Below are 72089 nucleotides of genomic sequence, written 5' to 3'. Positions count from 1 at the left end.
CAGTACCCTCACTGCCTCCAGTACAGCCTCTGGACAGCGTAGCTAGCCCTATTATGGTTGTAGCTCAAACCCTCTTGTGAGAGTAGAGTGAGTATTTTCCAAATCACAGGAGCAGCCAGCTTCCCTTGCAGGGCACATGCAAGGGGGGTGAGTGGGGAAGGGGCATGGAAAGGGGAAAATATCTCAGAAATTGCAGTCCACCTGCTAACCCCACCACAGGAATCCCATGTATATTACTCCTGGTATATCTTCTAGAATGCGTTGGGGATGATGAAATTTTTTTTTTTCCTGTGCGGGTATGGAGATGTCCATTCTTATTTAGAAGTCACCCACCACAGCCTCTTTGAATCTGCTGAACTACAGGAGCATTTGGGCTTAGGACAAGCAAGGAAAATAGTGCAGTTCAGTTTTGTCCCTTTTTTCTCCCCTGTTAACACCATGCACCTTGTTTAGTGAGTACTGCTCTGGGATAGAAGAAAACCATCTTTTTCACAGCTTTTGAACATAAAGGGCCTTTTGGTTTAGCTCTCTGAAGTTTTTAGAACCCACCTAGAAACCAAAAAAGAAAACCAAACGGCTTCATAGTTCCTAAATACATGAGCAGAGGTTAACCTCAAGTCTTTGGCCAGCTCATGTAAACATTTCAGAGCTGAAGCCAAGCTGACCCCTGCCAGCGTTCTGACAGCCAGCTTTCCTGATGTTCCATTGAAGTGTGGGCAACAAATACACAGGTAAATACTAATACAAAAACATTAAGTATCATATGCACTCAGACCAAAACTCTAAGTGAGATGGTTTGGACGAGTTTCTTTATGTTTTTCTGTCATGGACAGTGTAAAACGCATGTGATTCACAAAGAAAACAATTGTAACTGGATTTTAAAGGGGCAAAATCAGATTTTTTTTTTAAAAAGGATGAATTGTAAAGCAAAATTTAAGAAAATAGATTTTGAACTTTATTGATTCTTCATGAGGAACAAAGAAATGGATCAGACTCCTGGTCCAACTCGTCCTGTATCCTAACTTTGACTGTGCTCACTACTAGAAGCTTCAGAAAATGTTGCAAGAAACACTACCATTGACATGTGTGGAATAATTTACCATATGGGAAGTTTCTTCCTAACATCCATGAGTTAGACATTCATTTATGCCCCAAATCAGGGGAGTTTACAGCCCTTCCAAATTTTGGTTTCTTAAAAATGCTATGTAAGCTAACTGGGGATAGTCTCACTACACATATAAACGTCGAATCCTTTTTTTGATAAAACTTTGTCAATGATTTCTTCTGGAAATGACCTTCATAGACCAATTATCGGTTGGATTTTTATACACTCACATTAATATATACACATACACAGTTTAAAAATCCAAAACTCCTTCACGTAAGGCGTGTAGTGTTTTTATCTACATACTTTTAAAATATATGCCATTAAAACATCAAGCCCTCCTTCTTTGCTGGAGTACCGTGGCAACATTATTGAAGATGAACAGTGACAACACTCCATGCTGAAGTTTTTTGCTGGAACAGCAAAAGGCACATCCCTGCCACCAGGGCAATGCCTCCCATGCCAAATTTCAAGTCCCTACATCAAAGCATGGAGGTGCTAGATCATCTTAACAAAACAGTTGCAAAACATTTGTTAATATTAGCAAGACACTGTGTTTTTCCTAACTGGGTTCTCAGAAACAGCTGAACCATTTTAGTTGAAAGTTTCCCCACATCTCCTGCCCTCCTCCCCCCAAAATTTAGCCTAAGGCAGATATCCAGTATGGAAAATTTCAGCCCAAACCATTAAAGCCTGGCAAAGTTACAAGCAACTGAAAACAGGGTCTTATAATGAAAAGCAGGGGATAGCACTGCCTAGCATTAAGGTGACCAGCTCCACCTATGATTAGGGCCCTACCAAATTCACAGTCCATTTTGGTCAATTTCACAGTCATAGGATTTTAAAAATCATAAGTTTCACGATTTCAGCTATTTAAGTCTGAAATTTCACGGTGTTGTAATTGTAGGGGTCCTGATCCAAAAAGGAGCTGCGGGGTGGGGTCACAAGCTTATTGTAGGGAGGGTTGCGGTACTGCTACCCTTACAGCTGCAATACTGCTGGCGGGGCGCTGCCTTCCGAGCTGAGCACCTGGCCAACAGCAGCTGCTCTCTGGCAACCCAGCTCTTAAGGCAGCGCAGAAGGATGGCAATACTGCCCCCCCCTAAAATAACCTTGCAACCCCCGCCTCCTCCCCGCAACTCTCTTTTGGATCAAGACCCCCAATTTGAAAAAGCTGGTCTCCCCCTGTGAAATGTGGATAGTACAGGGGAAAGGCACCCAAAAGACTAGGTTTCACGGGGGAGACCAGATTTCACGGTCCGTGACATGTTTTTCATNACTGCCCCCCCCCCCCCCCCAAATAACCCTGTGAGCCCCCTGCAACTCCCTTTTGGGTGAGGATCCCCAATTTGAGCAATGCTGGTCTCCCCTGTGAAATGTGGATAGTACAGGGGAAAGGCACCCAAAAGACTAGGTTTCACGGGGGAGACCAGATTTCACGGTCCGTGACATGTTTTTCATGGCCAGGAATTTGGTAGGGCCCTACCTCTAATCATCACCAACTTGGCTCTGAAGTGCTCAGTATTTTTTCACTGTGGCTGAACTAACCGGTGCAGAAACTGCCGCTGAGTACGAGACACATCGTGATGGAATTCTTGAGTCAGAAATCCTTTTCCCATTTATCTTTGCCAGTGTAGTTACATTTGATGCCTGCCAATGCCACCTAGCCTTCTATGAGATCGTTACGGTTGGCTCCTTTTTTATTACCTTGCTGCCAACGTGTATATTAATTCTGAATTTTCCAGTTAGGTCACTAATTCTTCAACAGTCCCTGGGGTTTCTTGCCATATGATGCTGCTCACTTACCTCCTGTTCAGCACATAGGCCCTGCAACCCTTCCCCTGAAATCCATTGCGAGGGAGTGATTATTGCGGCAACTGACCCACGTAACAGGGCTACAGCCCAACTCTAGTTCTCCATCCTAGACAGATCCATAGAGCGATGCCAGCGTTCCCCTGGGACCTTGTCCCTTTGTTTGCAATGTGGAGTATATTCTCAAAAACCAAACTCTTCTTTCTCTCTTCGTCTCAAATCTTGATGCTGTCATTTCTGAGATGTTTCCAGATACACTGTGTACAATTGTATGAGCAGTCTTACCTGGAATAACATAAATCACCATGTTCCACACTTCCTGTAGCACGAAAAACTCCACCCGCGTGTTTTACATCAACAAGACAGGCTCCAAGAAAGCGCTATTACACATTCACATAGGAGTTCTCCACTTGGTCAAATAAAGCTTTAATTTGGGTATGAAACAGAGCTGAGGTTCAGTTTACAGCACAAACTATAACCATGGTCCTGCTCCTGCAATGGGACTCCATAAGGTTCTGCTTATGTGGATCCACCAGCATTTGTAACCAAGTTGCAATCAGGTTCCCTGATATGGTTGAATTTGCTATGTAGGCAGGGCCTACATCAAAGGTTTAGTTCCAGAAGCCATCAAGTTCTAGACAGGTTTTCCTTTCCTCATGCCTCTTTCAGCTGCCACAGTTGAGGTACAATGTAAGCCCCTCCCCATCCCCAACTCTATTATGCACAAAATCTGTAGGTTTGGTATCATCTGAGATATTCTGGGATTAAGCTCATTCTTCACTACTGTCTGACCATTACTTCTATACAATACCCTGATGCTGTTCAGAGGTTCCCTTCCAGTAGCTTTATGACACTGTAATAGGATGGATCCTTGATCTCTTCTTGTTGGAATATAGAGATCTGTTCAGAACCGTGACATTGTGCTTAAGATAATTCTACTAACTGCTTTTAGAGGCTTGGGTTAGGGGCTTTGTTTTGAGTAAGTTGCATCTGTGTAATGAAATGACCGTTTTGGTCCAGTGGTCTAAGTGCAGGCCTGGTAGCCAGGAACTCCTGATCCCAGCTCTGAAAATGACTCCCTTTGTTGAGTTTGGCAAGTCACTTAGGGAAACTGAGGCTGAGAAACTCTCTGTAAAAGGGGGATAATTCTTACACACCTCATGGGACAACTTAATGCTGCAAAAATCGAGAAAATTACTTGAGAATTACTCAAGAGAAAAAACTCTAATGCCCAATTATTTGGCAATGGATTATTATAGATAGGGCCTTGGGCGTCAGACTAAATTCCTGTGAACCACAGATCATCTGTACAAGCTCTGAGTGTAATAGACTAGGTGGGGCATGTGTCTGATCACCCCCCTCTGTGGAACGCAACAGGCATGGCTGCACATGGGTTCTTTCTGCTGGGTGAGCTAGTGAACCCAGTCAAACACACTGACAGAATGGAAGTGGCATATGTTAAATTTCAAGTGAAACACCTTTAGCAACAGGAGACCAAAGCATCAGTCAAGCCCATCAGTGCTTAATGGTGCTGCGACATCATACTGTCCATATCCCTGTTAAAAATCTAATAAGAGATGGCAGATGACAAATGAGGCAGGATTTTTTTAAAATTTAACTTGTTATAGAAATAATATCCGGATATCTTATATAAATAAGACCATTACATAGTTACAAAATGCTATTCAACTTGTATGTTAATGATGGGCTGTTGATTTTACTTCTGTTTGAAGGTCTCTGCTCTGTTTGTCAATCAGAATAGCAAATAAAGTGCATACTGTAAGGGTCCTGATTGTGATCTTCCTTGCACTTGTTTTACAACAGCATAATGCTATTGCCTGCAATGAGTTACTCCTGTCTGACACCAGAGTGACAGCAGAATCAGGACTTGAATTCCATAAAATAAATCAGATCTCACATTTTATTTCTATTTAATAAAGTATGCCAGCTACAGAGGAAGTTTCTTTGCTCAATATTTATTACCATTGAGGCTGCTTTCGGAAGGATGCTACAGGCCTGCCAATCAGCAACCTGAAAGGTTTTATCTGGTTTCACTGACCTTTCTGGCAACATCTCTGCATCCTCCCCCAAAATGTCATTTAATTATTATACTTCTTGCAGCAGAACTCCAGTGGTTCACAGGGAATATCCCACCACCCCCCGCAGCAATCGTGCAATAGGAGAGGAGCTGTTTTTCTTCTCAGACCACCACTGTCACAAAAGTCTGCACTACATCAAGATGCCTGCTCTCCTACAGCCGATTACTTGCTAGAGACCTCAAGACTAGTGCAGCCACCTCTGCAGAACTATGGTAAATGCTTTCCCTCAAGTGACTTTCCCTGCCTCCCCTAGCAAGAGTCCGGAGATGCTACCTCTGCCATTGGACTCCAGTCTGTCATATGGCAGCCTGTTCTGCGCCCACCGCTAGCTGGCCCAGGGGAGGGAGAAATGTGACTGAAAAAAATAACACAAAGGACATTTCCAAAGTACAAAACTGCATTTTTCTATTTAAATTAAAATGTAAAACCAAATATTAACAGGCAAACCTGAATCACTTCTGTTTTTACCTTTTCATTTTCCATTCCAATAGGACAGTGCCTATGCTTTCTCCAGGAACCCATGCTGCCTGTGCCTTTCCTTCTTTATCAAAGTGTCCAATCCTGCAAAATGCTATGCATCCCTAACGCTGGCTGTGTACTCATCAGAATCAAGCCCTAACTTATTCTTATGCACCCATCATTATGGTGTCCATGCGCCAGATTTATAACACAAAACTACATCTGATCAAGGGATCATCAGGACAGCAGCACAATTTGGCAATGGCCAAATGAGGCCTGTAAACTACAGATTTTTGCAGATCTGAGTTGTTTAGTTGGGCTGAAAAACAGAAGAAGAGGAAGATACAGGACAACAAATGAACCTACAACAGCCTTCAGCCAGATACTAAGAGGAGTTTCTTCATAGTCCAGCCCAACCAGGCCACCTCATAGATGGACGCAAGTTGTAATGTTCAGTATGTCTAGGTCATCCCATTATAGTTAAGAATCAGCACAATTTCCCACCACATTTAGGGGTGCTCAGACTCAGGATGTATTTTAGTTTCACCACTTCACAGAAATAGATTTAGCACAGTGGTTTTTTTTAACTGATACGAATCTTTAATGATATAATACTTTACTGAAGGAAAAGCACTTACTAATAATTCCAAAACAATCCTTCTAAAACACTCCTTTCCCCCTTACCCTTCTTAAATAGTAAAGAGTTTTCTATGCTCCTTCCACAGCTGTCTTGAGTTAAGACTACATGAATAAGCTTATTGGATAACTACCTAATGGCACATAAGCACAGAACCCAAACCCTTAAAATGTCACTTTACATTTTCAAGATGACTAACTGTTTTAATTGTTAACACAGTCCACAGAGGGTCATTGGGATGCAGGGTTTCAAACTCAAACTGGTCAGGAGACCAGAGCAGAAAGAGGAATAGGATTTTCTTTATTTCATCACTCACATTTCCATTTAAAAAAAAAAAAAAAAAGTCTGCTGAAGTGACTAAAGCCTCAGTTTAGCTTGACTGGTGCTCCTATGTGAATTTCCTGAACTTAGTTACTGTTGATTGCATTGACTGATAAGGACACATGGAACCTCAGTATATGGTTAAACCCTTGTAGAAAGAGGGAATTACGGATGACATTTTGAAAGATTAAACTTATTTTTACAACTAGATTGAAATGTGCTTCCCAGCCACCACATGTGTAATAATATGACTTTGCACTGATGTAGGAAATGAAAAGTGCTACATCTCAAAACATTTTACAAAGGGAAGTTATATCTCCATGCTGCAGCTAGGGAAACTGATGCTCAGAAAGCTGGAGCATCTTGCCCCAAGTCACAAAGTCTGTGGCAAAACAAGCAGCAGAACACACCTGCCCTAGCTCCAGGTCCTATCTAGCAGCATATTGCACTGCCTTCTGGTACCACGTTACAGAAACTAGTCTTAATTTTGTTTTCAAGAAACCGACGTGACTGAACAAACCTAGCTGTGTGCATTTGAGAGATGCTATTGCCATTCTTTACCCTTGTTTTCTACACCTCTGAAGCTAATTGCTGATGGTTCCGTTGTGTACCAGACATTTTAGGATCTTTCAGTATACAGTCCAGTGTTTTACTAGGGATAGAAGTTGGACAGTAATTACCAGGATCACTCTTTTCCTTTGATGAGAACTGGCACCAAAATCACTTTATTACAATACCTCTCAAATTCTCTTTGACTTTGATCAGATTGTTCCAGATTCCCTTATACAGGCCAGCTGATTTGTATACCGTAAACCTCAGTTACAAACAACAGAGTTACAAGCAGACCAGTCAACCACATGCCTCATTTGGAACTGGAAGTACACAATAAGGCAGTGGCAGAGACAGGAAAAAAAAAAAAAAAAAGCAAATACAGTACCATGTTCTGTTAAATGTAAACTACCAAAAAATAAAGGAAAAGTTTAAAAAACACATGTGACAAGGAAACTGTTTCTGTACTTGTTTCATTTGAATTAAGATGGTTAAAAGCAGCATTTTTCTTCTGCATAGAAGTTTCAAAGCTGTATTAAGTCAATGTTCAGTTGTAAACTTTTAAAAAGACCAACCATAATGTTTAGTTCAGAGTTCTGAGCATTTCCGTTACAAGCAACCTCCATTCCTGAAGTGTTCGTAACTGAGGTTCTATTGTATATGCTCCTGTTGATAGTGGATCCTTGTCTACTCCTAATGTGCAGCTAAAAACCATGTTATCAATACCTGCAGGCACAGGGGTTTGAACTGTGAACCCACTGTATTTAACAAGCTAGACAGAGTAAACACTTGGATAGGACAGGCCCACAGAAAACTTGCATGAAGTGCCTTGGTGATGCCTTTAGTGGTACTCTCGTCTTGCCATCAGTAATCAGCTTGATGGCTGTGCACAGAAGACAGGGCAGCTACATTATTTTCAATGATAATGTACAACAAACTATGTTATTTACCCTAAACCAATGAGGAGTCCTTGTGGCACCTTAGGGACTAACAAATTTATTTGGGCATAAGCTTTAGTGGGCTAGAACCCACTTCATCAGGTGCACGGAGTGGAAAATACAGGAGCAGGTATAAATTCATGAAAGGATGGGAGTCGCCTTACCAAGTGTGAGGTCAGTCTAATGAGACACTTCAATTAACAGCAGGATACCAAGGAAGGAAAGATAACTTTTGAAGTGGTATTTACCCTAGTTTCACTTAGGTAAGAATCTTTTTTATCGCTTGTCCTAAGCTGTTGTGTGTCCACTGGGCACTGAGATGCTGCCATACCCCATTCCACATGCACAAATCTATTACTAAAGAAGGGCTCCCAGTGATTTTCCAGGCAGGAAAATGGTCCTAAGGCCATGTCTACACCACAAACTTCTGCCAGCATAGCTACATGGGTCAGGGTGTAAGCTCTGACTCACACAGCTGTGCTAGAAGCAGCTCCTAGGGTGGATACAGTTTATACTGACAAAACTACACTTTTGCAAGTACATCTTATTCCCATCCCTTTGAGTGAAATAAACGATACGATCAAAAGCAGCTTTGGCAGTAAAATCTGTATCCACACGAGGAGTGCTCTGCTGGTATAGCGTATCTGTATACATATCCCAAGCATTCAGTGTAGCCATGGCCTAAGGCACAGATTCAGTTCCCTTGTATAAACTGATCTTAAGGCAAACTCTAGGCTCACAAAGAGATGAGCTGGTGCACTGATCTGTTACATGTACTCAGTCCTCAGGAAAAGACCATCTTTAAACAGGAAATCTAAAATGAGAAGAGTGCCTTGTTAACTCTTTAGGCCCTGAGGCTTTGGTAATAAAACATATGGTCAGGATTATTAGCCAAAGCAAAGCAAACAGCTCAGTGTAGATGTTGCAATGTTAGAAATACTTTAACCTGGGTCACAACATTATAATTTCTCTTTATATCAAGGTTTTCATTTTTAATGGAAACCATTTTATTCTGCAATAGTTTAATTCTCTCAAAGAATATAGGCTCTAGGATATTTTTTTATAAATGAAGTTTCTCGGGCTTTGGAGCTAAAGTTGACAGTATTTAGATGCAAAAGTTTTGTTTTTTCCCTTTTCAACACACAACTGGGGTGGGAAATCTTTGCCTTCCATTCACTCTATCCAAAGCATTACTGACCAATTTGCAACTTGAAATTCACTAAGACCATCAAGAGATTTACAGCTGAAGCATTCATATAAATCTGAAAACAATCCAGCAGATCTTTAAACAGACCTTTGGACACATCTTTTAATGAAAGGACAAATTTCAATTTGCTTTAGAAATCAAATCCTACATATGGAAACTGGAAATAAATATAGGAAAAATCAGCTGCTTATATATACTTGGTGCAATTCTCCTTGGGACATGAACACGGGGCTTGTTCAATGAGGGGTATTATTTTAGGACTTGGTTATCACTTGGTTCTAGGGGATTAAATATTAGGCCTGACTTTCAGATAGGTAGCAATGACTTGTTAAATGCTATATCACCATAGGAAAAATATCCAGGAAAACAGTATGACTTTCCCTCTTCTTCAAAGTAAAGAGTCCTTATAAAATGTAAAACTAAGGTGCCCCAAGAAGGATGAAGTGCTTCATTACAGAGTCGAAGGAGCATTTTAAAAATTTCTGCAGATTCTTTTCAATAGCTTTGTGCGTAATGGAAGTCCATATTTATTCCTGGAGGTTGCCGCTCTGTTGGCTCTTGATGCAACTCCTTGTATCCCTCAGTTAGTGGGGATTCAAAGCTTGGTCCCTGCCCTCAGGCAAAACATATGTTCCACTCTAACCTGACTCCACCAAAGCTATTTGGAATGGAATAATTGTTTTATGTTTATTAATCACCTGCATGCAGATGGGTGCCAGTAATAAAAAAAAACTCAAGGCAGATCCTTTGCCAGGACATAACAGGGCTTTAATGGCACAACCACCACACTCATATTTTGGTGTCTGTTAAAACAGTGAGCCTCCTATCAGGGGATAGTTAAACACTTTTTCTATTTGGTATGCAGCGAAGAAAACCTTATACCAGCTAAGCCAATCTGTAAAGATGTCTTCTAAAACAAACAGGAAACATGCAAAAACATTCAAGATTGGTGGTAAAATAAATTAGAGATGCTGCTTACTAAAAGCTAAAAAAGACATTAATGCAGTCTTTAGTCACCCTGCACAGTAAGGGTGAGATTTCAACCACCAAAAAGCCAGGACATTCCAAGTTAAGGTTCCTCCGATCACACTAAATGTGACCTGCCAAGAGAAAATAATTTTGTTGAGATTTTGTTTCTTTACAATGTACAAAGTATGAAAAGTTTTTTAAAGTGCTGAGCTTAACTCAGAATAAGATTGTTTCAGAAATGTATGAGCCACTGGCTTAAAAATAAAAGCTGCTGCTGCCGCCACAACTATAATAAGAACTGATAAATAAGTGCAGACTAGCAAAGCCTGATGGGACCAGAGGTCAAAATTAGATACAACTAAGGATGGCCTAGAAAGGAAGAATTGTTTCCTGGTTAAGGCACTGGACTGGGACTCAAACTCTGCCACAGACTTTCTGTGTGACCATGGACAAGTCTCAAGTTCTCTATACACAAGGATAGGGATTGAATACTCTCTCTCTTGTCTATTTAGACCAAACTCTTTGAATCTCTGCTGTAATGTGAAATCCTAGCCCCACTGAAGTCAATGGAAGTTTTTGCCATTGACTTCAATAGAGTCAGAATTTCACCCAAAGCATATGCGGAGCACCCATGATGAGGCCCCAATCTCAGGTAGGCCTTCTAGGTCATACTGGAAATACAAATATGTCCATAAAAGGACACTTCTGTAGGAGATCAAGAATGCTTTGGAAGTTAAGATTGCCAAGTCTATGCCACTCAGAAGGATCAAATATCTCTACTTGGGAACTAGACCATGATGGGTACACAGTGCTGAAAATACTATCCGCTGTAAAGAATTTTTCACATGCCCACCTTTATTTCTGAACAAAAAAGCACATCTCACATGCACCATCTGAAGATTTTAATAAAGTATTTAATTATCCAAGCACAAAACAAGCATCTGAACAGAACATATGAAATGGTTGAAAACTGCTTCAGCCTCAGATCCAGGTAACTCACATTTCTGAGTGAAGTCTGAGCCTTTAAAAAAAGTTCAATTCTAGGCCAAGATTGAACAAATGTCAGCCACTGTATGGCAATTATTTGAGGCAGTTACATGACAGATAATAGGGGGTTTTAGAATGGAACCACCATCTTACCCTAGGCAGGTTAGTGATTGTTTTCATAGAATGAGAAAGGCTCTTTATGTAGCATGGAATAGGTCATAGAAGATCCATGAGAGGCACAAGTAACATTTAAAAGTTTTCTACTGAACATATTATAGCTAAGCCCAATTCAAAAGAAGTGTTAAAAATGGATGCAGCTTAGCACACGTTCTTTTGGACAGCCTGACTTGTGGTGCTCTCCTAATTCATGATTCATACTAAAATAATTATACTGTTAAATTATACTGTTAAAGGATGGCTAAGATTCAACTGGCAAGCAAAACATTACTTTTCAGAAACTGGATTTCTTCCTCAACCACTGAGCCATAAAGGGTACTAGTTTCTGCAGATACTCATTTTCTACCCCTACATACAGTTTTTCCCAAAAAACATCTTCCCTCAACTTCAACTTGGCCTAAATAACAAAAACTAAGACACCAGGAGAAGTATATTAAGATATTCTCATAGTTGACCCCTTTACTATCAAATAAAATAGGATAAATTATTGTAATTATTCTATAGATCAAGTTAAGCTGTCTAAGACAAATGGAAAGTTATACCAGCTGCTTGCTGGACTGCAGCATATACTGAAATGATGGATACTTAACTGCTGAAAGGGAAAATTAATATTCAAACAAGAATTTAAAAGGGAAAACATTTGGAGCAGCAAAACTGGAACAAGCTGAGAAAGCACAGAGACCCACTGATAAGAACGCAGAACAGCAAGGAAGGAAGTTGCTATCTGCACAGTTATGGATTGACAATCCCAGAATCCCATCTGCAGAGTGATGACAATTTAATTTACTTTGGGAGAAAAGGGTTAATGGAATAAAGTGATACGATTGATATAGCCAATGTCAATCTTTATTTGACGTCTCCAAGTGCAGTACATTAATTGCGAACAGAGTAGAAAAAAACAAAAATGAACTGAAAGACTGCTCAGGAAAGATCCCAGGGGTTAGGATGACACTTTCGGAAAGGGTACGTTGTCCACTTCGTGGATGCCGTCTTTGTCAATGAACCGGATGCTGAAAGAAGGCAGGTTCAGGATGAAGCGTTTCTGAAGCTGTTTAACAGACAGAGAGAGAGGAAAGATTTGTTCAAGGCTTAAGTGAAAAACACGTCTTGTCTTTGAGAAAGACATTGTTGCATGTCCTAAAAGCATTCGTTTTTGTCCTCCAATTTCTGTCCTGCTTCCGCTTTGTTTCTGTAACATTTCCGGACACCAAAACTAAGAAGTGCCTTTCATATTCAGGAACCCTGGAGAGCTAGAACTGACTGTGTTCTCTGTGGAAGTCAGTTTGGAAATTAAATAGAAATGGGAGGGTTTGAATAGTCACCTTAAAGAATTACATGGATTTTACAAGTGGAAAAAAGCCACAAGCAGCAACATTTTAAGCTTACCAACTTGCATAAGCAAATAAATATATTTTACTCTGCTCTTATGAGTTTTAGTATTTACCTAAAATTCCTTTTGAACAAATCTGAAGCAGGACTTGGGATCTGAACAAGGAGCTTGCACACCCAGTGACGTAATATGTTAGACTCGATAAGAGAATAACTTGTCATGCCCAAATTTATCTTGTTGTACATCTTAAAGAATGTGTCTTAACCTAGTACCTAACAAGAGAACAACTCTGTTGAAAAATTCACTTGACTGTGTGCCAGGTCTAAGTATTTAATAGGTCCCCACTGTACACACTGCTTGGGATATAAACTTGTCAATCATGCATGAGACACTGGCAGCGTGGGCTCCCTCTCCACAGTGCCTCTTATTTCAGCGTGAATTACCTCCCTTCTCTAACAAGATTTTTCATTCAAGTTAAAGTGGAGAAGACTACAATCATTTTCTACATTACACTTAGATACAAACAGGCAAACATTTTAGAGAGGCCTGAGCTCCTCTGCTTGTGATGTATTTACATTTGTAAACTTCCCCACCCAATAACCAACACGTATGAGTTAAGGTCAAACCCTTTCTTAGGCAAATGCTGAAGTCACCGTTAGGGTAAGACACTTATGAGCTCATAATAAATGGCCAGTTTGATATACGGAGGATAACACCACTTCTTGCCTTGCTTGAGAGCAGGATGCCTTGATTACAGAAAATACAACGTGGTATTGTTTGTTCCTTGTATTAGGATGAACTGCATAGAGTAAAGAGGCCCTGCTGTCACGTTATTTTCTTTTATAGCTTATTTGTATGTTTTGAATTTTTGGGTTAGCATGCATTGATTACTAAGGGTGCACCAATATAGTGAGCACTTGCGACATTCTTGGTTTTAACTTTTTTTAGTAGTAGTGATAATTGGAGATCCTGAGGTCACTGACTGAAACAAGACATGGAGGGCAAAATGTCAGCAGATCCTGCCCCATCTAGCACTGTATGGTAATAGACAAGCCTTCTTTTAAGATGATTCTTCACATGCCCCAAGTGTGTTCTTGGTTTACAAATAGTTACTTAGCAGGCCAACTTCTAGAAGAACTGGTCCTGCAGTTCTTGAGGTATATTCAAGACAGGATCCCTAGATTTATGCACATTTCTAAAGCAGATTTACAATGGCATCCAAAGTTAAGCAAATTAGTTGAACTTGGTAGTTTTTGTTGCGTCCCGAAAACCATGAGCTCAACAGCATACGACAGCAGCAAAGCTAGTGTGTACTTATCTAGCTACTGAGTTACCATGCGAGACTATTCTTTCAACTCACTAGCTGTAAGACATGTAATGGTCAGAGAACAATACAACACAACCTCTGTCAGGATAGGGTTGGGCAGCACACACCCAAGTAATTTGTAAAGTACTTTGCTAACTATTAGACACCACAATTGACAGAAAAGCTAATAATCTAAATACTAATAAGCTAATAATCTAAAAACTTTACATATCACCAAAATGCATGTAACTTTGCATATCACCAAAATGCTGCAGCAGACTTCTCCCCAGTAACACCAGTTTAACACTTTAACCTCCAAGAGCCAATGGCACTGAGTACTGCTCTTATAAAGATTTATGGTGTGAAAAGGATATTTTTGCTAAAGTTGCTGATCAACCGCTTCAGTGCCTGAGGTCAAGTTATTATCAGAGTTAAACTTAGTTATTCAACTTATGAACTAAGGGGTGAAAGCTTAAAAATGTGTAATAGAAAAATAAACTTACCACAAGCACAGAGTAAGTATCAGAAGGATAAAAACATTTTAGGCAGAAACAACATAAAAAGACAAAAGTCAAGGGCTGTCTACATCAATATTATGTTAAGTATGGAAGGACCAGAAGTAAAGAAAAGCAATTAAGCTTAAAGTTTACATTCTGGAGGACATGAACCATGCTAAGACAACGTAAGTACCCACAAATCCTTTTCCTCAGTAGCTGAATACACATCTGGCCAATGTATATTTATTACCCCTTCTGGCAAAGGCAGGAAAAAAATGTGACAGAGGAACAAGAAAAATATCAGCAAATGAAGGCAAACAAACATTCCTTTCTCAAGATCACACAGGCCCAAGTCTATGGCGACTCACCTCCTCTAGACATTTCTTAAGGAGCTCCATTGCCTCCTCGCGTGTGATACCTGAAGGAGAAAACACCCACAGATTGCTTTAGTTAGAGGCCATCTCTCTCAAGTCAATCTTTTTATTAAATTTAAACAACTTCAGCTGAGCATCAAAAAACCCCTCCTTTCCAGTTCACAGAAAACACATTCCATATGTACTGAGGATGCCCTGGACTGAAGCACTCGCACTGCAAACAAGCCATTGAGAATCGATTTGTTATACCAATGGGAAGCATGACGGAATTTTGCCTCCCATGGCCAGGGACTGGGCTTCGGTGAAGTTCAGCCGTCTCTCTCTCTCGAGTTTATTACAGTTTTAAATCAGCTCCATCTGTCCACAGCCGGCTGCGAGTCAGTGAAAGTGGGCGGGGATTGGTTTTAGCGCTACATTCCCTGCTGGGTATGAGCTTTAATAATAGGAAAGGCACGTGTGTGATGCTCCTGCTATTCTCACACATTAAGATAAAAAAAAAAAAAAAAAATCAGCATTCAGTGGGGATGGCCAACTGTGACAACATATTGTACTTCATTTTTTTCCTTTTGGAAGGGGTGGGAAAGAGAAGAAAGGCAGCATCGCTTCCAGGAGATGCAAGTAATGAAAAAATTACAGAGATGCATGTTTAGCATGCAGCCTACTTGGTTCAAGGGCTTTTGTTCCCGTCTCACACCTGCTGCTCAGGTGGAATAAGCTCCAATTAGAAGAGAACTGCCAGATTCCTGCTGCACTGGTTGCAGGAGGCAGATAGCAATACTGCTAAAGGAAGGTCTCTGCTATGAGTCAGTAAATTAAACTTTGCACACAAAATATTGCTGCCAATGGGTAAGGTGCTTTTGTGGCTAAAGTACAACGAAGTCAGAAAAAGCTTAGCTCTATTCCCAGCCCTGCAGACTTCCAATGTGGACAAGTCATTTCAGTTGTGTTTCAAGTTTCCTCATCTGTAAAATGGGGATAATGTCTCCTGGCAATCAGAGAGGCTAAGTTTGAATGTTTTTAAAGCACTGAGAGCTACACATGTGCAAAGAATTATTCCTACTGTTTAGTGTTTACATCAGAAAAGGCTGCAAAGCACCCAAAACAAAGCATCCCCATACACCAGACCTGCAAAAGGATGAGATAAACATATTAGAAAAGAGTGCAGTTTTATTTTTCTGTCTTTTTAATATGCTATGAATTGAGCTGATGCAAGTTATGGACAAATGGGAAACATGGCTGCATTCTGAAGAGGGACACTTTGGGAGATAATTGTATGCACATCATAGCCAGAAAACCAGGTAACATGCAGCAGCAGCAATTTGAACTATAGCTTGTAGAGGCAGATTCTAGTTAAAAACATCTTCCTGCCTCACTGTTTACTTTTGAACACCATGATTTAACTACTATTTGTTAGTCTCTTGGTATCTGAAGATAGAAATGTTAAGTAGTAAATTATCAGTGCAATACCTGGGGCAAAAAGTCAATAGTACCCAAAATACTGCAGTCGAGCCATCAAAACATTATTTATTAGATGAAGATGGCCAGGAACTAACAGGTAAGTAACTCAGATTAAAAAAAAATCTGACTTCCTAACTTTAAAACAGGAACTGCAAGCACGTAAAAAAAGTCTAGTGTCACTGCAGCCTCCATTTCTGCTGAAAAGCTAATCTATAGATTTTTAGATCTTAACTCCTGAATGAATATCTAATCTCTGTGCCTACTACAGCAACAGAACCACGCAGAGTGACTCAACATGATTCACAAATCCGAGACCCTACTTTATTAAGCCTCTGATTTACTAGTCAGTAAAAAGAGAATTGTTTCTTTGCCATAGGCTTCATACTTACTTGGCTTGTAATAACGGTCAAGAATGCTCAGGGTTAGGAATGCACCATATCCATGTGCTGCGAAGGGAGCTTTAGCCAGGGCTGCAAGGTAATCCATATAATAAAGGGCAGGGCCTTCATGTTCATCATAGCCGGCCAAAAGAAGATTGACATGGTAAGGGGTCTGCAAGCAGAAACACAGAATTTTGATTAATGCAGCAATACTAACCAGCCTCCCCCTATACTGTCCCCCATAACATGTAGAGACCGGTAATCCAGCTCGTTTCAACGTGCTCCTTTGGACACAAAGTGTTTCTAGCAACTGTGTAAATCGCTTCTGAGGAACACATTCAAATTCAAAACCCCAGAGTGGCTGAAATTTTGTTATTGTTGGGAAACAAACTTCTTTGACCACTGCATTCCTTTCAAAGGTGTAAGACTCTTACTTTTTCCCTTCAATCTACTCCTTGGGACCCTTTCATTGTTAGTGTTTCAATCTTATGGGGACAAATCATAATTAAAATATTTTACACCACCCGCCTTCATCTCAACAAAATGCTTGGATTTTTGACTATCAGCATGCAAGCACAATGTGGACTTTTTTGGCCGGTACAAAGTTTGTTAATTTAATATGCTGTTTGTTTAGTTACACTGAGTTAACCATGCAGCATTTTAAGCCAGTATGAAAATAGAATACAGTGTCAACAGTTTTATATATAATGTTACATTGTAACATTAATTGCCAATTAGACTTTTATTCTATTACCAAGTTTAACTTAAAAATCACTAAGCTAACCTGAATAAATTTGCTTCCATCTAAGATTGCAGACTCTGGCCCACTTTCTTGTTATCGTAAGATCAAGATAATCAAAGTCCTCCCCCCCCCCACCATCGCAAACATTTAAGAAATAAATATTTTCACTTTTTTTGTCCTTTAGGTTTCAGAAATGGTTTGACAGATGCAGAGAATTAAGTGTTAGTCTGCTCCAGTTTAATTCTTTCCTCCCTATTTTTGTTTAAGACTTTAAACACAATTCATTAAATAAAGATGTTTTCATGTTTATTCTTTAGCCAAGACAGACCACCCATTTCCACTAATACAACCATGCCTTTTACTAGGTTATAAATACAGATCTAGTAATTCTGCAAAGCCCCAGGAGTCTGCATCATGTTTTATATGGGTTATCATTTTCTTTAAAAACCCGTGTATTCTTATTGCATTTTCCACAGTGGGGAAGTGGTTGTGTAAGCACATAGCTATAGATATTCCAAACACATGTGAACACATTATATATGATTCCATACTGCATGAGCGCGCGCGCACACACACACACACTTAAAATTTGCAAAGCACAGGCTCATAGAAGGAGTACATGGAATCACCATTTGCCTGCTCAACACTTTTACACTTTTAGTAGTTCCATACTGATTTTAATACTTAGCATTAATAAGAAACTGTCATTGCAAACAGTGTGTTCATTAGATTTCCAGAAAGTTTAGATTAAACAAACCAGCCAGCCAGAGTAGGGAAGAATGACACCTACTACTAGCGCCAGAGCAGAAAGCAAACTCATTTTGAAAGTCTGGGATGGTAGGAGCTTGTTTCTTATATAATTGAGAATGTAAACTAGAAAGTGATTAAATCCTTAGGAGCAAAACTGATTACTTTCAACACATCCTTCCCAGGGTGCTATCTGTAGTTATTCCATCACACTGACTCCTTCAATCAGAACTTATTAAAAATCTTTTAACAAAATAATAGATTAATAGTAAATGGTTGGGATAACATTAAGTTGGGACCACAAATCCGTGACAGTAAAGGACCTCATTGGATGCAAGTATTACAAAAACCTTGAGTTGAAACAGTTTTTCAAATGAAATTATAGTGCTATAGTTTGAATGCCCTCCTCACAAAAGGAACTGAACAGGGTGCTGATCTTTCCCACTTCATGTACCAACATATCCGCATAAAACAGTTTAGCAAATTAATTCACTGAATGTTTTTGGACATTCTATTTCACTCCATTGCTTTTATTATATACATTTTAAGGGTTCATCAAACTAACAAAGACAAGCTCATCTCAAGCTTAACAAGGCCAGCTGCATCCAAATACTGCAACACACCATATCTTTACAAGGCTTTTTGGTTTCCCCTTTCATTAGGAAAAGTAAGGACAGACAACAAACAACAGCCTCATTTACCTCAAAAATATAAACTTTTAAAAAGTGTTACTGAAAGATATTTCATGAAAGATTGTTTCAGTCATTCTAAAACCAAGTTGCTACACAAATGTATTAGTTTAATTAGCCTGTGTATTATCATTTATTTATGCTTAAACATCGCACATGCACACCAAAGTTGTCATTTAAAAGCCATGACACGCAGCACAGAAGACAACTCACAAATTATTGTGCTACTTCGAATCACCAACTTTTGCATGTGTGAGAAGCTTAAGCATAAATAAGTGGTGTCACAGACTAATTAAATCAATACAGCTGGGTAACAACTTGCAGTTTCTGAAATTCTTCTGCAGAAGCTCCATGAAACATCTTTTGTTTGTGCTTTTTTAAAAATTTCAAATGTGAATAAATTATCTTATGCTAGTTTAGTACTAGAGGAAGGTGAGGCTCAAACATTAGATAATTATTTTCACATTTTATTTACTATTTCTACATCCTTTCTAACTGATTAACACCCTTTGGGATGCATATAGTTCCTGACCTGTTTCAGAGTCTATGCTTACAAAGAAATGCAATATTAAAAGGGCATTTTCATACATTTTGGGGAGTAAAATTCACGTCTGCCATGGAAGAGCTCTCTTTTCAAGCTACATCTTTTCTTGATATCTAAAGTCATCTCTGCTTCCCACTGCAGTGTCCACAACACTCACCTACTACTAGAATTTTAAAGTATGCCAAGATTTGTTTCAAATCTAGCAGTTCAGGACTTGAATCCAAGGTCCCAGCAAGGCTACATTTTGGAATGTGGCACTCTAATGAGGAATTGTTTTGGGTTTTGTCACAACACTTTACTGGTTTTAAAACAAATATATATTTTCATATGTGAAAGTTAAAATGGTTTAAGTTGATTAACCTTAAAATATTTTAATTGCAATGGTAGTTGGAGCAAAAGGTAAAACACTAACCTAAGTGCTGTGCCCTTGATGCCAGGTGCTTCAATTTTTCCTGTTGTGAAGGCTTAAGGAACCAACTTCTAAAAACACTGGACCACAAGGAAATACCAAACTCAACATCTGTTGAATTATGTGCTTCTGACCCATCAACGCCACAATACTAAAATCAAATTTGTCCTACTCTTTTTTCAGTTATGCTGCAAATACCATGCAAAATATGAGCTTTCCAGTATCCAACAAGCTGACACTCCCATTTACCAGAAGCACCAGCCAAACAAATAAAATCAAATAGTATTTACCCCCAAAAGGGAGGAGGATCAAGAGACTCCAGAAGTTCACTAGGAACTTTGCACTTTCTATGGAAAAATTAAGACCACAGATACTATGGCGATGGGCAGCATTACAAAACCCCAAGAAAACCTTCATATGAGCATTAATGTTAAGCTTTTTAAAGTCATGGTTCTAATCTTTCAGAGCATGGGCAGGCATGGTGGAAGCTTCCTCTACAACAGATAATCGCTGCATCTTAACATGGACCAGCAACAACCTTGCTAGTCTAGCACCGGGGTCCTCTTGCACCCTCAATTCTTCTATGTGTGATCTTCCAACTCGGTGCTTTTCTGCTCGAAACCTCTAAGTCAGGCATTTGTTAAATACTCTCCATATTGAACTTTAGTAGCAGGATGTTTATCAATTTCAAACTAGGCATGGAATTTTGTTGCTAATTAACATGAGTAAGGGCTTTGAACTTTTTAGATTACAACTGTGATTACAAAGGTTTAACATGAAAGATGTTGGGCTAACACTTTGGGACGGAGTCAAAACAATGCATTTTTTCACCTCTCAGAAAATGCAAGCTTTCCCTTCAGTTAAAGGAAATATTTTCCATCCCCATCTAGCTTTGCACTCTATGCCGTTGGATTTAAAATAACTGCAGTGATTAAGAAGAGCGTGAAATTCTTCAGAATTTACAGCTGAAGAGAACAGTTGTGAGAAATACATTGAAACAACAAGATCAGTGACGGGAGGCTGGGCGGCGACAAGCAGCGGTGTGACATCTGGCGGAAGCCAAAGTCACAGCAAGGGGGAGAGAGGTGGGCGTGAGGAAGCATCCTGCCAAGCGTGGACAGCAAGAGAGGAATTGACAGTCTTCCTTTGGACTCAGTCCAGACCCTGCCACCTATAATTAAACATAACATCACAATAAGAAGCTGCACTTTAGAATTTGGGGTTTTTTAATTTAAACAATGTGCTGCAACTTAGTAAATGTACCAATCTTGGCACTGGCATTCCCAGCAGGTAAGTCATCTAGGAGGTTGGGGAAGGCAGTAGGTTGAGAAAGGAAACATAGCAATAATTTCTGCACCATTAAAAAATGGTACCAGAGATGTATGTATGCATATTTGTACTGCAGCAACCAAACAGGAATTGACAAAAGGTCTTTTCAGACACGCACAAAAAATACACTGATCATGGCAAAGTGGGGACTCACCTGCGAGGGTGTATACCCAGTATGAGAAGCGCTGCACCTCAGAAGTGATCAGTCAGAATTAAACACTTCCCTAACCAGTATAGCGTCAACAGTTCAACCTGGGAGACATTTACAATAAAGCCCTTTGTCTCCTCCCTGGGAGTGTAAAGCGGCCTTCAAGTGAGTGAACATTGCCAGAGTAGTGCGACGAGCCCTTCCCGTAAACAAGAATCAGGTTCTATGATCCCAATGGAAAGTCTGATTCTACTCTGAGCTTAGGCAGAGTTCCACCAGAAATAAATCATGGACCCCCTCCCATAAGCTAAGGGGATGTCCATACTGGGGTGGGGTGGGGTGAGGTGGGAGAAGCTATACGGTTCAACTTGAGTTGTTAACCTGACTTGTCACGTCTTCACTGCTATATTAACCTGAGTTAAGAACACACTTTCCTTTTTTTGCAGTGTAGATATATTTGGCTTCATTTTCACATTCCATACAGAAAACTAGGGCTTTGTCTAGACACAGTTTTACACCATTTAGTTAAACTGGTGTAAACCTAGGTGGAGGCTCTTATTTCGGTTTAAAAATGGCTTACTTTAGTTCAGCAGTTTCTAACAGAATTAAACTAAACCAAGAGAAGCCTGGTTTAAAAACAAAATAAGAGCATCTACAGAGTATTAACCCAATTGAAACTGATTTTTTTTTTTAAAATCACACCTGAAACTAAAACAGCACAAATGCACATGTAGACAAGCCCCAAGTCTAATTGCCAATCAATTAAGTGTCAGAGTGTAAGGTTTAAAGAGTTGAAAAAGTACCAGTTATAGCTATTGCTGTGCATCTTCAGGACTGCAATGCAACACCACAAACTTGACTTAAATTAACATTAGCTGTTGTCCATTTGCAAAGAGGTGGACCATTTCCTTGTTGCTACACATGATTTTATACTCCAGCAGCAGCTCCAAGTTTGCGTGCTTTCTTGTTAAAGGTGCAGCCATATTGTAATTAGAGGGGTTTCAAAATTTAATGAATTAAAATGTAACATGGCACAGATGCCTTATTATACCAGCTAGTTAACACAGTATTTGTTTTCTCCATTCATTTCACTTGCTAATCGAAAACGCTGTCTCTACCCAGCAAATAAAACTCTCAGATAAAATCACTGCCTGTCCAATGGCAAAATGTAACCCCTGTGTTTGCTAATCAGTAGTGGTTTTAAGGGGAATTCAGGCAATATTCAATATTTTGGAGCAGACTCCACATGTTGAAGCAGAATTACACGCTGCAAGGTAAATGTAGCAAGTTATGAATGCTAAACACTCAGCGAGTGCTAGAAATATGAATAAATATGATTGCAGAGCATTACATTAATGCTGGATCATCCACAGAGATAGACAATGAATTCAAGCTAGCTGAAGTGGTGAGGGACACAGATGGTGGTTAATAGTGTAGAACATGCCTCAGTTTGGGTTGGGCTGTAACAATCAAATATCCTGCAGAATATTGTTTCAGTATCACACACAAAGATCAAAATATCTATTTCAGTTGGTGAAATTTCACTGAAGTAGACCCAGCGCAAAACATCAAGGCCCCACAAAACCAGGAAACAGCTATGAAGTGAAAAGATTATATGAGATGCCCCCTCTCTCCTCCGCATCAGGCACTTCTATAAGCACACTGTCAGCAAAAAAGGGGAGGGGCCAGAAAGGAGGGCAACCACCCAACCAGCAAGCTCCACCCCCGCCACACATTAAAGGACCCAAAACCGAAGATTCATTAATGCAGCTCCTCTGTGATCTGCAACCCCCACTGAACAGGTCAGAGCACAAAAGCTGCCAATACCAACTGCCATGGGGGAGTGGGTTGTGAACAACAACAAACAACTGAAAGGAGCACAGAGGGAGAGTTTCTACGGCCAGGGCACCTTGGGACCGAGGCATTCCACAAGTGAACGACCTCCTGGAAATTTTATCTTTCCTCTGCTTGCAATACAACACCTATGGGTCCCTCAAAGTAGGGAGTGGGAGCATACAGCCCAACCACATATCCAATCCCAGGGGATTATTCTGTGAGTTTTACCTCCCACCTCCATTACTTTCCACATGAAGGAGTGGAAATTACTAATTATAACAGGAAACTGAGAGTTGGATCCCTGTGTTGCATTTCTGACTGACACTACTCCGTGACCGTGGGCAAGTTGCTTCACTACTCTGTGCCTCAGTTTGCCCATTTTTGTAAAATGGAGATATTATTTATTCACCTTCCTAAAGTGATCTGAAACCCCTGGGAGGATGCAAAGTATTGTCATAAAGTTAGACCAAGACTTCAATAACAAAGCAGCACCAAGTGTTTCTTAAACAGCAGACGCACAATGCTCAAGCTCAGATATAGTAAACTCTTCTAGATTTTGTAACCCACTCAAGTGATTTAAAGGCTACTGCATATTAATGACTAAACGCCCAAAAGTCCTGCTCATACTCAACTTTCTTCCTGTTCAGACACTGGTTAGCCAGAATAAACCCAATAATTGAGGTATCCCAGATACGTGTGAATAGGGCCCAAGCACCTTTTGGCACAGAGCCAGTTTGCAACCTATTTGGAAAGACAGTGTTGAGAAGTGTTCGAGATTTAATTCATCAATGCCAAATCATAGGTATTAAGACAGTTTCCATTATCAGATTCTCAATAACTAAAACAAATGGTGTTTATTCTGAAGATCCACTGATTAGAAAAATTATCTATTGGTTTTAGAGCTAAAGTTATAGATTTAAGAAAGCTGTGAGGGGTTAGTGTGAAACTCCTTAATGAGTAGATATTCAGAAAAATTAGGGATGGAGTAGACCTACAGGGTCTTTTTCAAAGCCAAAATCTTTCATATAAAATCACTATACTTCCAATGGGACTATTTAGCACAGAAACAGGGATTTCTGGTCTCAGCAGGCACCTAACTGGGTAGCACACACTCTCTAGGAGCGAGAAAGCAACACCTTCTCACATACAATCCTCCTGAGAGAGGGGATTTACACCTGAAAACTCCTAACAGTATCAGCGCTGCGATGGGCAAAACAGCAAGTTAAAAAATAATCTAGTTAATTTAAACCAGCATAGCTCAGAGTACAACCTCCAACAGCATTATTGAAACAGGAAAGTGATTCTACAGCCCGGCTCTTCCTAAAGGCCAGCCCAACATAAAAGGTAGGGCTTTTGAGGGTACAAGTGAAGGAAAAGGCAGAAGGGATCATGGATGAACTACACCCAAAAGTTGGAGTAAGGTAATACCAATACACAAATTAGGGGATGTTTTCTAACTTGCCTGCTCCCCTGCCCCCAAAATTAAGGGAATAATCAAAGATTAGAAGTGTCATCATCCTTTATAAAACTCTAGTTTCAGGTGTTCAGCCCACTAAGGTAACATTTCCCATTGCCAGGCCTACATAATCTGTGCAGATACATGATCCCGAGTTTAAAGTGTCCACTTATGTCAGAAGCCACATGCAACTCAGGTGCAGTCATAAGTGACTTCCCAAAATACAGTATTAAGAAATAAATTGGGGTTGGGCAAGGTAAATTGGTTTACACATTCCATTCTTGGTTACCTGAAAAAACCTTTTCATATTGGCCAGGCCAAGTATTAGCTATTAGCCAAGGGTCTAGGCTCAGCTCAACTTGCAGGGAACTTTCCACACCTTGCTATGCATCAAGATGAAAAAATATATTTAAACCTGTAGGTAAACAACCTAGTCCCCTCCTCTTCCCTTCCCCACAAAGTATAATTTAGCTTGGCATATATAGCCATAAAACATAATATAACCAATAGTATTAGATTAATAGACTTCCAGAGTCCTATGTGAATGATTTCTTTGTACAAAGCACTACTGGCTATATTTTTATTGATTCTAATTGGGTCAGAACAGGTACAGAAATATAACAAACATCTTATAAGTGATTGAGCAAAGAATACAACTTTCTGATACCAATGTTTGTAGCTTCGTGTTGAAAGCTCCGCACTTTCATACAAGCACTAAGTGCTAAGTTTCAAAAGATGATAGTGTTCTCCCTACAGTACAGAGATCCCTGTAGTGTGACAGTGGTGTCAAAGTGCGCCATTTGCTCGGGGGCACTGCCATCTGCAGCAGCACAACATTTTGTCTCCGGTAAATAAACACATCTGCCTTTGCCAGTGTCCTCCCCACTGTGCTGCCCATCTGGAGCAGGTGAGCTGGAAGGCAAGCCCAGGCACAGGGAGGAGGGGGGATGCAGAGAGGATCAGGCCTCAAGGGATATGGCACATAGAGGAAGACGACAGTGCCGCATCATATCACATCCTGCTAACCGCATTTGCCAAAAAGCATGTTAAATTATTACCCTCGTTAGTGATATTTTTATCATATGTAACAAATGGCTGTCTGTGCTTAAGTAGGCAGGACGTTCAAAGTCAATTTCACCTATGCCATCTGCTATGAGGGTCCTGTGACCTTGAGACAAGTAATCAGCCTCTTACGCAACTGACAGACAAGGCTGTATATGCACAATGGAAGGAGGAGAATCACAATACTGCTTCTAATGTCACTCATGGAAACTCAGAACAGCTCCATGCAAACATACTAGCCTTTCAAAATGTGAACATTTGAATGAAAGTTAAAATAAGCATAATTTTTATAGAACTAACATCTACAGTCCAATTTGTATCCATTTAATTTGCAGGAGGTATATTACATTCATTTCTAAACAAAATGAGGTGTGGTTTAAACAGAGAACTGGGAGTCAGGACTCCTGTATTTTACTCCCAACTCTGTATGAACTTGGGCTAGTCAAAACCGTGCTGAGCCTCAGGTCTCCCCTTCTTCCACCCTTCTTTCATCTTGTTCATTTAGACTGAAAGCTCTTCGGAAAGGCTCTATGTACATACGGGGCCTAACAACAGAGAGCTGATCTGGGTTGGGGCCCATAGGTACTACTCTAATACAAATAATGAACACTGTTTGCAAGCTTGAAAAAGGTTCCCTGGGAAACTTCTATAAAATGTCCTAGCAATAAACAAATCTCATCCCCTGTTCCTCCCCATACAAACGTATTTGTTCAATTCTCTCGTTTTCCTTTCTTCTTTTGTGTGCAGAATACACATGTGCCAGGAAGAGGACTGTTGAAATCCTTAAGCTTGTGTATTTAGATATCACTTTGCCCTTCTGTAACAACTTCCAGTGAAGAATTTTATAGCACTTTATAAGCAGTGAATTAAGCCTCCTCTCCTTGTGAGGTACCCAAGGATTACATATTTCTACTCAATACCATTTTATAACTGGGGAAAAGTGAGGCACGGAAGTGAATATTTGACCTTAAACATGTCACATGGCAAGCCAATAGCAAGTGTAGAACCCAGAAGTCCTGACTTCCTCACTATAACTGCCAAGCATCAAAGGGCACTTATATAAGGCATCTGAATGATGAATGAGAAGACAGTATGTATTAGCAACGCTCTGAAATATTACCTTACGTCAGTCAGTCATTAAACTCTGCTAATTCGAAAAAACAGCTTCAACTTGGTTTTGATATTTACTGAAAGCTTCATGTCTCTGTTTACAAAAGGGGCTTGTTTTGCTAAGTACATCAAATAGCTTTGCTCTATTAAATCATTTTGGGAGAAGATTAAACGGATTCAATGCATTTGCATGAGAAGTGATTCTCTTATCTAGATTTTAAAGGGGCTTAATTCACTTAGCTGTCTGGTAATTATGACAAAATGTTTACTGGGCCCAAAGCTGAAATCTTAACACTGTAGTTGTATTAGTTTCCAATAAGTGAGGTGACAGGCATTTTAACAAGAAAAAAAAAAGCAAATCATAGCTTACAATTTCCATAAAACAGACCACTTCGATGAGGAAAAACCATAGTTAAAGAAAGAAGAGACCTCTCAATTACAGAGTTCATCCATCTGCAAGTGAAAGTTATTCCCCAGTAATTCATAGTGGGTAGTTAGAAAACATTTGGTCATCACCAAGACCCTGGATTCTGGGCTATATCCCAACTCCTATGCCACGCTTTGAAGACAATTAATCAGATCATGATCAAAACAAAACCTGAAGCTTTTCACAGGCTGAAAACTCCCTCCCCTTATATTGCTTCTATCCATTTTCCATTTGGAAATACATAGATATAGATAATCAAAATGAATAGTAGCAGGGCTAACAGAGTAGCCATTTGGGGAAAGATATTAAACGATACTCAACGTTCTTAGTGTCCTTAACATGAAAACACAAACAAGCCTATTATAAAAATAGGTAAAAGTTCTTTCACATATAACACTTTACAGAAAATAGAATAGTTGTCAATGTCATCTCCTTAAAACTGAACACAACGTTATTGTAGCAATTATATAACTAGTAATTCAGGAGAACCTTAATTTGCCAAATGTCTCCAGGGTCCCCAAACCAACAGTGGTTTTTTAAAAAAGAGAACATGAAACAACTAACACAAGCAGACAAAGATGGACAACAGGAGGCACTACTGTTGTACTATAATTCTTTATTCATACCACTGAAATTATTTAGGGCATAATATAGCACGGTAGTATAATCAAGATACAGGAACCACCAGGGTGGATCTTAACACATGTATCTCATAATAGCAGTAGTTTTTAAGGTACTTTGTGAGGTTTATATTTTTCAGATAAGGCATTTCAGAAGTTTGGGTTTAAGAAAAAATCAGGTTTGACTATACACAAGTTACATCAAGCAACTGTGAAGTAAAAAAAAATCTAGTGACGCTAAATGAGAAATTAGCTAAAAATGATCTGCACCAAGCATAAGAAGAGAGCATGGAATTACAAAGTGAAAGTGAACTATATAAAACCGATAAAAAAGGGAAATGTCTTCTCCACCCCTTTTGTAGCAACAAAACCTGACTGCTTTCAAGAGTCTCAGTTCCTCACTACTCACTGTGGGGAGTCTGTGGCTTCACTAACTCAGACCATACTCAAATCATTTGCTTGTTTCAGAAGATGAGACACAAACTTGGCCAGTCACATGTTATTTTCATTTTTATTTTGTGTTTTCTGCCCTTGAGCATTCAGTCATGTGTAAGCACATGTTTAAATTGTGAACCCCGAGGGAAAAAAACGAAACAAAAATATTGCTGAGGACAAAAAAGCAGTTGCAGTAGAAAGGGACGTAGGGAGGGAAAAGAGCAAACATATTGTTAGATTTTTGCAAGAAGGCCTTAGTAACTCCAGTCATTGCTAGTATGCCTCAGTTATTACTTACCCGACTGCGTAGGTAGTCAGCCAAGTTTCTGCGTGTAAAGTTTGCTGCTGCAGTAGGAGACAACTCATACCCTTATATAAGAAACAAATGCATTTATGAGGAAACTGGAGTGCAAATGCATCATTCTTACTGATTTATTTTCACTATTTGTTTCATAATAAAACCGAAAGGCAACATGATTGAGGGCAATTCCAAGTTCTTATTCTGCCTCTGACAACCTATTTATTATGTTCCCTTTACCTCTGTCTATATTTTCCCTATGTTAACCGGAAATAATTATACTGACCTATATCAATAGGGTGCTAAGGATTCAAATTACTCATATCTGTACAGGGATTCAAAATACAAAACCCTAGAAAACTGCAGAATATTACACATCTGTATCCTGAATATTTTTTCACACAAACTGTATCCCAAAAATGGCGTGGAGTTAAATAGGAGAGACACAAAGAGGAATAGAGAAGATGTTTTTCACTCAGGATTTGAAGACAGACGGAAAGTTCCTGCACTTCTCTAAATCACATGGTATGCCTGCACACCAATTAACCATTCACAGCTGACCCAGGTCAGCTGACTTGGACTATGAGGCTATAAAAATTGCTATGTAGACATTTGAGTTTGAGCTGAAGCCCGAGCTCTCCCCTTTCTAACAGCTAGGCTATCCTCCCTGTTTTGTACAGACCAAAGTGTACAAATTCTGGTATTTAATTATACTGGGGCATATTGTTGACAGGGAAGGGAAGTTTAAAAAAAAAAACTGATTTAAGAAATGAATTATTGAAATCGAAATGGAGATACATATGAATGTCTCCGTTTCAATTATAATATATTCTATATATTCAGCAGAAATTAACTTTTTATGAAAATATAAACCTAGGTGGATTCAATGCCAAGTATTCAAGCCCCTAACTATCTATCCTGCCCTCATCACCATATTTAGCTGAGCCCGTAAAAGGCAGAAACCCATAAACTAGACAAATTTTAAGAAAATGAAGTTTAGCCCCCTCTGCAAACACCAACCAGAAATAATCTAATAATTATCTTTAAAGGGACAACAACTTTATTAAGACTCACTCCTTGTGTCTGAATATTTTTTTAACTACTTGTTAGAAGCAACTCCTAAAATTACTAAAACTAAAAAAATTAGTATATTTCACAGTACTTCTTATACAAGTTTTACTGTTTCCCTTGTAGAGAATCTGTTTATTAGTTTTTCCTGTTTGTGCCAGTTCTTTACACAGCAACAGGAAAGGTGTTTTTAAAAAAGGTTTGCAATAAACTGTAAACCCACAAAAACTGGCATGGTCACTAAGGGACAATGTAATACTCACACATATTTTATTAAAAAAAACCCCCACACAAGATTTCCAGCTGTCCTTTAAACTCTCATTATCAAGGATACTGAGTCTCTAACAACATGCAGGCATATTAGTTCTCATTCATATAATTATAAAACATGACCTCTTGTTCTTATTACACTTTAGAACAAACCCAGCAAGGAGCTGTTTTGAGTTCTGCTTTTGTACTTACCATTTCTCATTTTATAGAGCTGAACATTTTTCTGGATGTACTCTGCAAACTGCACAGTGTCTCCAGCTTCTCCCACACACAACAGCAAGATCTTCTCACTCATTTTAAACATCTTATCGTGGTCTAGGCAACGAGACAAGAACAAACACTACAGTCATTAGCAAGAATACGCTATTTTGCCAATACCATAGTAGTTTCACAATTTATTTAATAAGTACCAAATTAAAGGATTTTAATCACTCAATTATGCTAATTAAAGCATCCCAACTAAATTAGAATATTCAGCTTCTCTTGGTCTTCCAACTTAATCTGTTGCATAGTGTTCCTATATGCTGTTAAAAGCTGTCACACTTCAGAGAGGTGACTGCATTTCAGTGGTTAATGTAGCGCCCTACATCTACTTTGAATCAGTGTATGTTCCCAGTTCTGTAATGGGATCCATGCTGACAGCCCCAGCACCTACAGGGAGCACTCATGGAGACAATGGAGCTCAACACCAGGGTCCACATGTGCAGATCCAAGAGCAGAATCTGGGACAAAATAAGTGCTTTGATATTCTTCAGGAGGAAGATGCCACAGAAATGCAAGGTGTTACTCATGTACCAATGTTGGTTAAAACTGCACAAATACAGAACAATACATTTTAAAAAATTAAGTATTAGCTCTTTCATTCTATTTACTCACCAATAAAATATTCAAGAACTTTGCTTGATAAGCTATTAGGTTTTACTTTATATAAATACATGATGTGTTAGAGCAAGTGTAATTCTGGTTAGAGTTGAAACACGCGAACACATTAAGCAAAGAGAGATTATGAAAAATGTAGGATCAAAGTATATGTCAAAAGACTTCCTTTTCTTACGATATCCAGATCCACTAACAGCTGTTTCAGAAGGGAGTAATTTGGATAGACAACGCTTGACAAGCAACACCACTTATTTTAAAATACAGGAGTAGTCAGTGTCATGACTGAACTCTATTAGAACACTGGTAATAAGAAAAAATAATAAATATCGATTACAAATTGCAAAAATAGCCCACTGAAAAGCAACAAAATCGTTAAATTGTAAACCAGAATGCTTTCCTGGAAATCAAAACTTTAAAACTGTAATTTTCTGAGGTATTTTTCAAATCTCAGCTATGACAACAAAACCATAGGAACCCAATTTTGTACTACTCCTAATACTGTAATCTTATCTGACCACCAGTCTGCTTTAACTAGATAAGATAGATAAATATTCAAGCAGATGTTAGTGCCTAAGGAAAACTGCTTCTCCATATTCAGGCTTCTTCTACAGAACAACAGTCAGAAATCTCCATATCTGAATCTCACTTTCACTTTCAATTTACTAAATACTGCTGAATAATCTTCCCTGGAAGACATGCTTGAAAGCTTCTGAAATGTCACAATCCTTTAATAGGATTTGGAGAGTATTATGCAGTTGTTAAATACTTTAAAAGTCGCTTCTGAGTGTTCAGGGATTGCTATTCAGATTGATCACTCTCTGTAATTCGTTTACAATTTGAAGGAAAAACACTACCAAATAATATTTTATATGAATATTGTTATTACACAAAGTAAAACTATTTCCCCATGTTTATCTCCCCCCTCCCCGCTCCACAGTTCCTCACATCTTCTTGTCAACTTCTGGAAATGGGCCATTTTGATTACCACTACAAAGTTTTTTTCCTCTCCTGCTGGTAATAGCTCATCTTAACTGATCACTCTCGTTAGTGTATGGAAACACCCATTGTTCCATGTTCTCTGAGTGTGTATGTATGTATGTGTGTATATATATATATATCTTCCTGCTGTATTTTCCGCTGCATGCATCCGATGAAGTGGGTTTTAGCCCACAAAAGCTTACGCTCAAATAAATGTGTTAGTCTCTAAGGTGCCACAACTACTCCTGTTCTTTTTGCGTATACAGCCTAACAAGGCTGCTACTCTGATACCTATATCTTACTGTTTTTCAAATTAGGATTAATAAATCCCACATCACTATGTTTGCCTGAATAGACTAAATAAATTCCAACAGGAATTAAACATGGCTAGTTTACAAAACAAACTTTTTAAAAACGTTATCTGTATTTGGTAATATTTAGAGTAAAAACTGCAATTTATTACAGCGATTTCTCCCAACTTGGTGTCCTGTTTATGAAACAAGAACACTGCCTCTGTTCATTTTTGTAGACATGAAGTAAGATATAATGGTCAGATTCATCTAGCAGCATAGCCACCTTTTGCAATTTTATTGAAATGGTCCCAATATTTGGGGGGGAAGGTGTGGTGTTTAGTTTGCTTTATTTTTAAAGTCCCAGCTGCTGGATTCATGTGATTATGTGAGAATATACATTTTTAAAGAAAGGAAGTTTAACCTTCCTCGTGGAAGAAAAACACTTGGAAGTGGAACTGCATTAACATAAAGGCTCAAATGTGAACATAAAGGCTGATACCCAAAGTCAAATTAAAAACTTTTTTTTTAATCTCATGGTTTTCGGGGCCTTGTTCTCCAGGCTTATGGCTGACAACACAGATTTAGTACAACTTTTTAAGAGGAAAAAATTATATGCGGAACATGAACAGTGGACTGTACTTGTTTTACTTTGCTAATGTAGAACTCAGTCCCACAAACATGTGCGTAGCTTTGTGCATGCGAGTAGTTCCACTGACTACATGTACGTGCTTGCAGGATCAGGCCCTGAAATCCAGTGTGCAGTGGGGAAATTTTAAAGAGTTCCCACCACCAACTGTAACACTAGTTCAACTGAACCACAGTTAAAGTTGGTAGAAACCCTAATGTATAGAAGACTTCTGTCTGGACCCATGTTTTCTACCCCCTTCAATTAGGCTTACTTTTTAATAGGGTTAACTAAAACAATAGTAAAAACAGGTCCACCCATTGAAACCTTGGGTCCCACTGGTTCAAATGAAACTGTGTAATTGCTGAGGGAAATACTGTATAAATTTTTCAAGTGTAGACATAGTCAATTTCCTTTGGATAAAGGCTCAGAAAGAAAGTAAAACCTGGGAAAATGTAGTGTCTGTACTATTCTCCAACAGCTGAGTAGATAAAAAGGTACACATGTTCGGGTAACTGTTATTGTTCAGTTGGCTAAGCATTCTAGCAACATTTTTTAATAACGAAAAAAGTTAGAAGTGAAAAGACCAAAATAATGGGTGCTTTATAGAACCTGAAGATCAGCAAAAGCTCCCTGTAATATCTTTTCATCTTCGGTTGTTACATGTGCACAATCTGAGACACAAAGTTAACTCTTTTGGTCTCACTCAGCTCTCTCACATGAGCAGTTATGGAGATTTTTCTATCTGAAGGAACTTAGAAATGGGCTGACAACTTAGCTCTTGGAAGATGTAAGAGCCAACAGCTAACACTTTACAGATGTAAAAGCAGCAGAGAATCCTGTGGCACCTTATAGACTAACAGACGTTTTGGAGCGTGAGTTTTCGTGGGTGAATACCCACTTCATCAGATGCTCATTTTTGCTGAACAGCTCTCAAGTATCTTTTCACTTCTATGCTGCCCCTCACAGAAAGGAGGAGAGCCAAATAGAAGTCGGAAAAACCAATACACCATTAGTCATTAAATCTCTTCGTAAAACTCATCTTTGCTGTGATGCCTATGCAATGCTGAACAATGGCTAAACAGTGGGTTTACTGTGACTATTGCTTATTATACCAACCATGATAGTTTCATCTATACCTTGACCTCCCTGCTGCTTCTTTTTCTCCACCAGTTGCCTACACATCTTGTATTTAAATACTTTATGCTACTGGGATAGAGTTTTCTTTTATAAATGTGTGCAGTGCCAAGCACAAGGGAACCCTAACCTGGGGTCTCTAAGCTCTACTGCAAAAGACTCAGGTGACAAATTCATGAATTCACTGTAGAACCAACAGAGAATAAATAAAAATATCTAAAGTCACAGTATAGAAAATAGGAGATAAATTGCTTTTTGAAAACTTTTCCCCTCTGCCAAGTTTGCTACACTGTGAAAATACCTTTCCAGTAGGCAGTTAGCAGCTACACAATACACTTTTTGGGGCAGAGGCCATGCCCTCCTGGGTGGCTGCACTGCATGCAGTGTAATGGAACCCTGGTTCTCATCAGGGCCCCTGGGTGGTTTCACAACACGCCACATACATCTTGATGAACAGCTTGTTTTTTAAATAAGAAAAGCAAGTTCATTTCCCGGTGCAAAGGTGCATAAACAGTAAACGGTGACACAGCAGCAGGAGCGCAAAGAACACCGTAGTCAAGGGGGCAGGAATCTCCCAGCGGGCTGCAGACATGTACCAGACCCCTGGGCTCTGCAGCGGGGGGGGGGGGGGGGAAAGAGATCTTTGACTCCCCCACCCGCCGAGCAGCTGCCCCCTCCCTCATACTGCCCTGAGACTTTGGTGCCCTTCCCCGCGAGGGGCAGCCCGGCCCCACACCGCCCCCAGCCCCGCCTCTCACCGCGCTTCATCTGGATGATGCTGGAGGCCGCCACCGTGTCGGAAGCCACCAGGATGTAGTCGGGGCCCTGGATGCCGATCAGATACTCCATGGCCGGGGCAGGGGTGGGTGCGCGCGCGGTTCTTCCTCAGGCCCGGGCCGGCGGCAGCTACCCCCCCCGCAGCGCGACGTGACACAGCGAGGCGGCACAGCCGGCGCAGGGGGATGACGCAGTCTCCCGCTCTCGCGAGAGTCCCCCCCACACGCCCGCCACGTGACCACAGACGCTCCAGGCAGCGACCTCTGACCCCTCCCCTTACCCGGGTCTGGGGATTCTGCCTTTCTGCCGTCCCACCCCCCGCCGGCCTTTGCTTTTTTCCTGCCGTATCCTCTGTGCTTCCGTGCTGCTGCGCCCGCCCCTCCCCCCGGGAGACAGAGGCCGGGTCCCCTGCCCGAGGGGGCCCCCTTGGTTCCCCAAAGCCCCCCCGACCTTTCTCGCCTCCTCCAGCGTCTGAGCGCCTGGCTCGGGTGCAGGCTGGCTGCGGAGTGTTGGCTCCCATGGGCTCCAGGCGTTGCTTGGCCTCAGGCCCGCGGCGGGTGCCCGGCAGGCCGGGAGGAGCACGTACCCGAATGTGTTTCCTTCGGGCAGGCTCGTGGTGGCAGGACTAGGAGGGCATGGCCCTCCTGAGCACATCACCACCTTCACCTGCTCATCCCCCAAGCTGAGCAGGCATATCGTCTCCATAGTTCCACATTCAACACCCTAGTCGGCCACTAGACCAAACTCTTGTTGCTCTGACAATGAGAATGTCTAGACTGGGTCAGACCAACGGTCCGTCTCGCTCAGTATCCTGTCTTCCGACAGTGGCCAGTGCCAGGTTTTTCATATGGCATGTGCCGAAGAGGGAATTTATTGCATGATCCGTCCCCAGTTGTCCAATTCTAGTTTCTGGAAGTTGGAGGTTTACCTCAGAGCATGTGGTTATGTCCTTGACCATCTTGGCTAATACCCATTGAAGGACCTATGCTCTATGAACTTATCTGAACAGTACACTTCCTGCAGTGGTTGTATGCCAGCCTGGAGTACTCTGTGCAGGTCAGGAAAGTATTCTGCAATCACAGCCTGAAGGGAGAAATAGCCACTCCATAATCTTTTCCTACATCAAACTAATCTGGTGAGTGTGACACCCTGGAACCCCAATATTCACTGCTGTCATGTAATTAGGATATGTTTTGTACAAAGTATGCCGTGTGAGATATCATTCTAAAAGTCTTGATCTGCTAGACATTAATATCTCGTTGAATTGCATGTGCTATCACATGTGAAGTTATGAAGTTTAGCTATGTATGTGTTACTGAAACATGTTGTTAGGTTGAAAACACCCATAAGCAGCCTTTCAGGTATAACAGTAAAAAGGCCAAACAATGTTACTGGCTCATTGAGGAAATGCACACGAGCACAAGGATTACCCCAGAAACTGGGTACAATAGAAACCTCTCAGAGATAGCACTGCACAATGGGAACTGTTTGACCCAGGTCACAGCAAAAGAGCTTTCCAGCAAGTGGGAAGAAGATATAAAGGGAGGACAATGACATCATGATAATACCTCACTCCCCCTACAACAACACACCTGGAAACACCTGAGGAACAAAGATGGAACTGGGGGAAGTGATGGTCCCAGGCTAGAGGGATTTCTAGCCTGTGTATGAAAACCTGGGAAACCCAGGCTTGAAAAGCCAAGGCAGCTTGTGCCTTAAGAATCTGCCAGCCTCTTTATCACTCAGGATGAGAATTTGCTAATTCATATCCTATCTACCTAGTGTGTTAAGCTCAGTTTGTGGTTTTGTTTATTTACTAAGGTAGTCTGCTTTGATCTATTTGCTATCACTTATAATCTATCTTTTGTAGTTAAACTTGGTTTTGATTTGTCTAAAACGAGTGTGTGGAAATCCTAATTGGGGGCAGAAAGCTGTTGCGTATCTTCCTCCACACTGAGGGAGGGGATGAATTTCATGAGCTTACGCTATACAGTTCCTTGTGCAGTGCAAGATGGTATAATTTTGGGTTTGCCCTTCAAAGGTGGGGGTGCACTTGAGTAAATAGGTAGTTACTTAGCTGAGCCTTCCCATGCAGAGCTGATCTCAGGATCTGTGTGAACCTGCAGCTGGGCGTGTCCCTGATTGTATGTGTGCTGGAAGGGACATGAGAGCAGTACAGTGAAAAAGTAGCCCAGGCTGATGGGTCAGGCGAGCTTAGTGGTATCCCAGTTCCAGGCAGCATCCCGGGATGGGGGAGGGAACCCAGGGGAACCCATAACAATGAGGACACTAAATAAAGTTAGACACAACTTCCAAGTGACCCTAAACACTGTTATGCATACAGGCATGCGACTGTCTTCTCATGCCATCGTCAAGTGCTAATCCCTGATGTGGCCAAATCTATGTCACGCTGAGGTGTGCTTATACTCTAAAAGGTACAAAATCACACTGTGACGTTCCCTATTGATTCCCTTGGTGATCACAGATCAAATGTGCAATGGTTACAAGTCAAAAGATTTTAACCACTGGGGAAAAAAAAAAAGTAGAAAACTGGGATCTGAGTCTCTCTTCAGTTTGTCTCCTACATCATCCTGAGAAATAAAGACTGCAGTTAAAACTTGCAGACAATTTTTGTGATGATTTGTGAGACAGGATAGCCCTCAGCTTGTTTTTTGGTTTCTAGCTGTCAGCTCAGCAGGATTTGAAGGCAAGAGATAGAATTACTTTGTCAAAAATCAAGATAATCCTGGGAAAAAAAATAGTGATTATGACCCCAATTATAGAAGAGGCCGGGTCAGGGAAGCATTTTTCACAATAATGACGCAACTCTTAACTTTAACAAAATATCTTACATTTACATACCGCTTAGAACTGGTTGGGGGGAAAAAGTGATTTTCCCCCCTCCCTCATATCATTTTTCATGGAAATTACATTTTTTTAAATCTCTTCTGTTATTATTCGTATCAGTGTAGCAGTTCGAGGCCCCATCGTGCTAGGTACTGTACATATACATAGTGAGAGATGGTCCCTGTCTCAAAGAGTTTACAATCTAGAAAGACAAGTTAGACAAAGGGAGTAGAATTATACCTCTTTTACAGATGGGGAACTGAGACAGAGAATAAGTGACTTACCCAAAGTGTCTGTGGTAGAACCAAGAACCAAGCCTAGATCTCTTGAGTCCCAGTCTAAAGCCACAAGACTGTCTTTCCTCACTAATAACACTTTTCACCCCAAAGGGCTGGGATGGGAAGATGGCAACTAATAGATGTACAGTTTGCTGTAGAGCAAAGAGATTTTGTCCAAGGACCACTTTGGTGGATGTGTTGATCAATGTATGGGTTGTGTGATATGTTGACGAGTGTGTCTAAATTCCTGAATAGTAAATTTGCCTCAATATCTCCCTGATCTCTTTTTCTGTCTTTGAGGTCAGGCTCCTAGGCACACTGAAATTCTAAGATGTTCAAAGGTTTTCTGAGGGTGATGTTGAAGAAAATGTTTTTGCGTCAGGAGCAGAACTGTGTGAATGAAACAGAAAACCAGTTAATTCCCCTGGTATCTGGTTTTGCTGTGGACCTGAAACCTTTTCCAGGATAACTGATATATGTCCTGAAGCTGATGCACCTTTCAGGCGAACTTGGCCTTAGTACCAGGAGAACCCCTAGGATTTAATGTTTAAGATGAAAATTGTGTAAATCTTGTTGCTTTGACACCAAGCGTTTTGGGATATAAATGTACAAACCTCAAAGCAAAACTCAGAAGGAGAAGGAAGGTGATTGAATTTGTGCTGTCTAAACATCACTGCTCCCTACGAATAGAGTTGCCAGGCCTTCTAGCAACATAAAACTGAAGAGGTTTCGTCATCTCTACTAGAAACAATTAACGAGAGTGACTAGACCTACTTTCTAGTGAAGCTTTTTGATACTCCAAATAGAAAGGAAAATTATGAACCCTGTTTGTAAGGTAAAAGTTCTTTGGGCATGAATTCTTTCTGAAAGAAATGACTGTTGCTCCCACAGCCTCCAGTCTATGTAGTCAAAAGGAACTGAACTGTGAAGAGAGCCAGTGAAATCATTCCAGGAGTGACGGAGTAATTTATCTGTTGCCCAACTTTGTGTCTGAAATAGCCAGCAATGCCAGCTGCACGCAGGAGCTGAGCTAGAGGTGTCTGCACATGTCTCTTAGTGACTCTCAGCATACTCAGTAGTGAGAGTGCTGAATGAGATGTAGCAAGCAACTGAAAATGTATATTCAGATAGTCAGCCACTGTCCCCATCTGACCCCAGTAACACATCTCTTCCCTCCCGCCCCGAAACCTTTCAGAGCAGCCCATATTATACAGTCCATATAATAATGGTCTGATTCTGATCTCATTTAAGTCAATGGTAACGTTTCCTTTGGATTGAATGGAACAGGCCCTAACTTTTGACCCATCCAGTTGTTCATCAAAACTTTATTTTCCTGCAGAATTATTCTGTCAGAGTCAGAAACCAGACACCAGGGGAAAGCTCCTGAACTTGAGATGTCAAAAGCATCTGGTCTGCTTCCTATTGATCATGGACTTGAACAGTTTACTGATGGAGCCAGCGACATTTCCTCCCGTGATGATTATTTGTCGGTTTCACTCCATTGGCTTGAGCTTGAGTTTCCGTAAGTAATGCCACAGCTGATCTTCAGCAAGTGACGATTTTCATTGTACCCCACATAATATTTCCTGTCTTTCTCCCACCGTTCATCTATTTAAATTGTAAGCTCCTCAGGCCAAAAACTGTCTCTTATTATGTGGCTGTACAACACCCAGCACGTGGGCGGCTCCAGGTGCTACAGGAATATAAATAATTAATACTAATAACAACAACTACCAATGTTCTAACTGTCTGGCCACTGAAAAGCAGTCACTGACTTGTCATGCAGAATAACCCCCACTGGCACTTATTTTATTGATTGGACTCCACCATAGGTTGGGACCTCATTTATTATGCTTACTGAGGCTATGGCTACACTACAAGGCTTTAAGTGACACGGCTGTGCTGCGAAAAGGCATGCAGTGTAGCTGCTGTTTATCGGCAGGAGAGAGCAGACCTGCCAACAAAAAACTTCTACCCCCCCACAAAGCGCTATCCACACTGGTGCTTTTCAACTGTAAATCTTTTGTTGGTCGGGTGTGTGTGTGGTTTTTTAACACCCCTGAATGACAAAAGTTTTGCTGACGAAGTGCCAGTGTAGACAAAGCCTAAGAGTGGTTCCATAAAGATTTAGCAGTCCGTTAGTGAAAGGGCCCACTGACGCTTTAAAAACCCCATCACTAGTCACCATACCGGTCACCATAAGGAAAACTGCCCCAGGAAATAAAATACCGGACGCTGTGCTGCATGGCATATACCCGACTGCAGCTAGGCCAATACATTCACATTCAGTGATGAGAACTGGACACTGTCCTTGTGGGTTAAAAACATTCCAACCATGCCAAAAAGCAACAGCAAATTGTCTTTAGGAAACAGTATAAATGAGAGTAAGCAGCAAATTCACCATTTTGACTGTTTTCCAATTGCCCATAGCTACACTTGTTAAACTGAGTGCTGTGTGCATAAATCAAAACAGGATGTTTCCTTTTACCTGACAATGGCAAAGCTCTGTGCCAGCTTTTAAGTGTTTTCCTGTGTGGATCCAATCTGAAGTTTTAAACACATTTTTCCCTATAGGTATCTATACATATTGCATATATACACACAGCCAGCCGGTTTAACTTAGCAGGTTTGGGGGGTTTTTAAGAGAAGGTTAACAAAAAAATCAACAATTACCATCCTTGTTGATTTTTATTGTGCCCTTGGGTGCAATTAAATGTTGAGATTGTTATTGAATTTTCTTGACAGATTGAATTTTCCTGTTTAGGAGGCACATACCTACACTACATACCTACAGCTCTATTGCTGCCCCAAAACACTGCACCATCATCTCTGTCCTGCAGTGAGTTTGCACGCCCTTGCCTCATTGACACATTGGTGATATGTCTGCCCTTGCATAATTATATCCCCTGTATGTGGACTATATGGGGGCTTCACAAGGGGGGAGGGATAGCTCAGTGGTTTGGGCACTGGCCTGCTAAACCCACGGTTGTGAGCTCAGTCCTTGAGGGGGCCATTTAAGGATCTGGGGATTAGTCCTGCTTTGAGCAGGGGGTTGGACTAGATGACCTCCTGCGGTCTCTTCCAACCCTGATATTCTATGATCCCTTTCTGGGGCTAAGGCATTTCAGAAACAATTATAGTGGTGTGATAAAGACAATGGTGCATTTGAGCCAAGGAATACTTGGGAAATGGAGACATCCAATAATTAAATGGACACTATCAGGGCCACTGTGTGTTTTAAGATTTGAATGGCTGGATTTTGTTCCTTACACTTGTTTGCAAATTTTATTTTATTTTCTAGCCAAATATTTTAGGATTTTTATTTTATTTTAGGGGTGTTGTAAATAGCCCAAAATTTATATGCAGCTATCTATTTAGATATCTTAGGTACTTACCTGGCTTCCCACTGCTGTAGAATCTGAGCATCTCACATTCTTTTAGTGAATTTAGCCTCCTAGCACCCCTGTGAGGTAGGGAATAGCTATTATCTCCATGGTAGGGATGGGGACTGAGACACAAAGAGATTAAGTGACTTACCCTATGTCATACAGTGAGTCTGTGGCAGAGGAGGGAATTTAACCTTGTCTCTCCCAGGTCCAGGCTAGCACCAATAAGAAGCACTGCATGCGGCTCTGCTCTTATAAGGAATCCAACAATTAAAAAAAACCCTGTGTGGGTGTGACTGACTTAGAGATCATGAATGACTCAACAAACCTGTGTGTGTACCTAGCCCTCACAAGTAATTACATGATAACAAATCAGCTTGGTTTTATGAGCTATCCTGCAATTACAAACCAAGCCCATTCCTCCAGGGCTACCCTACAATAACTTTGACAAGGAACTTTACAATAATAAATCAGTGTAACGTGTGAAATGTGGGTAGAAAGGTAGGCTAGGATGAAAAACTGTTGTGTTGTCCTCTACACCAAGGTGGATAGGATGTTTGACTTTACTGGAAAAGCTATAAACCAGTAAATGTCAGTAAAAAGAACATGCAACAGAGGTCCACATATGAGGAAGGCTCCAGCAGAGCCATTCTGATTTTCACCAGCTGTGGATCTGGCCCAGAGAGTGCCCTTTTGCCCTCTTCCACTGACATGGGCAAAAACCCGTATTCACTAATTTAAGATAGCATTTGCAGGGGAAAAGGGAGGAATAAAAATCTGTTTACTAGGTGCTGATTGCCCCAGCCGAGAGCCAAACATGGACAAGTCTTTCCACCAACAGTTGGAAAAAGACAGTGTCCATGGAGTCATACACTGTTTTTTCCAGCAGCTCGTTTTTTATCCCTTCACAAGTTGTCCACCCAAAATTGCAGTTGTTATTGGTACAGTTACCCAAGAAGCAAACAGTTAACCTGATCAGACTGCAGTCTTTCCCATAGTATTTGTCCGTCAGCTGTCTAGCTATCCTGGAAGAGATCTGTGAGCAATAGCGCACATCAGGGTGTAACAGTAATACTGAGCACTTCTATAGCACTTTTTACATTTGTAGATCACAATGCCTTTAACAAAGGCCACCCCAGTGGATCCTTCCCAGATTTTACACAGAATCTAGTGCCCACCAGGACAGGCAGTATCATGTGAATAGTCGTGTAACACAGACATGACCAGTTTTTGTAGGTGGGGAAGCTGAGGCTCAGAGCAGTTGTGAGTCACTCTAGGTTACACAGCCCATCTACATTAGAGACGGGGATAGAATTCAGACCTTTACACTCTTGAGTCTGATCAAAAACTCCCCCAAAAGCATATTAGTTTATCAGGGATAGCATAGAGTTAGAAACAGTGTTATCTGTTGGCTAGAGCAGGGGATTGGGAATTAAGACGTCTGGGTTTGATTCCTGGTTCTGTCACTGATACATCATGTGACCCATGGCTGTCAATTAATCTAGCCGTGCTTCAGTTTATTTAGTAGTAAATGGGGCTGTCTTACCTACCATACAGCAGAGCTGTGTAATCCATGTGTAGGGTTTAATCCATAATTATGGAATGCTGAGCAAGGGGCGTTTTGGAAGAGCAAAGCACAAGGCTCAGAGTTTTTATTTTCTAGATGATTTGATTAGTATTTGTGTTCTGATGCTGCCCCACGTGTTTGTATGTTTCAGCATTGCATTTGTGGAGATAGTTGTATGATGGTTATAACTCTTGGCACTCACATCTCATTTTCTAATGAGGATCCCAAAGCCCTTCCCAGAAGTGGGAAAGTCTTGTTATCCCCATGTTATAAATGGGTGAAATAAAGGCACAGATTGGGGAAGTGACTTATCAAAGGTGACACAGTAAATTAAGGGCAGAGCTAGGAATAGAACCCAGGTTCACAGGTTCCAGCCTGAGCTGCTGGACCAGGCCACCTTCCAATCATGTAACACATGAATGACGCTTTATGAAGCTGAGATGATTCTTTGTTCTTATTTAGCCTGTTAGCCCGAGCTCCACAGACGCAGCTTTCAGCCTAACTTCCTCACCTTGCTGTGGGTTTAAATAAAAATAAAATTAAAAATGGAACTTTCTCTAATTAAACGGGAAAGGACTCCTGCAGCAAGAAACCTCAGGCTGCTCCTGCTCCACCCAGGCAAGGCTAGGATGGTGAGATCCCTTTGTCATGCAAGTAACCTGATTTTGCCCAAGCTTACTTGAGTCTAGCTCACCTGTGGTGAACTGTGCTTGTCAAGGTTTCAACTGGCAAGGTTTCCATTGCTGAGCACTTGTTTCATGTGTTGTTTGTTTTGACAGATGGGTGTTAAACACTACCGAGGTAAAGGGGTTTTGTCAGTTTATATTTAAATCATGAGTTCGGTTCTCCTGGGATGCCGAGTGAACTATTAGCAGGATGAAAGGCACTGTAGTGCTCGCTTTCATGCACACAGCAGCTTTGCATTGGTGTCCTATGAATATGGAAATTCTCCCATTCATCTGACCCGGGGAATCCTGAAGCAGTGGTGATTATTGTTAATATAGAAAGAATGTGTCTTTCCCATATACAGATGGTAAAGCTCCTTGCTGAGGGCCTGCTCTCACACTGAACTTGAAGGAAAAGCTAAATGGGAGCTGGATGCTCCAATAATTCAAGATGCTGAGCACCCAATGCTATCGCAGACTGGCATGCAGCGGGTTAACTGGCTCCTCCACTTGGAGCTATAACTGTTTCCTGATCTCCAGTCATTTGAAGAGTGTTTACTCTACACCTGTGATGGCAAGAATGGAGAATCGATTGGAGTTTGCAGGTGAAAATGGATTGTAATCTGCTGTCCATAGTGTCAATGGAGCTGAATAGCACATGTGTCTGTCTCCAATGGATTGATCTCACAGGTGAGAATCGTTCAGAGACCAGCTGGGGCCATGGCCCTCCTGTAGGGTGCTCACTCAGTGCAGCCCTCGCTGTGTCATTATTCAGTCTGTCGACAAGGGGACGTTCACTGCAAAAAGCAGCAGAATGAGTGTAATTTGGATTTAATCTAACCAGCTATCACTGGGACATGGGAAGTGTCAGAGCTACTTTACAGGATTAGTTCAAAAGACTCTCCAATAGCATAGCATGATGCATTCCCTTCCTACTGTATTACAGCTCAAAAAGAGAGCAAACATTAGGGAGATTAATAGGATGCCCATCTCATATTACTGACTGGAGTTAGAATTGAATTTGCTTTTACCTAGCACCTTTCAGGGCCCAGATACCTCAAAGCAGTTCATTAGTTAGTGATGCTGTTATTATTTATATTCCAAGGAACATTTAGAGGCCCTAGATACGGATCAGGGCCCCATTGTGCTAGGCACTGTACAAATATAAAATGACATCCCCTGCCTTAGAGAGCTGAGAATCTTGTGCAGTGGCTCTGCTGCAACTGTGGCTGCCCTGGCATGCTTCTTGTAGCCTAGGACATTGGGCTGTAGCCCATGAAAGCTTATGCTCAGATAAATTTGTTAGTCTCTAAAGCACCACAAGACTCCTGTTCTTTTTCTGACATTAGAAGCAGTTATGTTAAGAGGGGGAATTTAGATGGAGTCACCAAGGGTGATATCTTAGGCCCATTGAAGTCAATGGCAAAACTCCCATTGACTTCAGTGGGGCCAAAATTTCACCCCCAGATTCTTTGTCATGGGATTTTTTTAATGGCTGCTATGGATAACCCACAGGTGCTGGACAGGAAAGGACTTTGCTTTAGTATAATATCCATTGATAAAATTTGATGAAATTGCAGAAATATTAAATCACTAAATCATCACATAGTAATATGATCTTATATTTACATGGTGCATAGCATCAGCAAGGTGAGTGATAGACTTGATGTGATTAAGGAATCCCTTCACCCACAATTGCAATGCAGCCACATCTTGGGTAGAGCCTGTCAGCTCTTAAACAGCATTTAGCAACTCTACACAACAGGTAAAGGCAGGAAGGGACAAAGAATCCCATATCTAGTTGAAACAGCCAGGAGGATTTAAATGAGCAAAATCACTGACCCAAAATGGAATTCAGTCAGGAGACTGGGGTTAACATCCCTGCTCTTGGAGAAGTTGCCATGGTATGATTGTTCAATCGGGACAAGCACTCAGTGAGACCAAAGGATAAATCAGGAATGTCCAGGTACCTTAGTGAGATAGCTGCTCATAACTAAGATAACCCCAGAATGCCTGGACTACTTGGAGATCAGGGACCACTTCATCCCTGGTATGACTCCACTGAGTCAACACCATATTAGCACCTTCACTCAACGGAGACCCCAGGACTGGAGTAACAAGAGCAGGTGCAGGTCATAACTGGAATGTATCCACACAGCTGTCTGGAGGCTGAAGTCAACTTGGGGGCAGATCAGGACTGCAATGCATTGATAGAGCTGCAGGTGGGTTGAGAACTAGAATGGAGGTAGCAGTGCTGTGGGCCAGGAGCAAGGTGTTTTAGGAAAGCTGCGTGGGAAAGTCTGCCTGTGCTGTACTTCTTTCTAGCCAATGATCTCAACCCCTCCCTTTCCTGAATGTCAAGTACACACAGAAATGTTTTTTTTTTTTTAAAAAAAAAAGCCCACATCACAATATGTGTCAAAGGATCCCCTTTTTTTAACAGGAAGGAGCTTTGCAAGTTGGTACATGGACTGCTTACTTTATAATGATATTCAGAAACATAGAAGTCATTTCTATTCTTGAGAGTAAGAGCCAAGAATAGGCTAGTTTCATTGCACATTTCAGGAGAATTGCCACAGTACAATCCACTGCTATGGATAGATGCTTCTACTGTGGCCACTTTCTAATTCCAGAAAGGCAGCTACGTGCACACATGGATGTCGCAATGGAAGGGGTGCTGGGACACACACTCTGGACTATCATGTATCAAGATGTAGCAGGACAATCTCAACACTCCAGAGGTAAAACATGCAGTGGGAAAGGTCATTTAACATGGCCATTTGCTTAGTGCTGCTTCAGCCTTGACAGAAAGGAACCTGCAAATCAGGCTTGGGAAACTGTTGGGGTTCAGAGCTTTGATCTGGTTCCTTATATAGACAGGGGAGAGCTGTAGCATTCAGATCTGGATTCAGACCTTCCCAGAGTTTTGGGATGTTCCAATCTTGGATTTTGCATGCTTTTCTACTGCAGTCTCAAGAAAGCTTCCCCGGTAGAACTTTTTTCATGCAGGTCCTAGTTTTATGCCATGTAAGGGCCAGGCAAGGAATTGAAATGTGTTAATTAAATCAAAGAAGTTGTGTGAAGCATATTATCTGGGTTGTCGTGTTTCACTAATTTTCACGGTATCCTCCAGTTTGATGCTCCTGTTTGATCTTTTTGGGGAGCCTGGGAGGTACAATTCAGAGCACACTTGTACTCCAACAGCTGGATGAGGTGAAATAGTTCAGTGTGTCCAAAATGATTTCCAGTTTTGAGCAGCATGAGCCATAACTGTGGAGGTCTGTGAAGGCTAGTGTAATGATCAGATTTCACAATCAGTTGCTAATCTTGAAATCAAGCCATGGGAGAGAAAAAAAGCTGCTTCACGTTATTTGGGATACTTTTTTCCCATTGAGAACAGACCAGACAGGAAATCAAGACTCAACGAGCTTTTAACAAAACAAATGGAAACTTCTTTAATGCTCTGGATGTTTTATAGACAGCAGCATCAATTCAAACCTTCCTCCAATTTCTCTAACTCTGTCCTTCTGTTTGAATTCCTGCAGGTCACTGAAATGTCTGTCTTCTCGCCATTTCCTGTGTTTCAAAATTGGGGAAAGCACAATCAAATTGTCATCATGCTTATTTGGTTAATTACTTGCTTAGTTACTTATTCAGCTAATTAAAAAGACTGACCACTGCCAATTCTAAGGAAATTCAGAGAGGCAGTTTGGAGACAGGATACAGGTGAAATGGACCATTACTCCAATCCAATGTATAGCAATTCTTTATATTCCTTCATTTCCACTGTGTCACTTCTATACATAGTTCATTAAGGATTCTCGACAACCACAAGAGAAAGACAAATCTTTGGCTAGAGATTCTTATTATTTGTTTGGATTAATGCTAAATGGATCCTAAGTGGCATGGAAGACCAGACCACATATTTTAGGGTTCCTTTTTTTGTTGAGAGAAATGCAGTGCTCCACAGGTCATAAGATGTCTGTAATTATGACCCTGAATTGATAGAAATGTTGTTTCTTGAGACAAATTCTATCTGACAGTTTTTACAGTACGTTCGTTCAGAGCAAAATGCCCTGTCCCCTGTCACCCAGATTGAAATTATTAAGAAAGACAGACATTTCACTGACAACTCTAGCCTCAGGGAGGAAAATATTCCTTCTGTTCCCCTCTGAAGGTCAGAGCTCACATAATGCAAAACACTTACAACACACACACACACACGCATGCACAAAATAAAACTTTCTCTTCACTGGAGCTTTAAAGCAAACAGGAACCCATTTTATACACATTTAATAGGAAATCCAATAAAAAAGGAGGATCCTTATCATTTTTTACCATAAAGCTCATATTTTTTCAATGTAATTTCTATCTATTATGTATGCATGCACATATAAACACACACATAAATATATAGTCATACATATATGTTAGAGAGAGAGAGAGATTAAGTAGCTGAGCAAATAATTCAATGTGATTTTTTTCCTCTGACAAATTTCACCTGGGAGAAGATCACAATTTCTTTGTATTTCTTTGTTATTTGAAAACAAATGATGATTTTATTTTTTTCACCATTTTTGAAAAATATCTGTGATCGAATTATATTCACTGTTCACTAGCCAAGTTGCGATGTTGACTTTTGATTGGCCAGATAAGTCACACGGCATTGCTTCCATGCCAGGATCGGATGAACACACATGCTTTCCATCTGAACACTTACACATGTCTCTATATTTGAGAGACTGTTTGTGCTGTGGAAGACGCAAGGCATGGATGGCTCCTTTCTCTATCCACAGGTCTGATTGCATGTGTTAATATGAAGGTACACGGCAGCATATGAGCTGTCATTCACTAAGACTTGTGTGGGCAGCACTCAGCTCACTTAATTTAGGGCTGCAAATTGGACTTGAGCCAAAGTTGCCAGAGGTGAGAAACTGGAGTTCAGTTCATTAAACTCCTTCCATTGCAACAGTTAAAGCAACATCCCTGTCTTCCAGCTCAAACCAGCTCTTCACCATGCTGACCACAAGTGTGTCCTCTTGGCCCTGTATCATTTGTACTAAATATCTTTGAGCCTGAACCAAACTGGGTATGCGCTTTAGGTCTTTCTTTGTGAATGCTTTCTAGATCAGGACATAACAGCCTGGCTTTATGTTCAGAATTGTGGAGTCAGTTTTGCTTGGGAGCTTGGGGCTACCCTTTGTGATTTGACCATGCTATGCTATGGTCCTGATGCCCTTTTAGTCAATAATCCTCTGCTTGTCTCCACAGCTCTTTTAAATGTTAGTGAATTCAGATGACACCCCTGTGAAGTAGGTCAGTATCATTATCCCCACTTTATCCATAGCAAAAGTCAGGCACAGCAAAGTTTAATGGAAACCCCCGAATCAGCAAGCGAGTCAATGGTAGAGATGGAAATAGAACCCAGGATTCTTGGCTCCCAGTTTGCATCACTGGACTACACTTGCCCTGAGCCACAGAGAGAGTCCTGACCTGTAATCTCCTATTCTAGGCACCACACTGCTCCCTCCTAGCACTAAAGACAGAACTCAGGAGTCCGGTCTCCCAGTCTCCTGCTTTAACCACCAGATCATGTTTCCTCTGAAAGCTGCACATAACCTTCGTTGTGGAGAGCAAAATAATTTCTAGTTGTGCCTCAGTTATTCCACTTCAGACATACCCAGGCCCTCTGTCCTCCTAACATCCTGCAGTCCCCTTTTAGAGCTAGTGTCTTGACATTTCTTACATTGGTGGATGCTCTTGAAGAGAACAGAGGTGATGTTAAATGGAATTCATAGTGCCAGCTTCATAGCTTTGGGCCTATGCTGAGGATAAACCTCTCCAGATGTAGGGAGATCCAGCTTCAAGTTGGCTTTTGCATTTGCTTATGTACTAGTGTTATTCTTCACTGAGTGCCATATGGGCACAAGGTGCTCTGGAAGCATGACAAACGCCTTCCCCTGAAGAACTTACAGTCCCTTAAGTATTCAGTCCTCCAGGCTGCTGAGTGCCTCCTCAAAGGCGCTGCTCCCATTCAGCTTCTTGTGCTGAAGTCAATGGGAGTTGAAGATGCACAGCCCTTCCATAAGATCAGGCCCTAACTCAGACTGATACAATGCACTGGATGCCAGCTGAAATGCAAGACTATGAGGAGCTATTATGAATGAGAAAAGGAAGGGCAAGTTGTAGAGCGGCTTGAAAGAGGAATTGGAAGGTGCTTCTCACATGAGGAATGGGAGATTTTGCCAGGCACAGGGAGGTGGAATGGAAGAAGGAAAGAAGCTAAGTGGGAGAAGGGCAGAGAGGGATAAAGGCAGCAGCAGTTATGGGAGAATGTCTAGGGGAGCAGAAGAACTCTGGGATCCGACCTTCAACACCAACGATCCAGCCCTTGTGGCTTGGCTTCCCCTCTCTCAAGGAAACCCCAGCTCCTCGACAGCATCATCTCTTCAAATTCGTGAGAAACTTAAACTTTTCTTTCTTCTTCTTCTTCTTCTTCTCTCTCTTTATTTATTTATTTAAGTTTAATTCTGAACAGCCGGCTGCGTTCAGCCTGACTGGTTTGTTATGGCTTATAATTTGTGTTAGGATTAATTAACTAATTACCGACAAATGTCCGTTGGCAAGATTCTGCTTCTGCTTGTCAACTTGAAGTATTTAATTATTTTAATCATTTACTTTCATCTTCAGAATTTATGCTCTTCCAAGAGCGTTTCTGGGCATCTTTTAATTATTATTCTGGGTTTTTTGTTCTGGGGTGGTGTGTGTGTATGTGTGTGGGGGGAGTGGTATAATTTCTCATTAACTATTTCAGCAAGTCAATGTGCATTGCTACCTCCTAGAAACTTGTCCCTGATTCTTAAGCTCTGGCTCAGAGGGAGATAGGCTGAGATCAGAGTTGTATGAGTGCATAAGAAGAGATGGGTGTATGGTGCATAAGCACTAAGCAGGGGCCAGCTTACCAAACCTGTTTCAAAAGAGCCATCCCTTTCTTGGAAAAAGATTTTTACAGGGTTTCTTGGGAATAGACTTTGGTCACACCACTACATTCAGCTTCTTATTCTATGAACCCAGTCCTACATAGATATATGCAGATGATAGCCTTTATTCCTTCTGAGTGGTCACACTGCCTGAAGTTCAGCACATAAGTAAGTCTGTTCCTAATTGTCTTTGGGTTCCAAACCAAGACCCTCCTCTCCACTAGTAATAAAGTAATAAAATAATGGGGAAATGTCGATTGATACAGCATCTTTCATCCTTAAAGGATTTCCCGCCCCCTTTTTTAATAAGGTAGAGGCCAAATTGCATGCGCACTTACACTCCATTGACTTTAATGGGACTGCAGGGGGGCAGGTCAGTGAATAATTTAGTAGTATAGACATACTGCAAATGCTACTCCTCTGAAATGCACCCAGCTCTGGGGTGGGAGGGCAGCTAGCTTAATGACAGCAGAGAGAGGGGAAATTTCAGCAAAGGGCAGATCCCTCTGTTCTTACTGAAAGTGCTATGGGATCATCAGTATCCTGGGCCCTTCCTAGGAATCCCTGTATTAAAGGGTGATCTGCTATTTTTAATACATGTAGTGGAAAAGGGCCATCCATTGAAGTATATATGCAATTTCCTCAGTGAATTCTATGTCCTTCAGAACATGTTGAACCCTTAATGTTCCTTCCCATCTTTTGGCTTAAATTCAGAACAAGGCACCTAGTTACATCATAGTTTTCACTTGCCATTCAGTTTGTACACAAATCACATGCTCATATACAATACACTGATATATACACAATATGTATGCTGGTACCACATGTAGACATGCTGGGTGTCCAGTCAATATGCAGGTATAAGGTACTCACACCATGCACAGGTGTACACACAATATGCTTGTATACATCCAATGCATTTGCAACATACCGTACCCAAGTCTGCATGCACAGGTATGTGTTCAATAGCCTGCTATATATACACAAATGCATATGGTTTGTGGAAGTATATACACATACACAGGTGCACATAGAGTTTGCAGATACACCTACTGCATAACAGCAGTGTTGTCCAGTTACTAGTGCTAAACACTCACAACTGCCATTCTCTGCAGTGGGTATAATGGATACTCAGCACCTTTAAAAATCTATAGATAGATAGAGACGCCCATACGCATATACACAATGCCTAGGTATATATAAACAGAAATGTAAAATCAAATAAGCATATACAATCTCTCTCTTCCTGTCCCTTTCTCTGTCTTTCACATGTCAGGCAGAGGGCATTTCTAGAGGGTTAAAAAAGGAAAAAGGAAAACAGGATGAGCTGAAAAAAGAAACAGAAAGTCACTAACGTTTTCATTATTATTGTTCATCTGATTTTTCCCCCAAAATACTTTATACTCCCAATGCCCCAAATCCTGAGGTCCATGCCAAATTTTTACTTTGTGAACAGATCGTCAGAGATGCAATTCAGCATAGCTCCATTGAAGCTGATTTGCACCTGCTGAGGATCTGGCCCACAGATTTCAGGAGGTGTTTTTCCCAGGTAAGGATTGACGAAGGATTTGGCCCCAAGAATTTTTCTTTTAGGAAACAAATGAATCCCTTGGACCAGAGCGTCAATGAGACTGTGCTATTTAAAAGGTTTCTTCAGGGTACATAATTATATGGAAAATAATTAGGGACAATGCAGCAGTATCATTACTACTGATCATATCACTTGAAAGTTAATCGAGAGTGATCTCTAGAAAGGCACTGGAGGAAGAACTGAAAATGGAATTTCCTTAACTAAGGTTACTCCATAATGCTGCCAGCTTGCCGGACCGATGTTGGTGACACTAGGCCAAGTTCATCATAGGCATAACTCCACTAAAATCAATGGCTTACACCAAGGATGAATTTGCTACAGTATTTCTAAGGCCCTGATACTGGATAGTGCTCATTCCCCTCATCCCTCCCCACCCCCCCCAGTGGAAACTGAAGATGTTCCAATCCTTGCAGGTGAAAGTCTAAGCATTGTTCCATCCTGGGATCAGAAACATGCTAGTTACAATGGTATTTGAATGTAGTCAGTATTAGATGAGTCCTAGAGTAACTTTCCCAAGCAAGGGTTTTACTAGCCATTGTCATCCGTGGAATTACACAGATTTACACCAGTCAAAGAGCTGCAAATGAGGTAGTTACACATCTAATGCTCTCATTTTTACCCACAAAATTGTAGTCACAAAATAAAATGGTGGTTTGAGAACCCTTTAAAATGTGGGACTAATTGTCACCGCCATGACACTCTACTGATGAATGCTTTAGAAATACAGATAAGATAGATAAGTAGATGACATTTGGCCAGTTCATTTTGTTATTTTTTAAATGTGCCCAAATGCCCAAAGACTTAGTCATGAGCTAATTTTATCAAATCAATAAATCAGTGCATCAGTCTCAGAGCGGGACTTATGCTACAATATAGCCCCATGCAGCCTGCAACAAATTTACCATGATACACATGGTATATTCCTATACAGTACTGTTTCCTTAGATCTGCATTTCAGAAAGAACCACACCCACTATACCTGTAGATTTGCCTATTGACTCACAGATAGATGCTGTCTGGGAAGCTCTTTGCAGTCCCTCAGTCCTATTACCCCAGTTTAATCTGATGCTAAATTTGCATTGAAGCTCTTTTTTTCAATCCCAGAATAAGGTGTGGACATAGTGCCTGCTGGAGCTACCTGTTGATGAGGAGTTTTGTTAGACTGGGAAGCCTACTCTAAATGCCACTGTTATTACAGCCGCTTGGCAAGAGCCCCTGATTCCTAGGGACAGTGCAGTGAAGAGCTGAAATGCAATACTGGACATGCTGGGGTATTAGACATACTCCGTATTGTTATCCCTTCAGATGAGCATACGTTTGTCAATCTTTTCAGATGGCATTCCAAATCCTTGACTTGAAACATGACAGATCCTGCAATGTGCACTTGGAGGGTTAATAAGGGCTCTGTAGCAACTCACCGAAAGCGACATTGCCCTGGTAAACTGTAAAGGAGAGATCTAAATGAGTTTAGAAAGATTGTCTTAATTAACTTCAAAATCCCATTAATTAGAAGCCTCACTGCATTAAAAATTGCTTCAATGACCCGGCCGAACCACAGCTATAAATGAAGACTGATACACTAATGACACTGGGGCACAAGCAGGAGCTGGATTGCATCCAGCTCTGGGGCTTTTTCAGTTTGACTGTTGTATTCCAGACAGTATTCTGGACTCTTCCCTGCAAAGTGATGTCTGTAACGCAGGTGAGAGAGGGGAATCTGCACACAAACACTATTATTTTCTCCTCTTTCCAAGCCCAGAAACCCCCTCCGTACACCCTTCCCCAAACAGACAAAGAAGCTCAGACATACACACACGCGGAGCTCCAACTCCCTCCCCAAACTCAGACCCGGGCAGGCACCTACACGCACTCAGAGGCATGGAAATGCACACAGAGAAATGCACATTCAGAGACTGACACACAAATGCAAGTCGGCACACACAGTCTCTTTCCATCACCCACCATCATACGCATGTGCACAAACACACATAGCACATACAGGACCCTGCACACATGCACACACACACAAGAATCACCCCTGCTCACACATTCACCTTGGCCATCCACCCACCAACACACACGGACGCGCGCTCACAATGTGGGTCTCCTCCACACCAAGGACTCTGCACTAACTTTGTTTCTCTTTGCAATGTATCTGGAGACCTGGACATTTCTGCACTACACCTGTAGTTATTTATACCTATTGGACCAGATTTTCAAAAGTGCCCAGCACTCCGCAGCTCTCAGTGTGATAGTCATTTAGGTGCCTAAATGAGAGATGGGCTTTTATTGAAAATCTGTTCCGCTGTTTTATCCCTCACAGAATATTTCCATCCTGTTCTTTCTACCTGCCTATGTGCCTGGTCTTGTGTTATAAGAGAAGATGAATAAAAGGGCCCAATTTACCTTCTGTATCTCATTCCCTGTATACCTGTATCATGCCCCCTCTTATTTTGCTCCTCTCTAAAGTAAAGAGTCCTGAGGAACCAAAGACAAGAGAGGACAAATAGGATTTCACCTGATGGGGCAGCAAAATACAGGGTGGCTGTTGCAAACAGCAGCAAGGGAGAAGGCTCTTGAGTCCATAATGATGACATGTGAGAGGGAAGGGGAGGTAGAGAAGTGCTGGATGAACAATGCGAGGGAGGAGCAGAGTGGAGAGCATGACACAGGCCTTGAGGTTGCTGTTGGGTTCAGTTTCCACCTCTGCTGCTGTGTGACCTAGGACAAATCACTCAATCAATCTGGGCCTTGATTCTCTATCTGTAAAGTGGGGATAATAATGCTTCCTTTCCCCCATCCTTTGTCTATGCTGTAAGCTCTTTGGGGCAGGGACTGTCTCTCGCTATGTGTCTGAAGAGTGCCTGGCACAGTGACGCCCTAGGCTCTGTCAAGGGCCTGTACGTGTGACTGTACATGTGACTGTAATGTAAATAGTAACAATAATGGAAAGATTTAAAAAGAAAACAGGAAATTCTGCACCAGGAATAGATGGATGTGAGTTTATGTGACACCCTGTCTGGTTCACTCTCTGGTACTGCTAAATGTCATACCGTTCAAAATCAATTCGAACCACACCCCCTCCGAAAACAGTGCTCCTGGATGTGAGCATGGGCCCAACTCAGACTCCATGCACTCCGATCCACATGGTATGGAAGAGCAGAGCTGAGTTCGCAGGGCTGCAGCAGAGTGTAAATACAGCAGAGTGAGCAGAGGTGAAAGGAAGCAGCATGCTTTTGAACAGCAAGAGGAAGAAACTACTGCAAAGCGCAATGTCAAATGCAGCAAAAGGAGCAGAGAGCACCTCATCTGACCTAGTTTTAATGCTGTTGAGGAAGGAATCTTCCAGTCATGCTTCAGCAGAGCTGCGAGTCGCGCCTGTGTGCTATGTATCAGGAAGAAAAGCAAAGCAAAGCACAACAAATAAAATAACTGAGTGGGTCAAAAGGGGAAGGATAATACACGAGCTCAATAATTAGCTAGAACAGAATAAAAAAAGCCACAGCCATCTTCTATATATGCCAACCAAAAGACTTCTTCTTGGGTATTTATCGGTTTATAGGCATTCATCCCTATAGGCAATCATGAATGAATGTAGCCTACCAGTCCCTCAGTGAGGAAGCTCACCATGACCCCATTCATCAGATAAGAAACTGAGGCACACAAAGAGGAGGAGGTGACCTGGCCAAGGCCACACAATGATTCAGTTGCAGAGCTAGGAATAAAACCTTAATCTCTGGGCTCCCGGTCTTGTGTTTAACTATCCCTCCCTTATAGAGAGAGAGCATGACGGGTTTGCAGAAATCGCTATAGGAATCTATTCTCTCTCCCATATAGAACTTGAAAAATCACTGCAGCTCACCGAGGTGCAAGGCTAACATTGGCTCTGAAGGATATATATGTGATTCCTTATAGGAAGGAATGCCTTGCCCTAGTGCAGGCTGACAGAATGAACTTCAGTTTTTGCCCCTGGCATTTTTTTACAGCTCAGCTATTCCATTTAGGACTTCAGAGCCAGTGGAAGGAAGCCCAGATCGCTTCACTGACCAGCCATAACATCTAGCCAGTACATTAACTGCCCTGTTGCCCTGATCTGATGTGGTTTTACAGACAATAGCTACTGGCTATTTAGGCAATGTATAAATTAACATATTCTGCACAAACTAGGAACATATTTAAATTAGGGGAGAGTGCCCTTTATTTGTCAATCATTCAACATCCACATTCAAATGTTCTTTCAAAAAGACAATTCCAGCCTTTCAGATTATAACTCCAATGATTTGTCTTAGCAAGGGGAAAACATTGTTTGATTGTTCAACTGTTTCTTCTCCCTTTCCTCCCCATTCCCTCCCCCCCATTTAATTAAAACAATAGCAATCTGCCCCCCTGGAATTTCGTTCCCAATTTGGCTAAGTAACTTATGACCTTCGAGTCAGAACACCTTTATTTCTGATCATGCTGAAGTTTGCCTGGCATTCCAGGTCACAGATGCAGAGATAAGGAAGTCAGATCACAAATTAGAGCCAGAATATGGATACACAGCACAGTCTATGGGACGCTATAGTTGAATGTTATGTAGATGAGATCTCTAAGGCTGTTTCAGTCCCAAACTTTCCCTGTCTTCAGCCATTCTGCTTGTTGTTTGTTGGTGTCTAATGCTGCAAATAAGCCAGAAATGGGCCAAGATTGGAGTTGTGAGTTTGGACAAAATGGAACTCAGTCGTGAAAGCAAAATCCAAACATGACCCACAATATTTTGGAGATCTCGAACAGCCAGGATTTTGCTCTTCTCTGCCATTGCAATTCTGGTAGCAGGTTTAATTTGGTGCAAAATTCAAAATAGTATCTGTGGGTACGGCCCTGGAGCCCCAGCTCACAGCCAAACTCCTACTGAAACCAAGGATAAGTTAGCATGAAAAAGGACAGGGTGGTTTGTACTGAAACACATAAACTATCTGTAATGATAAGGCACAGGGGAAGGTTCTGAGCTGTCTATTTCTGCCCTCTACCCAAATGAACACGGTATCCGGCATGATGACCAAAATGAAACCTCTGCTCACCCTTCTCCCAAAATGGAAGTGAGCAGCAGAAAGAATTCCATTCAAATGGGAACCTTGCGCTTGCCCGTACTCATATGCCAATCTATCTTCACTTGGACCAGCCAGGCAGGCTACAGACACGATGCTGTCTCAGTGTTCTAAGAACTATATCAAGGTTCTAGACCACCCAGCCACTCACACTGGCAAGGTCACTGCAGAACTCACAACGCTGCCTCGGGGTTCTAGAGCACAAAACACTGTGCTGCTTTTGAAGGGACCGTACACATTTTTGAGAACACACCTTGGCTTCAAGGAGCAACATTCACTCTGTGTTCCAGGTGCCCTCAGCATGCTAGAACATATTTCCAGATGCGTCAGACTTCAGGAACATAAAGATGCACTGCATTCAAAGGGACATTGCTGTTCTGGGACCGACATGCAGACAGCACATTCTAAGTGTCATCTAGGGTGACCAGACAGCAAATGTGAAAAATCGGAATGGGGGTGGGGGGTAACAGGAGCCTATATAAGAAAAAGACCCAAAAATTGGGACTGTCCCTATAAAATCGGGACCTCTGATCACCCTAGTGTCATCAGCATTCTAGAACACACAGATGCTCTGTGTTCTAAAGGACTCTGACAGTCTAGAAATCACAGGCTCTCAGTGTTCTTGAACAAAGTTATTCCAAATTCTGCATGTCACTTCCTGGGCTTTCTATCTTTTCCCTGAAAACTGTAAATCCAGTAGAAGTAAATTTCTACATCTTAACAAATTATCAAAAGGTCTTTCCTTCCACAGCAGCTGTCATAGGGCACCTGCTCTGTCTGGCTAATCTGGCCAATCAACAACAAAATACCTGAGAATGCTCAGTGGGAAAATAACACTTGATACCAGTTTCTCCTGCAAATATTTTTCTTTGTTAAGAAAACACAATTTAGCTGAGAAGATCCAGATCACCCATGTCTCCAAACCTCTACAACTGTCACATCCTAGCTTTTCCAGATCTTTTCCCAGCATCTATGCAGTAATGCTCTTATGGGGGAGGTGGGGTGCAGAAAAGGAAAAAATAGTTCTCTGTTGAAGAAAGAGAAAATAAATGTATATTTTGCAACGCTTGCCCTATCTCTTTTCCCTCTAAACCAAATGCCGACACCTCGCACTTCCCCAGGAAACAGAGGGCCATTGTGTTTATGTAAGATCAAAATCAGCATCGATCAGGATCTTTCAGTCATTACCCTGGAATAAACTGCTCAGGATGGCAGCAGCAGGTTTTGTAAAACAGGGAGACAGTAATGGATGCACGCTTGAATGAGCTTCCAGCTATTTGACAGATAGCCCCAAGGCTGGGATTTTTATTATTATTATTTAGAAAATAAACTTTTGTTTGTTAAGAAAATAGATTTAAAGGAGCTGAAATGGAGTGTCTCTTTAACACCAAGAGGCCTCTCTCACAAATGGCCTTGGAAAGAGAGACCCTCATCCAGGCATCCTTGGAGGTTATAATGTGAAAAGGACATTAGAGCCACATTGTGAATTACCTTCCCCTTTCATAAAACAGTAACCCTTCCAAACGTGCTTCTACCCTAATGGTTTGCTTAGTGTAAAGTGATCTCCGTCCCTGATGGGTTCACGGTACTGTAGCCATTTCAGACACACAGCACTGACCAGTACAAGAAAGAGGAAGCAAGTGCCTTTCTTTTTACTGCATGTGAAAGGCACCAGATTGACACCCCCAGAGACTGAAGTCTGGTATTTATCCACAGAGCACATACAGTGTGGACAATATCAGTCACTTCCTCCTTGTTCTGTCAATGCGCCTCAGCCCTGACCTAAATGCAGTCAGATTGCATGGTCCATTCAACCTTTTGCCAAGATTGCTGACGAGGGGGACACTTAGTGTTTGTCACAGAGGTATTTTTTTTGTAATGTGAGCACTAGGGAATGGCCTGAGACCCTGCCAAACTCATTTCACAGGCTGCTGCTTGGTAGCAGCTTTGTGGATCTATCAGCTGTTTCCCCACTCATCCACCACAGATATCATGCAAAAATATTGTGGCAATTACCCCAGTCCTGAATTTGGAGTGACCTCCGTGGGAGGATTCCTTGGATCTCCCCAGGTCACATAGTGGCCGCTCAGGCTGGGGTTTCGGAATTTGGCCCAAAGAGCATCTATACCTGCAAGTATTTCTCAGTGAATCATGTCCTGATAATGTTGGCCAATGCTGGGTGCCAACTCCCAGACTATAGCAATGCAGGCCAGGGAAGTACCGAGACTAGAAGCTAGAACTGCTGGGATCCAACCACTGAGCAGCTTCAGCAGAGTGGGGAGAGGAGAGCTCTTCCTTTAGAAGGACAGCACAGATCCCTTAAAGTTTTGTAATGCTCCCAGATCCCACAGGGATGAGCATGTTTGAAATGCACAGTAATAATGAATGATCACTCAGGGACAACTACTCGTTAATAACCTGTGCAAGAGGTTTTAACATTGGAGCCTTTGGGATATTGCAAATTATTAATAAACAAGTAAAAACAACAGAAAAAGCTCAACTACATTCAAAAGGGTGCCTTTCTCCTCCCTGCTTCCTCCCACTCTCTCCCCCTTCCCCCACACCGACGTGCCTTTCATTTATCTCATGCATGGAAGGTATTAATTACTAAACTTGCTTTAATAGCTCACAGGAAGTTCCCTGCAGCGATTCCAGTGCAGAGTCAGCTCTGTCCTGCACTGCTTCCTAGCCTGTACAGCTGGCACAGCTCTTTGGGGCTTTTGCTCCCTAGTGGGCAGGGGGAAGGAATAGCCAGGTCTGCCCATTGGCCTGCCCTGTTCTGTTGTAGGTTCCAAGCTGCACATGCTGAAGGCTGAGTGAGTTTGGTAGGAATTTTTTTGTGTCTCAAAGAACAGCTCCTTCCATGCCTGGCTCAGTGACTTTTCACAGGAGAGTTTAGTGTGGTTTGGGTCTCACACTTACAACCACTTCTTTAGGCAACACAACAGTAACTCTTGTGAAACATACTAGAGCAACTGGACCAAACCCACAGCTGGATCCTAAACAGAAAGGGCGATCTTCAGACTGCAACTCAGACAATCTGAGTTCCAGCCATGGCTCTGCCACAGACTCCTTGTGTGCCGTTGAGCAGGGCAGTTAGACTCTGTATGCGTCAGTTCCCCACCTGTAAAGTGGAGGTAATAATCCTTGCTTTCTCCCACCCTTTGTCTGTCTTGTCCATTTAGGGCAGAGACTGCACCTGGTACAATGGGACCCTGATCTTTTCTGGAGCTCTAGCTGCTACTGGAATACAGATAATAATAAATGGTGCTGAACTCCCTCGTTCTCAAGGGAAGCTGGTATTCAGATCCATACCCAAACTTTGGAGCTCAGGTCCTTCACACAGATCATCTGTTGAGGCCAAGAAATTTGCCATTTTATATCCCAGTGTATAGATTAGAGTCACATGGTCTGCGGTGAGCCACACGGAGCCAATGCCACCCACTTCAATGCAGTACCTTGGCTCTAATTGTATGCACCTGACTGGTTTATATTTGCTATTGGTGCAGCAATTGGTAACAACAGAGGGAACACTTATGGCAACAGGGATGGGAGACACTACGAGTGCAACAGGGATAAAAAAGATATAGTTAGTGCAACAGAGACAGAACAAACATTAGTGCAACTGGGGCAGAAGGGAAATTACTAGTGCAATGAGAGCTGGCAAAAAGAGCACTAATGCAACACCTCATGTTGACATGGGGCTTACTATTAGATTAACATGATGGTGACAAAGGACATTCTGCTTGTGCAACAGCTGAAGGTGACAGCAAGCATCATTGGGTCAAAGGCCGATAGTGACTCAGGCCTGGTCTACACTACGCGTTTAAATCGATTTAACGCTGTACCCGTCCACACTACAACGCTCTTTATATCGCTATAAAGAGCACTTTATATCGATTTCTGTACTCCTCCCAGATGAGAGGAGTAGCCCTAAAATCGATATAAACATATCGGATTAGGGTTAGTGTGGATGGAAATCGACGTTATTGGCCTCTGGGCGGTCTCCCACAGTGCACCACTGACCGCTCTGGACAGCAATCTGAACTCGGATGCAACGGGCAGGTAAACAGGAAAAGCCCCGCGAACTTTTGAATTACATTTCCTGTTTGCCCAGCGTGGAGCTCGATTAGCACGGGCGGCGATGCATTCAAATCCAAAAGAGCTCAGCATGGACCATAGTGGAGCATACTGGGATCTGATCACTTATGGGGAGACAAATCTGTTGTACAGAGCTCCGTTCAGGAGAGACGAAATGCCAAAGCGTTTGAAAAAAATCTCCAAGCTAAACAGTGCCGCAGTCAATGTAATGGAAAGCCAAAGAATCAATGGATGCTCAAGGAGGAGGGAGGGGTACAGAGGACTCCAGCATCCACAGTCCACAGCAAGTCTCTGAAAAGTATTTGCATCTGCTGAGCCCCAATGTCTGTAGGTCAAGCACAGTGTCTGGCGGGTTCAGTGGAATAGCTCTCAGTTTCTTCCCCCCCCACACGTGAAAGAAAGGGAAAGAATCATTTCTTGACTCTTCAGTGTACCCTATGTGTACTGAATGCTGCTGGTAGACCGGAGTGCTGCAGCAGTGAAGAGCAGTATCCGCTTTCTCTCCCCTCCCCGGTGGTAGAACGGTGCAATAGGATGTGAGACTTCCTCATGAACCCTGAGTGCTCCAATGCTTTAATGAATATGGGGGCGCTGGGTAAAAGCAGAAGAGTATCTGGTCACTCCAGTAGATAGGACAGAATGGCTAGAACTGCTCAATCATAGCAACGGGGCTAAGCTCAATCAGCCCTCCTTTCCTGTGTAAAGAAAGATTCTGTACTGGCCTGGACTGTCATAGCAGCAGCATGCTGGGCCTCTCCCCGCACCTCTTATTGCCTGCCTGGATTGTCATAGCCCGGGAGGCTGCCTCCCCTCATTTATCTCACTAACAAGTTCTCTGTTTCTTTATTCTGCATTCCGTATAACTTCATGACACAAAGGGGGGGGGACACTGCCACGTGAAAGCCCAGATAGTTGGGGGAGGAGGGAAGCAACGGGTGGGTTGTGCAGGGGCACTCCCTGTGAATACTGACACAGAGCAGCTGTGCTTTGATACACTGGTCCTCTAGTACACTTGCCCTTATTCTAGGCAGGATTGACTCTATTTTTAGAAACCATAAAGAGGGATTGACTCGGGGAGTCATCCAGTTTTGCTTTTGCGCCCCGGTGATCTCAGCCAGGGGCACTCATGATAGCAGCAGACATACAAAGGGAGAGATAACCAGTTCTCATTGCCAGTTTACTCCGGCATAGATGGTACAGAACGACTGGTAACATCTCTGCTATCATGCAAAAGCAAATGATGCTGCTGTTAGCGCTGGAGATCGCCTCTGTTCCGCAGCATCCAGTACACATACGGTGATTGTAAAGAAAAAAAAAGCTGAATGGGCTCCATGTTGCCCATCTATGCATCGGCGTCTGCCAGGGCAATCCAGGGAAAAACGGCGCAAAAGGATTGTCAGCTGTTGTTTTCCCGGAGGAAGGAATGACTGACGACATTTACCCAGAACCACCCGCGACAATAATGATTCAACCCAGAATTCCAAGGGGCGGGGGAGACTGCGGAAACTATGGGATAGCTACGAAATAGCTACCCACATTGCAACGCTTCAGAAATCGACGTTAGCCTCGGATCATGGACGCACAACGCCGAATTACTGTGCCTAGTGTGGCCGCGTGAAAACAAATTTATATATCAGTTTTATGAAACCGATTTTAGCTAATTCGATATTATCGCGTAGTGTAGACGTGGCCACACACAGAGCTATCGGTGTAAGGGGGACAGAGGAGGTGCTGTGGACAAGGTGCAGAGGAGCAGAGTGGTGGCTCCAAATGTCCGCCAGAGATAGCATGTTGTGTGCCAAGGAAAAAGGTAGAGAAAACAGAGCAGACAGGCAGCTGTCACCTGACTGTAGTGTGAGTGCTGACGTTCTGAGAGGCCCCCTGACAGTCACACCAAGCTGTCTCAAAGTGATGTGGATGCAAATGATCCTCCATTATAGGGTGGATGATACATATTGCTCAGGGTCTGCAGACGGAGATCTATACAAGAATGTTCCAGGTACTATTCTCATTGCCCTGTGCTGGGTGCATGGGAGGGAAGCAGAGGGAAGGAGAGAGGAGAGGTTGTTTTGAGGATGAAGATTTCCCCGGGAGCTTATTGTACATGATAGAAAAATGAAAACTTATCTGTGCAAAAAAGAAGTGAATTTTCTAAATTGTCTTCACTTCCAAGTGTTTGTAATGGACCCATTTTTATACTTTCAAAATAAGTTTTTTAGACTCTTTGCAATTTCTTCTATCAAACGCATTGAAAATCTTTCCTGTATCACAAACCTGGGTTTTGGTAAAAAAAAAAAAAAAATTGTTAACATTTTATTTTATCTAAAGAAAACATGAGATTTTTTTTGAAAAATTAATTTTTGACAATGTTGAGAGAATTTTTTACAAATAAAAAATCATTTAAGGAAATGGCCCCATGAATAAAAAAAAAAATGTTCCCCTCAAACTTTCAACCAGCTCAGAGATTATGCCCCTTTCTTATATTTATTCTTAATCCCATCCCATTATCAGATCCTACTCGGTTTGTCCCATGTCCAATAATTTCTCTCCCTTCTTGACGCTCACTGGTTTAAACACTGTAATTGACATGTGGATACCACAGTGATTACCACATGCTGGCAGTACATGAAAGCAAGCAAGCAAGAAGTTAGTTTGATCCCAGAGATGTATGTCAGGCAAAACTTCTACTCCTCTCAGTGGGAGTTTTTCCTGAATAAGGACTGCAGGTTTGGGCCCAATATTGAAATGTTTGTTCCCCCTGGAGTAACACTCGCTGATATGCCAACTGATTTTCTCAGTGATCTGGTCAACATGCCTGCTCTCATTAAACAGATCCTAATGTCCAAGGCTTTGTGTGAGTTATCGGTGAGTACAGAGGGGCAGCGTCACCCAGGCTGTGCAATAGAAGTATCCAACTCCCTCCCCAGTCCACACGTAGAGACACACTTTGAGGCCTCTTGTTCTTTGCTTTCTGTTTCTACAGCACCTGGTACAATAGGGTCCTGATCTATGACTAGGCTCCTAGGCACTACGGTAATGAATAACTAATAATAATCTAATTACATTGGTACAGTCATGCCACTATACAGGTGCCTTTTATTGCTAGAATTTATTCCCTTTCCTGTGCTGGAATAGCTATACCATTATAAGCACCTTTGTAGCGATATATAACTATCCACCCTAGGGAGTCGTACTGATTTATCTGTTCTCTTCAAGTTAAAGTGGTACAACTTTGGAGTATAGATGAGCCCTAGGGCTCTGTTTTATTCTAGTAGCCTCCTCTGCTACCTAACTTTGTCTGATGTTGATGGCGCTTGCATGTGGTTGGTTTGTTAACCTTGTTGACATGACAATGTGTTAACCTTTCGCCTTCTCAGTAATGAGCATTGCAGCTTGGTCCCATTGACAAACTGCTTATTCCCTGGCACTCATCTGTGCCTAACCTTGTTAAGCTTATCATCTAGAAAGACAGTGAGATAATAAGTCCAGGTAATTCACCCTCTCGTGTGGGTATGGGCTGGCAAATTAAGCTTAAAATGAGGGAAAAGAGGATTGCTACACTGCCATATCATGTTAACACTGTAAATGATTCCTAAGTCAAAATTAATGTAAAGATCAAAGCAGAGATATGAGAGTGAACTGAGATCTGAGAATCAGGACTCCTGGGTTCTTTTACTAGCTCTGGGAGGAGAGTTTGGTCTTATGGTTAGAGAAAGGAGGCTGAGAGTCAGGAGTCCCTATTCCTGGTTTTGGGAGGGGAATGTGGTCTAGCGAACAGAGAAGACTGGGTGACGAGACTTCTGGGTTCCATTCCCCACTAACTCACTGAGTTGATTCCCAGTGGTTTCAGTGGGTGTTGAGGGAGTTCAGACACTTGCGGAATCAGGTCCTTAGTGTCAAATATGCAGAGAGGAGGTTTGGGTCCAAAACACGGGTGCACCATTTCAGCCCTGTTTGCACTTGCAGCTACACCACCGAGCCTGCAAGCTGGCAGCTGCTGCAGTTTGCACTGACACAGGTGGTGAATGTGTGTACGAAAGCAAGAGTACTCCTTTTCAAACGCATCCCTGACCTTGTCTGTGACTTAATTTTCCCCATTTGTAAAATGAGGGATGATCATAGTGACCTATCAGAAGTTGACTCATTAGGCTGCTTGAAAGCCTTGGATGAAATCTCCTAGATCTATCAGGACAAGATTTGTTAATAATCTCTAATCCACAGTTTGTCCTAACACTCAGACCCAAAGCAGATTCCAGGCAGATCCAGTGCATGGCAAGCTGGGCTGTCCATTCTGCCCTCCCCCTGCTTCTACCTTCTCTCCACCCCTCTTGTTCTGTCATCCCCAATGACCCTCTGCTGTCCAATGGCAGCCATATCCTGTCAGTAACTCAGCAAGGCAATCAGAGGGAGAGACAGAATTATTATAATAGCACCTAGTTTTTATACAGTGCTTTTAATCTGTAGAGCTCAAAGCACTTTACCAAGAAGGCAAGGATCATTATACCTGTTTTTACAGATGGGGAAACTGAGGCACAGAGGGGTGACAAGACTTCCCCAAGGTCACAGAGAAGGCCAGTGGCAGAGCTGGGAATAGAGCCTAGCTCTCCTGCTTCCAAGTCCAGTGCTCTATCCAGTAGGCCAGACACTCTGGTGAAGGGGATGGAAGAAAGTGTTGGGGAAAGACCTATAAAGTTCCCTGCTTTATACCAGCAATTCTGCAATTTAATAACAAGGGAGTAAGAGAATAAACAGGCAGAGCAGCAATGAGAGAAAGGGAAGAACAGGTGCTCCATCCCCAGTACCTGCTGTCTGCATAGGCACTGCATTTGTTACATTCTCTGGAGATGTAACTAACCCACAGCCTTTGATCCAGGTGCTCACTGTGCAAGGGATCTTAGAGGAAATTACCACGTGTGAAATGATTTAGCAGCGAATGCCCATGAGACAGGCACAAGAGATGCACCATGGGAAAGGCATCATGTCCAACTGGGCAGGTCCCTTGGCACTGTACTGCATGTGACCATCACTGGCAGTGGGTACAATTTACTCCTGATGAGTATACCATGCTTTGTCGTGCTCTTATACAATATGAAAGCCAGATGTGGAAGCCATTGTTCCCACTGGCAACATCTGGCTCAGTAACATGGGGCAATGGTGCTGTGGGTAGCTGCTCAGCCACCTGAGGGATGGGTGAATGGTTTGGCTCCTCATGGTCTGCTTGTGTTTGGGCTGTCCCCTGCCCCCAGGCACCATTTTATTTGTACCAGCCTAAAACAGAGAGTAATGTTTCATTGTATTGACATGTGTCTGTAACATCTAATGAATGTTATGCAAAGCCTCCCACTCCCATGTGATCCTGCTGCTGACTCTTCCGGGGCAAGCAGCGAAATAATCCCAGATCCCAATAGAAAGCTCTGACAGAGGAAAGATGTTTCCAGCCCTTCAAAAATCTGCAAGTTACAAGTCCTGGAGGGGATGGTTTTAGGTCTAAATGTCAGGTTTGGAACTCTTTACCTACCTTCAGAACACCCCATACAGGAGCGGCTCTAGGCATTTTTCCGCCCCAAACATGGCAGGCAGGCTGCCTTTGGCGGCTTGCCTGCAGGAGGTCTGCCAAAGCCACGGGACCAGCGGACCCTTCGCAGGCATGCCACCAAAGGCAGTCTGCCTGCCGCCCTCGTGGCGATCGGCATAGCGCCCCCAGTGGCTTGCCGCCCCAAGCATGTGCTTGGCGCACTGGTGCCTGGAGTGGCCCCTGATCCCATACAGCACTAAGTTATCGTAGAAGGTAACGCTCCAGTCTTGTAATCCTGCCTGTGCCCTGTGCAGGACAGTACTTGAATAGGAAACCTTCAAGGAGCACCTAGATGCTAGAGGACTTGGTGTTTGTGATTCAGCAGGAGCTGCTCTTCCCTATGAGTCACACTGAACCTGAGCACCCTTTTCCCAAGGGAAGATGTTTTAGCATGGGAGCCCCAGCCAGTTTCTTAGTTAATTACATCCTGCCTCCCCATTTGGATACAAGAGTCTCAAAGATTCACTTGATGTCCAAAACCACCCTGAATGACGTGACAGGCTCCATTCCAAGGGGCCTTTATTTCCAATCCTGGATAAAGTGTGTTGGGATCCTTCAAGTCTGTAAAATGTAATAAGAAATCTGCTCTCCGTGGAAAGCCATTTAATTTGTAGACTCGATTCTATGTTACGAGGCAAGGCCCTCGGTTTGGGTCCTGACTTGCGCCTCTTCTCCTGCTCAGTCTGCTCTGTCTCTGCTCCCAGCACAGGGAAGCTGAGCACTATCAACTGAAAAGCCAATTTGCTTCATGCACACCTGTATGGCACCTGCAGAGACAGCATTACAGAACGATGGGAGAAAGGCAAAAGAACAGAACAGTGAAGCACAGGACCAGCCAAGGACATTAATCACCTCGCCACGATTAGGGGCTCACTGAACACAGGTTGCCTCAGGGCCTTTCTGCTCCCATACCTCCGAGTGCCCCAGTTTGCAGCACTGTGAAACAAATGCAGCCCAGATGCATGCATGAACTTTAAGTCTTGGAAACACTGGCTGGTTTATAATTCAGCTCTCAGATTCTACTTGCTTTTTCTTCCTGTGCCTCCTTCTCCCCATCGGGAGTAAATGGCCCCATGGAGTAAATGACCATTTCTTATTTGTTTTTGGTGCTTTGCCATGTGACTGATCAGTAAAATAAGGGACATTTGTACAGAGATGGTTATTCCTTGGACAAGTCTAGATTGGAATCCTACATGGCTCCAGCACCTCTTTCCATTATCCTCCAGTGGCTTCAAGCTTTAGCACAGGCCATGAGATTGGTGTCTTGCTGGGAGCCTGAGGATTTGTAGCTTGGGCTTTCCCCCCTCTCTGTTTAGCAGAGGGCCAGTTCCTGGGGCCCAATGCATCTCCCACTAAAGTCAATGCGGGTGTTTACCTTTACTTGCATGGGAAGTGGTTTGGGCCTTGGGACAGGAAAGCAATTAGGGGGTCACTCAAACACAAACTTCTTGTTGATTTCCATGGGAGCAGAATCAGGTCGTTGCCTGGGAGGCTAGTGCATTCAGAAAAATAACCTTGTAAGCAAAGAACCAGCTCAAAGGGTGAAATCCTGGATCGCCCTGAGGCCAGCAAGAAAATTCACATTGACTTCAATGGGCCCAGATTTCACCATGGGTTTTAGTTTAGTTATGTCAGTGCTGAACTCTCACAAGAACAGGTCTACCAGTTTCAGTGGTGTCACTCCAGCCCTAGTGGCAACCCACCCTTGAGTCTGGAAGCCTAGTCTGGGGTTGCATCCCATTACTTCCTCTTCAGCCCTTATGTAGGAAGCAGTCTGGGCATGCTAGGAACGATGCATATCTGGACTGCAGTGTTATACGAAGAATAGCCGGGGGTTCAGTTCTGTTTGCTTAATGCTCTGTGTAGGGCTCTGAGGATGGATGGGTTGCTTGAAGGACAATCTAGGGATGTGCCAAGCCATCAGAAGGTTGGAGCATGGGGGGTAGGGACTTGCAGATGGCTCATAGGGAATCTCTCTGGCACTTTTCTCACAGTGAAAGCCAAGGACAGCTGGAATAGGAGTTGCTGGAGCTGGAATACTTGAGGCAATCAGCTTGACCATGGCAAAGAGCCAGGAGTCAATACACATTCTAAACCACAAGTTAGAAGAGATGGTCCCCTGGTCAAGGAGTGGACCTGATGAAAGAGGGGTGGTGGGGCTTGGAAGGAAACAGAGTAACAGAAGGAGGGTAAGAGAGACAAAGCTGTAGAAAGCGAAAGAAAGAGGGTTGGAAAAGAGGGACAGGGTGCTGGAAACCAAGAGAGAGGAAGACCCAGAAGAAAAAACACCATAACAATATCCCTGGGAGCACATCCAACCCTGAAAGGCCATGTGTCGAAAAATGCATCAATGTTTTTCCATGCTGAAAGATGCAAACTCATTTATTTAGTGCCATCCATTTATTGTATGGAAATGGATGTCTATGCACATATTATTTTAACTTAATGGTTCTCCTATCTGTACATAAAACAGCCCAGGGAGTCGAGGTTGATTCATCTGTTTGCCAAAGAAGATGGATCAGTTAGCAAATTATTTTATTGACCCGCAGCTCTGCTCAAGGTCATTTGTTTCAGCGGACAAGGCAACCTGCCTGGCATGGCAAACAGGAACTGGGAGGGAAACCACCTTATATTGAAACCTCAGCATGGCTGAGTCTGTAGGATTTAAGCAGGAGCCTTGCCTCATTACAAAGCATCTCCAGTGTAGTGCCGTACCATTCACAAACTCTGTTTGTTTTTCTCAGTATAAATTCAGTGCTCAGACTTTAATGCTTTGGATATCCAAGATCATCTGAGGCTTGCATTCATTATGGCCTTGCTGGGATTTTCTTTATAAAAATATGGTTTCCAATTTTTGCTGTTTTATAAGCAAAACATAATTTGGATTCGGGAGAGGTCAAATAACAAAAGGGACCCAATCCTCCATCCCAAACTCAAACCAGATTCATAGATCCAGATGGGACCATTGTGATCATCTAGTCTTACCTCCTGTGTAACAGGCCACAGAACCTTGCCCAGTGCAATACCAGTCTGAACTCAGAGAAAAATTCAGTTAACAACCGTCAAAATTCCACCCTAAAAAGCAGTGCTTCCAACTCCCATTGAGTTTCAATGGGCCTAACTCCCTTGGGCATCTGTGAAGATCCCTGCTTTAAGTGTTAGTTTTGTAGACGGGCTGATGCTCTCATCCTGAATGGAAGATGTATTCAGGAGCTTTGAATAGCTGTTTGTTTGGGGCTGGCTGATGTCTTAAGTCTGCTGGAAGATGCATATAGATCTCCTATTGATTTTCAGTTTAACATTGCCCTTCATTGTGCAACACAAGGAGTCAATGGCTAGCAAGGCTGGGATAAGGGTGATATTAATTACAAACAATGTCATGCAACAGATACACTGCAAAACCAAACTTAAAGCAAAACCTCTCTGTCATCATCCTAACCATACCTCCTGGATCGATCGATCGATCTATCCCCATACATTGATCGATCTCTCTCTCTCTCTATCCCCATACACCCCTCTATCTGTCTGTCTATCTATCTAGGCTGATGGCTTAGTGGCCTTTGTGAAATTAACTGCAAGGTCTCAGTTTGCTTCTTAGGACATGTGTGTCCACATCACCAAACTCCCCTCCTCCCCTGGCTAGAGGAAGAAATTGGCTGACTCAACAGAAAAACTTGGAACTGAACAGATCATGTACAAAGCCAGCACTGCACCCATCCATGGATCTGATGTGCACTTCACTGCCCAGGGCTGTCAATCTGAATTCACTTCAAATATTATTTACAGACAAAAACTAAACACTTCTCCTTATGGCCAAGAAGTGACTTTGGAGGTTTCTCTATTGCAATGGAGCCATCCTGTGCCTCTCTCTTGAAGTAGCTAGTAGCTGCCTTTCATCCTTTTGAGGTTCCATCCATTCCACTCTCAAGAGAGGATCCAGTCATGTCAGCCGTTCACATTCTGGTACCCATGTTCCAGATGTACGCTGCATTGGCCAATGTCTTGTGGCCCAGCAGGTCTATCTCAGAGTTTCCTGACCACTTTGCTGCTTCTTCACTGTTCATCATTTGAATTCCTTGTTGAGCTGGATCCTTACTACTTGCATTACTTTTAGCCTCCACATTTATTAATTGATTGCTGTAGGGTTACTACAGGCTTCTGCAGAAATTAGGTGTCCACTTAGTATCCTTGCATGAACTCCTGCCATATTTTCATCAACACTCGTTTGGTTCTGCATCTGTTATTCTTGCTGTTGAAGCAGCTTTTAAACAAAGACATATGGGTCCCATTAACACAGAGTTTTGCTCATTTGAAGCACCTGATCTTAGGAAACCCTGGTTGATTTTCAGTTTACGGTGAAAATTCTTTGGCCTAGATCTTCACTACTAGGTATGAAAACACATAGAGAGAGAATTTGTGCATGCAGTTACTATAATAATAAAAACTGTGCAGCTAGCCATTTGCATATGCAGTTTTGTCAGGATAAGGCTGATTGGTTGGAAAGATTATTGAGATCCTCTCAGATGAAAGTCACTATAGAGCAAAACATTAATTATAACGAATGTACAGCTCTTACTTATTTTATTCTCCCTGTATGTCTTAGCTTATGACAGACCCTTCCTCTGTAAAACATTTTCATTTTCCTTACAAAGGATGCTGGATGTAGCTAAATTATATGTTGGTACAAGCAGGGGCAGCTCCAGGGGTTTTGCCACCCTAAGCAGCCAAAAAAAAAAAAAAAGCTACGATCGCAATCGCAATCTGTGGCAATTCAGCGGGAGGTCCTTCGTGCCAAGCGGGAATGAGGGACCCTGTCCACCGAATTGCCCCCGAATACCTGAACGTGCCGCCCCGCTCCGGAGTGGCTGCCCCAAGCACCTGCTTGCTAAGCTAGTGGCTGGAGCCAGCCCTGGGTACAAGATGGTAAAAGATTAAATTCTTCAATTTGTCTCTCTTGTCTGACCTTTTGGATAATGGGGCAGACAGATTGCACAAAGGGGCCAGATTCTGGCCAGAAGTGATAGCAAAAAATTCCCCTGGTGGTTGGGGACTCCCTGATGATAGGAGACCAGTGTAGCTGGCACCTGTGCCAGCTGCCCCTGCCTACTCCAGAATAGGGGGAACATGCTGGGGGAGGGAGTGGGCATGCTAGAGATCAGGTGGAGCTCTATTCCCCTAGGCCAAATCTGCCCTGGCCTATGGCCCTTGGGGCCTTATCCCAAAGATGTAATTTAATGTAGCCTTTAGGCTGCTCTTGTTGATGCTGGGGTGAGGCAGCACAGAATAAGGAAGTTGTATGTGACGCCCTGGCAAACCTCGATCCCATCCGCTCCTCACCCCATGTGAGCAGAGCTCAGACATAGTGGAGAGCCAAAACCAGTGTTTTCTGCTGATGAGAGCACACCTAATCAATACTCTTTAAAATGGTTCAGCATTAAACATGGGCAGCCTGTTTGATATTTATGCCCATAAAAGTTCAGATGTTCTGGTGGTTGCTGGGGTTTGGTAATTGTGTGTTGCAACAGCTC

General features: G+C 42.1%; 1 protein-coding gene and 1 long non-coding RNA gene across 3 annotated transcripts; one reads left to right on the top strand and one right to left on the bottom strand.

Annotated features, from left to right (window-relative positions):
- Positions 1 to 12090: 12090 nt before the first annotated feature.
- PSMB2 (proteasome 20S subunit beta 2) lies at positions 12091 to 34679 on the bottom strand. 2 transcript variants are annotated; one of them, XM_032766757.2, is made up of 7 exons: positions 34466 to 34549; positions 30451 to 30605; positions 29988 to 30110; positions 28458 to 28528; positions 16615 to 16777; positions 14762 to 14811; positions 12091 to 12308 (listed from the first exon to the last, which is right to left on the bottom strand). In XM_032766757.2, exons 2-7 carry the CDS (start codon positions 30584 to 30586, stop codon positions 12201 to 12203), a joined length of 651 nt encoding a protein of 216 aa, XP_032622648.1. In that variant the 5' UTR covers positions 30587 to 30605; positions 34466 to 34549; the 3' UTR covers positions 12091 to 12200. The 2 variants fall into 2 exon arrangements, with proteins under 2 accessions (XP_032622648.1, XP_032622649.1); XM_032766758.2 differs by lacking the exon at positions 30451 to 30605 and having other exon boundaries at positions 34466 to 34679.
- Positions 34680 to 34742: 63 nt separating this feature from the next.
- Positions 34743 to 46306, top strand: LOC116817028 (uncharacterized). The gene is made up of 4 exons (XR_004371845.2): positions 34743 to 35619; positions 38949 to 39131; positions 43593 to 43917; positions 45861 to 46306. It is a non-coding gene; the product is annotated as an uncharacterized LOC116817028 (long non-coding RNA).
- The last annotated feature ends 25783 nt before the right edge of the window (positions 46307 to 72089 follow it).

This window comes from Chelonoidis abingdonii, chromosome 25 (assembly GCF_003597395.2).
Source record: "Chelonoidis abingdonii isolate Lonesome George chromosome 25, CheloAbing_2.0, whole genome shotgun sequence".
NCBI classification, from domain to species: domain Eukaryota; kingdom Metazoa; phylum Chordata; order Testudines; family Testudinidae; genus Chelonoidis; species Chelonoidis abingdonii.
The sequence above is the reverse complement of the archived record's forward strand: the minus strand, read 5'-3'. Positions and strand labels throughout refer to the sequence as shown.

What these genes read in the sequence shown, in the direction of transcription:
- PSMB2 (XM_032766757.2), bottom strand. Translation starts at nt 30,586, where the DNA reads ATGAGTAACACCTTGCATTTCTGTGGCATCTTCCTCCTGAAGAATATC. An exon ending in GCTCTATAAAATGAGAAATG is followed by an intron (nt 28,529 to 29,987) that starts GTAAGTACAAAA and finishes TTCTTATATAAG; the next exon opens with GGTATGAGTTGTCTCCTACT. An exon ending in TGACCGTTATTACAAGCCAA is followed by an intron (nt 14,812 to 16,614) that starts GTAAGTATGAAG and finishes TTTCTCCTTCAG; the next exon opens with GTATCACACGCGAGGAGGCA.